The sequence below is a fragment of the Mirounga angustirostris genome, unplaced genomic scaffold, assembly GCF_029215605.1.
Source record: "Mirounga angustirostris isolate CCGP_5_RB_7025 unplaced genomic scaffold, mMirAng1.0.hap1 SCAF_13, whole genome shotgun sequence".
Lineage (NCBI taxonomy): Eukaryota > Metazoa > Chordata > Mammalia > Carnivora > Phocidae > Mirounga > Mirounga angustirostris.
The window spans coordinates 49636172-49708260 of record NW_026991721.1 but is presented as its reverse complement, the minus strand read 5'-3'; the positions used below and the strand labels follow the sequence as shown (position 1 = coordinate 49708260).

General features: G+C 38.8%; 1 non-coding gene across 1 annotated transcript; it reads right to left on the bottom strand.

The window, feature by feature from the left end:
• Positions 1-61866: 61866 nt before the first annotated feature.
• On the bottom strand, positions 61867-61969 carry LOC123858093 (U6 spliceosomal RNA). The gene has a single exon (XR_006794051.1). It is a non-coding gene; the product is annotated as a U6 spliceosomal RNA (small nuclear RNA).
• Between the last annotated feature and the right edge of the window lie 10120 nt (positions 61970-72089).

Below are 72089 nucleotides of genomic sequence, written 5' to 3'. Positions count from 1 at the left end.
ATGGGTGTATTTATTATATGTCATTACATCTTTTAAGTGGCAAAACAACTTTATGAATATTTATTGATAATGACACAGAATATTTATTGATAAGTCAGCCATGGCATTCAGTCAATAGATAGCAGAACTATTATAACTATTATATACAGACTTCACTCCTGTCTGCATATTTTCTAAGTCCTCTCGAGCAGCAGTTTGCAAACTCTGGCCTCAGGAGGCTTTTACTGCTTAAAATTATTGAGGACTCCAAAACCTTTTATTTATATGGTCTATATAAATATATCTATATCGTCAATATTTACTGTGTTAGAAATTAAAACCAAGAGTTTTAAAATAATTTATTTGTTAATATATTTAAAAATAACAAGTCTATTATGTCGACATGAATAATGTAATTTTATAAAAAGAAGAAGAAAATCCAGCCTCACAAATGTACATGGTTGGAAAATGCGAGACTATTTCAATAGCTTTTTCAGATAATTGATACTGCACCCAAACTTGACAAGTGGAGTTTTTAAAAAGTTATTTGCAGTGTAGTATCTGAACGTATGTTCAAGATTTTGTGTTACATTAAAATCTCCTGGTCTATTGTGCACTTTGATGGATCTTTGACCCCTTATTTTATAATATGCATTTGGCATTTAGATAAATATCGGTTCACTGAGTTATGTAGATCTTCCAAATGTTGATGTATTTCACTACACAATATAAAAAAAAAATTGCATTTGCTAGTATCACCCTGATCTCAACAGAAAAGCTGTTAAGTATTGAAAACTGTCAAGTTTATGGTAGTGAATGCAACTTTCCTGAATTCTAACTTTATTTAGAAGCTTGAATTTTATCATTGGCTACAAACACTGTCAGTTGTTTTCCTTAAAGTGACAGGTTCACTTTCTTCATTTTCTAGAAAATGTCTATGTCTACCAAACAACCAAGTGTGAATAACCACATTTTCACATAAAAATGATGTCCCTTTAGGGCTAGTTCAGCTCATAACTCAAGCAATCAAACAAGTACTTCCGGTAGTGTGTCAAACATCATACTTAAGTCTGCAACAGGACTGCTTTACATGAGCATCCATTTCATCCAACAGAATAACAAAAAGTATGTGTTCTCTAGGCTCAGGATTTATTAATTTAATAACTTTCAGTATTTCATCAAGGATATTCTTCAGTGAAATTGGCTTTAAAAATAATAACTCAAAGCAGTCTTGGAGAACGCCATGACCCTTGTGCAGTTTGGGGCCCTCGCTGTGCTTCACACCAAAGGTCAGCAATTTTAAACACCACTGATTTCGCACCATCAGTACAAGTGTCAATACACTTTAAAAAGGTTTGCTACTGTTGCTATTGCTTGGTATGTAGTACCATTATGAAAACAGTCTGGACCTCATGAAGTCCCTGAAGGTCACAGGGATAACCATAGGTCTGTGGACAACATTTTGAGATGTTCCACTGTGAGTATAAAGCACAATACACCTTATATATCTCTGTGTATAGATTCCTGTTTTAAAAACTTTTAAGGGAAGGAAACCAATAAATGATGTTTTAAAGGATCATTAACTGGCAGAAGTATGAATAAGAAGACAACTAGTGTATTATATATGTTATCTTTAAACATTAATTAAAAGTTAATTTTATGAAAAAAAGTTGAAAGATTTAAAGTGAAGGAGACTTCAATATGATATCTTACAAGATAGTGTATTTATAAATTAAGTCGCTGCTCTTTTTACCTATAAACTAAGCTATACTTTGAATCTATCAATACGGAAATCAAGTCTGATAGATCATTTCAGATAGTTTAGAAAACATTTGGACAAGATTTAAATATTTCTGGGAGCAAAAGGGATTAGTTTCCATGCCATTTAAATAATAAATGACACTGAGAATGTTAATGGTTATTGTTTATGGCTTTTTCTGTATTATGCAGTTCCATCCTGCAGCATACTTGTGACTTCTGTTGTAAGCCATCTGCACTTTGTCCAGAGCAAGGACTCTATGAACCAAAATTCAGTGGTCTCCCTAACTCACAGTGTCACCCTGAAACACAAGAAAGGCACGCACAATGTTGCCCTCCTCCAACTTCACGTTTCAGATCTGAAAGACACAGCCGCAATGGCTCCACAGAAGAACTGATTAAAATCCTTCTTGAAATATGCAGTGATGATATGAGGAATTCTTAATCGCAGGAAACAAACTGAGTGTTGTTGGAGTGGGGGGTGGGGTGGGAGGGATGGGTGACTGGGTGATGGACACTGGGGAGGGTATGTGCTCTGGTAAGTGCTGTGAATTGTGCAAGATTGTTGAATCTCAGATCTGAACAAATAATGCAATATATATTAAAAAAAAAAGAAGAAGAAGAAGAAGAAGGTAGCGGGAGGGGAAGAATGAAGAGGGGGAAATCGGAGGGGTAGACGAACCATGAGAGACGACAGACTCTGAAAAACAAACTGAGGGTTCTAGAGGGGAGGGGGTGGGAGGATGGGTTAGCCTGGTGGTGGGTATTGAGGAGGGCACATTCTGCATGGAGCACTGGGTGTTGTGGACAAACAATGAATCATGGAACACTTCATCTAAAACTAATGATGTAATGTATGGGGATTAACATAAGAATAAAATTAAAAAAAAAAAAAGAAATATGCAGTGAGCCAACTCCCTTGCGTTGAAAGGATGAAGTGGTGCATTCCACATCTAATCAGCCATCTTAAGAAGTGAATTAACACCTTTTCGCTGGTGTGTGCAAGCCAGACACAGTTGTCTCCAGTCTGCAGAGCTTGGGGGCCTGATATGGAGAGGTCAGTGATAGTTAATCGCTGGGAATTGCCAAGGCACCATGGTGGGAAACTAACCTTTCTCCACAAAAAAGAACCAGGAAAACAGAAGCGGATCAAACACCAATGGTGATCTGTTTGCCCACTAGCTTGTCAATTCCTTTTCAGCAGGTATGTTATATAATTCCTTTTTTAATTTCCCTAGTAGCAGAGTGCTCAGGGATGGCATTCAATATTTGCTTATTTTGAACAAAACTGAATGGGAACTGAAGTTTAGTGTCATAAGAAAAGATAACCTATATATTTGTTAATATTTTCTAAACTTTCTCCTAATCATGTATCAAGGTGCTAGTAATTAGTAAATGCTCAAAGAACTATTTTTCTGTGAAATTGGTAAAGTTATTCAAACAGCATCTGCTGCCGTATCTATATGTGCCTCTTAGAGCTTTTTATCAGTGAACTAAACTATGCATTTATGTTTGTATATTTTAAGAGACATCTGTCCCTGACAGCTTTTTATTTTTTTTATTATTTTTTTCCATTTTTCAAGTTTTTTTTTATTATTATGTTATGTTAATCACCATACATAACATCATTAGTTTTTTTTTCTTTTTTCTTTCTTTATTTATTTATCTATTTTTATTCTTACGTTAATCCCCATACATTACATCATTAGTTTTTGATGTAGTGTTCCATGATTCATTGTTTGCGTATAACACCCAGTGCTCCATGCAGAATGTGCCCTCTTTAAAACCCATCACCAGGCTAACCCATCCCCCGACCCCCTCCCCTCTAGAACCCTCAGTTTGTTTCTCAGAGTCCATAGTCTCTCATGGTTTGTCTCCCCCTCCGATTTCCCCCCTTCATTCTTCCCCTCCTGCTATCCTGAGAGCTTTTTAAATTTTTTCCTCATATTAGAGACAATGTATTTTCAAGGTTATGTTAGCTACTATACACATGCAAACACACACATACATGCATATATGTATATGTATGCATAGGTATGCATAATACACATATACATGATATATTTGTATATACATGTACACAATGCACATATACTACATATATATATCTGTGTCTGTATGATTTTTTTCTATACAAATGTACCTCCTCTCTAACATACACACCAATAAAAAGTTATTACCCAAAACTAATAAAAAAACAGATTTCTAAAAACATAAACCAATAATTTATATTTTGAGTTTCTCCGGTTATCCTGGTCTAGAAAATGTCATACCAGGCAACTCACACAGCCATAAGGAATTATTACCATGAAACTGGCAGCAGTGACCTGAACTGTGGCACAGTAATAACAAGGGAATGAGCATCTTCTATCCTGTGTCTGTCCCTGCCCAACAAACATAAAACTCCATATTAACTGAAAATATAAAAGAAGACACTCAGGGCACATTTTCACAAACCCTATTCTTACCTCCTCTAATTATCTAGTTCAGTAGATTTTCCCTGCCCACAGAAGTGTTTCATAAACTTGATCATATGGCAGTTTTTCTGCAGCATCCCTGAAGACAACATTTTCTCCAGAAACAAGCTCCTGCATATACCTGGGTCCACCCTGGTGGCCTCTGAAGAGCCTACCACCATGCTCCGCTCTGTGCTCTGTTCCTTCTCCACAGAGGCACCCTTTGGTGAGCAGATTAGCAGACTCTCCTACGGAGATCTCTTACTTACAAGTTAATGGTCTATTTACCTCACATGTGGAAAGATCACCTACTCATCATGTCAGCAGGCTCTAGAGACACAGACATGAATTCAAACCCTAGTTCAGCCATTTCCAGCTTCTTGGATCACAGACACAGCGCTTAGCTGCTCTAAGTCTCATTTTTCTCATCTGAAAAATGGCTCTAAGAGTAATACTGATTATTCTGTCTTGAAGATTTTTTTTTTTTTAAAGATTTTGTTTATTTATTTGAGACAGAGGACAGACAGCATGAGAGGGAGGAGGGTCAGAGGGAGAAGCAGACTCCCTGCCGAGCAGGGAGCCCGATGCGGGACTTGATCCCGGGACTCCAGGATCATGACCTGAGCCGAAGGCAGTCGCTTAACCAACTGAGCCACCCAGGCGCCCTCTGTCTTGAAGATTAAATTAGACATATAGAGTGCTCGATGTAGGGCCTGGTATACAATCAGCGCTCAGGGCTAGTTGCTGGATTAGCCAGGATAGAATAGGCTAGGCTGTGGAAACATATTGCCTATCAAATCGCAGAGGTCTAACCCAATAGAGTTGCTTGTCAGTCATAGTGCCATTGGTAGAAATTTGTAGGCTCTTCTTGTCAGCAGTTCTTTGAGTGGTGAATCCAGGACCCTGTCTTCTCCCATCCTATCAATATATTGTCCCTATTGTGCCTTCCATGGTCACCAGAGAGAGCACAAATCGGGTTAAAGAATTGTTTGAGATTTTTCTAAGACCTGGTCTGAAGTTGTTTGAATCTGTTTGACACTCATCCCATCTGACAGATGTCATACAGCCACATGCAAAAGATGCAAAAGGAAAGAGAAAAAGTGCACTACATAGTGCAAGGGATGCTACAAAATACAGTCTGGGTGAGTGAGTTCCAGCATTGAGGTTACATAGTAAAGCAGTGTTTATTAGAATTATGGCAGAATTTTCCCTGCCATAGTTCATATTATTACTGCCCTTAGAGTTATACCATATCAGTGTTATCTTTTTTAACCAAATGAAGTGATTAACTACAGCAAAATCTTATAATAATGTGTCACAGATAATCAAAATCCAGACATAAGTCAATGGTCCATTCACTTATATTCTCAGCAGATGGCTCTTGCTGGTCATTCATACCCTCACAACAGCGCAATCCTGTGTTTTATTGAATTAAAGTTTTTCAGCCCAAGTTATACCACTCTGGCTAGGTTTTACTGTGTTTAAAATGTGTCTTTGATTATACTGAGTTCCCAAGAAGTGCAGTCAAATTTACTCTTCTAATATAAGAGTCACTAAGAGGGATTGTTGATGAACCTTAGGTGGGTAGAGAGACTGCATTATGTTGAACCATTCTGTGATGGTGTATAAAGAATGAATGAGATAAAGCAAAAAGTCTGGAATTCACATTGTGATTCTACCTCTTCTTAATTATATAACTCAAGTCTGTGTCTCAGTTTCCTCATGTGCAATTTAGATCTTCATAAAATGTAAAAATAAGGCAGAGTACTATAGTAATCACCTAGCCTAATACCAAGTAATGCATATGTACTATCATATTTAATTATCAGAACAACGCTAGAGATATTCCTCTTTTAGGCAAAAGGAAGCTAACATTAAATAACTTGCCCAAGGTCACAACAGGATTCCAACCCGGGTCTGCATAACTCTGGAGTCTAGAAGCCATCATGCTGCTCCTTGAAGAGCTCTGTCACTGTTAAAATTAGCAGTGCTGTTGTTATTGTTATGGTTACCATACCACCAACCTTGGCTTTTTCTGTTTTGTCTTGGAAGCCTTTCCTTTTTAGTCATTTAAAGTAGGTTTTTCTAGAAACCACTTAAAAAATATAAAGGCAGATAATTCAAACACTGATACAGTTTAGAGAATCAACAGAACTATAGAGAACATTTACTTTGCAATTCAAATGCCACTTGTGGTGTTACCTAAGTGAGGTACTAATAAATACCAGAGTGCAGCCAGGTTCCCGTCTGGATTCCACCAGTCCTCAGCTTCCGGTGGGCCAGAGTTCAAAGCCAGCTCATCTTCTTTGGAATGTTATGTCGGGTTATACTGTTTCCTTTCCTCTATAAATCTGAATGCCCCAGTTTTAAGCCACCCTTTTTAATATACTGCTCCAACACTTTTCCCCTCATTCAGCATTCATTTTATTGCGAGCTAGCAAGCGAGAGAATGCGTTGTATGAAACCTTTTTTTTTTTAAAGTCTGACTCTGACATCAACACATTTTTCTCTTCTTCTACACAGGACAGTTTTAAAGGAGAGAGAATGAAGTGAGGGTGACAGAGATGAGAGAGAGAGAGAGAGAGAGAGAGACTTGTTTTCAAAGCACTCTGACCTCCCCTGAATCTTATCAGCTCAGCTCTGTTGCCTGCCTCACCCCTGCTGACATGCGGCAGGACAGCAGATATTCCTCAAATCCAAATGCTGAATAATTCTGGGGGTGAAAATAGTATAATATTATAATAAAGCATAATAGTATATTTCATAGACTGGTAAGATATGAAAAGGCTGAACTCTGACATTCATGATGAAGATCATCATATAAAATACTAATGGAATCGAGCAAATATAATTTCTTTGGCAATGATTTTATTGAGGACTGGGTACTTACATGTGCTATCAGATCCTAATGAAAGACCACATTTAGGTATTTCATTAGACTAGGAGCAAAAAGGTGGGGAGAAGCAGTTGAAGAAAGCCTTTGACATGCTAAAATATGAGGTTTTGAGAGTTAATGAAAGTATACTTTCCTTTACATAAAGACAAAGGCAAGTGGGAACCTCAGTGAATCTAGTCCTCAGGTGATTCACCTGAGGGTCAGAGCAGGAAAGTGCCTCTTTGGTGGGCCAAGAGGGTTTCCATTTCCCCTCACTTCATACCCCTGCCATCTGATGGGGCTCCATCGCTCTGCGCCAGGAGCGGCCAGAGCCAATCCCCCTGCTGCGGTGAGAGCCATCGCATTTCCTCTTCTTGAAAAGTTATTTTTCGTTATATTATCAATATTATCAGCTTCCACATCCTCGCTCTTCAACACTCAACAATCTTTAAACAAATATATATATATATATATGTTTGTATTTATATATTGCATACACATACATAAACTTTTGTTCAGCAGAAGTCTTTACAAAATAAGCTACCACCTATGTTTTCATGTGGGAAGAAAATGGGGGGAGGGACATCTGATGGCTTAAAAAATTTGGAAAACAACAATATAGATGATCTATCATCCCTGATTTTATTAAAATATACTCAAAAGAAGGAAAGCAGCATTTATGGAACACATTCCATGTGCAAGCACCATGCTTTGTACTTTGCAGACATCTGTCATTCTGTCTTAACAACAATCCTGTAAGTGAGGATTAATATGCCCATCTTCGTAAACATGGGAACTGCGAATTGCACACTTAAGCAACATCTACTTGGCAGAGCTGGGACTGAAACCCAGGTGTGCCTGATTCTTTGCAGCAGATTGCACTGTCTCTTCTTTCTTAAATTTGTAGCTGGTAACACTGCTGGGATTAATGAGCTCCTTAACTTTATCACCTAGTAGGTGAAGCAGCACATTCATTTAACTATCCTCAATTCACCTCTTTTGAGCTTCGTTTAGAATTCTTTTTTTGAAATAACAAGGTACTCTTCACTCCACCTCTTACTTCATGCATTTATAAACACCAACCTGTCAATATCTGCAGTATCTTTATTTGAACTTGAAAGAAAACTGGGTGCTTAAGGTGGAGAATAAATGGAATTTGCATTTGTATTAGATGAATCCTGATTTCATGGGCTAATACCATCTAGTTTGATAATCTATGGTTCTAGCAGTCAACAAAAAGCTATAAATTAGATCAATAAATGCCATGAGTTTCTGTGGAATATTCTGGTTTAGGGTACTTTAGAAACAGGATATTGTGAACAGTGCAGTGACTTAATTATTTCTGTATTTTATGAATGAATTTTATGTTTGTAATTTCCCTGTTTTTATTAAAGAGACAGATTACATTTCATAATTTTTTGTTGCACCCAGTGCTTGCCTACCGAGCCGTGGAACACAGTAAAGTTGAACCAAGGATTTGCTGCTGAAAAAGAAACACACAGGGGAGGTATCACTGGTTTCCAGTTGGTTTTATAACAATGTACAAAGAGGTGGGAAGGAGGAGGAAATAACTGACTGAATTTGGTGCCTACTATGGACCAGGTACCAGAGCTTCCCAAAGTTACATCCTTTAATCCTCCCAATACCTGTGTTGGACATTTTTATTCCCATTTAACAGATAGGTTCACAGTGGTGACAAGATCATCTGCTTTGTGAATATACTTGATTCCAGAGTCAAGAGAACCTATGTCTTTAAATCAGAGCTTCTCAAGTGTGTCCTTGCAAGCATATCCATGTTGTGGGGGTTATCTACACTGAGGATCTGGAACCACAGCCCAAAGAGGAACTCCAAATTCAAAATGTCTTTATGATCTTAGGTATTGTTTAGACATTTATTTTAAAAATTTCATTATTTACACAACATAGCCATTTTTTTAATATAAATAAAACATTATAAAATCCTCTTTCTCAATAGACTCTACGGAATTCGTCATCTTGCTTTTTTGTGGATTCTTAAACCTGCTTTTAACAGGCAGCCTCCAGCCCTGGCCTCAACCTCTTGTCTGGGCAGCAGGTACTCCCTCCCATATCAACATTCTCCTGGTGGCTTTGGATGTTGTCTGAGAAGCCCTTGGTCTCAGCCTCCATCCTAACTTGTGGTCATTCCTTCAGGTTCCAGCTCAAGCTGCATCATGGCTGTCTCATTCTATTGCAGCCCCTCTGTCTCTATGTCCTTGTCATTAAGTCAGGGGCAACTCTGGGGATTTCACATTAGGTCAAACTTAGGTCTTGTACTACTCTGGCCTGGAACTGTATTTTCATTTAATCATAACTGCAGCGGCTTTTAGATTACTACGCACAATGCTGGTGTTTTCATGTGTAATCCTCACAGCAAATCTATAAATGTTATCATTACCTCCATTTTCAGATTAGACATCAAAGCTAAAATAAAAGCTGTCACTTAAAAGCTCTATAACTTTCCAAGGTCATAGGCTAGTAAGTAAAAGAGCCCGGAAGAAACACACACACACACACACACACACACACACACCTCTCTGGTCTGGATTCTAATATCCTGGCTTGGTATCCATTGCTCTTGCCAATCTCTGTAAGTGAAGAGATGCTGAGTTTGAGCCCTAACTAACAGGTGGGTTTTCTCCTATCCCTTTACACTTCCCTGGCCTCCTTCCCCCCACCCCAGCCATCCAGGAAGCGCAGTCATATCTCTTCAGTCCCAGAGCCTACAAATGTTCTTGAATTCTGAGTTCTGGTTGCATGAAAATCATTGGCTATGATGGCATTAACCAGCAGGGATATCTTCAGGTATCATTATGGAGGGCTGTCCTCTAATTTTGGAAGAATTTCTAGTATCTATCTTTCATTTATTCATCAATTCAGTATACATTTATGGAGTACCTACGATATACTATACTGTGCTAGCACCATAATTTCTGCTTCCATCTTTGCGCTGCCCCGTGGATGTTCTTGGGTACCTACCCCCTTCTAGATGAAAAAACTTAACTTTAAAGAGGTTCTGCAATTTCATGTTGAAACAAAGTCTCTAGTTCAATTCCAGTGTTTTTGCCTTCACCAAGTTGTCTTTCTACTATAACATATAAACCATCTTTCCTCAAAAGCACATGAAGTGTATTAAATATATACAATACATGCTAAAATGGCAATAAAATAAATGGTGAAGTGTTAATAAAAATGCTCTAAAAATAAACAGAATTAATGTAATTGATTACTAAATTTTACTCTAAGCTTTCTAGCAGCCAAGATAAACACGGTTTGGATTTTATGGAAATATATATATATATATATATATATATATATATATATATATTTAAGTCATTTAGGGACCACTAATATTTCTAAAAGACATCAGATAAAATTTGAGAAGTGATTTTTTAGGTAGCTACTCATGGCATACTTATATCTCTCAAAGTCTAGCCATAGCCTAACTTAAAATGAGATACTTAGGTGGGGCTCTCATACTCCCATTCAGAGCCCCAGGGAGAGGGAGTCCACACAGGGAGACAACTTACCCTCATCTTTGGAGGGATTAAAATATATCAAACGAAACACTAGAATATAGTGCCTAAAATTCCACTCAAGAGGGTGTAAGTCAAGGGAACTGAATGAAGACACAATTTTCATAACCCCTCCCTCCCTTTACTAGCTTGTCTCCTGTGGTTGCCTCCCATCAGCCAAACCCTACCAGAGACCAGAGAGCAAAGAACCTCTGAAGTTGTCAGGAGGGGTGGGGTTCAGGGCACAAAACAGGGCAGAACTAAACACTGACAGGGGAGGGAGAAGGTAATAGAGAATAACAAGTACACCTGCATCTGAGTCTTGGCTCCTCTACTCACTAATTATATGACATTAGGTGAATTACCTCACTTATAAGAAACTTACTCTCTACAAGGGGTTACTGGGAGACAACAGAAGGATTTAACATTAACATAAAGTGATTAGAACATAATGGATATCCTATAAACACTTGCCGAATATAAATCTGAATTAAAATTGTGGTGCTTTATGGCACTGGGATGAGAGAAACGGGTTGACAGCTTTGCAAGTAAGGTAAGCACCATGAGCAAAGGCTCCATTTCCTAAAGAACTAAACTAAAAAGATTTATGCTCATTAGCAGCTAAATTACAGCCTCAGATCTAAAGATCTAGTCAAGCCCCAACTGCAGTGAAGCCTAGAGTGATCATGTAGTTGGAATCCAAAACACCGCAGGTTTTAAGAAATAACAGTTACATACTTAAATCTTTGACACTGAGAACCTAGGAAAGATCCATATGATATCACCTAGAACTCACATGACATATATTATCTATGTTCTCAAGTGACATTGTTTACTGCCTCATATCAGAAGTAAATGGATACAGGTTGGTGGTGAACCTACTTAGGGAGGCTGCCTTTTCTGGAAATGCTCTCTAATACACATGGGTAGGCCACATTTTGCCAGAATATACAGACAGTCACCTGACCCACACTGAGCTAATCTGACTTCTTTCTTTTCTAGAGGGAGAGAATAAATGCTCTAAAAGCTGAGCAAGGCATGTCTGTGGCAGTGTTTTAGAGAGAAAAGTCTGGAAATCCCTATTACTGAGATCTTTGAACAACCTTCCAGTTCAGAGTCTTTGAGTTGTTTGAATCCCTTTTTAATGACACAAGGTATTTCAATATGCTTCCAATAAATTCTTTAAAAACATAAAGTAGGAACTTTTTTAATTTCTAGAATTAAAAAAAAAGTCTTAGCTAATATGATATCTTCAATTCTCACTTATATCAGGGTTTCTGTCTTGGGTATTACTGACATTTTGGACCATGTTTTGTTGTGAGAAGTTGCCCTGTGTATTGTAGTAGGTTCAGAAATATCCCTGGCCTCTATCCTTTAGATGCCAGTAGCAACACCCGGTCATGACAATCAAAAATGTCTTGACACAATGATAAATGTCCCTTGGGGGCACAAAATGGCCCCCTGTGGAGAACATCCGATTTAGATTAAGAGGAAGTTGCAAGGAGATAAGAAATATCACTTACCTTTGTGTACCATTTTGACACAGCAAGGTCGTTGGTTAAAAAGTCATATTTTAAAGTTGGGCAAACAGTTATAAATTCTAGCTCGACCACTTACTGTGTGACCTTGGGTAAGTTATTTAACCTCTCTGAGCCTTTGGCCCCTCACTTTGAAATGGAGATAACAATATAAAGCCCACTAATAAGCATTAGGATTTAATAGTATTGTATATGTAAACACAGAGTAGGATCTCAGCTAGATCTTGTGTAGGCCCCCTTTCATCAGCACCAATCATACTGCATTCCACCCAAAAATAATTCAATCACCTTTCTTAAATGAATAAATGATTTAAAAGATTTTACCTGTGTATTGCATACACATGTGGTCACTTCCAACACTTCTGTTTGCTTATAATGAAATTTCAATTAGGTAAGAGAGACAAAACTTTCTGTTTGCTCACAAATATCAGGGCAATTAATAATGATGGGAAACAAATACTCTGGAATTTAATAGCAAATTAAGCAAAATATTCTATTTTCCCTGTTTGCCACACATGGATGCAGTCTTCTAGGCAAACATAAAGTTGCGCACAAATTACTTATGGGCGGAGTCCTTCAAATACCAAAGTCATGATCTCCCCAATGCCTGAGTAACTCCCAGGTAGTCTCTGGGTCCAATGAACTGTATGGGCCCCCTGGGTAGTAGAACAGGAGTGAGTGTTCTCTTGAAATACATTTTTTTCAGTTTTCCCAAGAAATCTTTTAGAAATAAAAAGGATCCTACAGAATAATTCTGGTGGGAGGTATCTGGCATGTTGCAAGGGTGAATTTTGCAATGGAAAAGCAGAGAGGCAGGGGGTTTTCTGGAATGTTGGCCTGATCAAGTAAGCAGAAAATTGTTCTTCTCTCCCAACTTTTCTCTCTTCCCTTTTCTTGGGCGTTTTGAAAACAGAGAACTATGATTGGCATTATGGAAAAAAGGGTAAAAAAATCACAGTCCCAATTATCCATTCATCCCACATTCATTGTGCACCTGCTTTGTGCTGATCATTCATAAGCTACAGGCAATGTAATTACCCTGGACTATAGCTCCCAATTCCAAAAATTACATTACTATTTAACAAATACTACATGAGTTCCTCTGCTATCATATATGTCTCTCTCACTAGATTTTAAAATCCTCCCAGTAAGGAAATGGCCTAATTTATCATTATATCCCTAAATCCTAGCACAGTGCTATGCACATATTAATGACTCAATAGTTTGTTTAAATAAATGACTACATATCTTTTCCTATTCCTGGGATATGTATTTTTAAGCACTTGCATATTAGGTAATCAGGTAATTTAAATTTAATTTAATTTAATGCAACAAATATATATTATCTATTACCCTCTTCTGTGTGCTATGAAATGGGAAGCAAGGATGAATTTAACAACTATCTTGACCTCAAGCTGCACTGCTATGAACAAGACAGGGTACAAAGAACAAGCAGCAACAAACAGCTTTCTGAAATTTTAGGGTTTCTGCGAAGGCTCAAAGCCATGGAATGGGTGTTTCAATTATTCAAAGAGCCGGGACTCTAATATGGCCGGTTCTGCAGAATGATAACATTTCTTAATTTTGGACAAAGCTCTCTGTGATAGGAATGGCCAGACTGAAGGAGACTGCCACACACTCTCATTATCCATTTTCAATACTGGGACCATTGATCATGTCTAAAAACCATGAGAGAGAGGTCTCAAATTTACAGATATCAGCATCGTCAAGGGAGCTTGCATTTTTTTACTTTTCCTTTTGGGATAACTACATGCTTTAGAGATAGTCTGCAACCTGCTTTGAAAGGCTTGTTGGGAGAGCTGGGCTTAGGAAGGTGTTTTGCTCATATAGATGGAGGGAGGTGCCATCCTCCTGTTTCCTCTCATTTTCATTTCACAGGCTCCTTTCTGGTCTGATAGGGGAAGCAGACACAATTGCTCAGCCAGGTTTCTTTTTCCCTGTAACCTAGAGAAGCATTTAATCTTTGCATTTAAGCAAAGGGAGACATCGTATGTGTCCTCTCACAAGCACTCCTACCCCCTTTCTACAAATGTAATTGCTGTCCCCTCCTACCTTTGTAGGGTAGATTTATTCATTAGATACATTCAATAAGTAACTTATTCACTAAATAATCTCTTTTTTCAGTCCAGCTTCTGTGACAAGCATTAAACCTCAGAGAATAGAGGTGAAGGTGGAGGGGGCACAGGAGGACAGGATCTGTGAAGAGAGTACCAAATAAGAAAGAGAAACGGGTGTGCAGAGCATGGAATATTCCAGTGCTTTGGAACCTGGAGAAGTGATGAACAATGGGACTAGAGATATAAACTGGGACTTCATCATCAAGGATTGTAGGCCATGTTAAGGAGTGTAGACTTTGTATTAAAGAAAATGAAGAGTCCTTTAAAATTGAAGGGAAATGTAGGCGTTTTCCATCACACTAGAGAGCTGCGCTGTGAGATATGGTCGCTGGCATCCACATGTACCTGTTATGCCCTTAAAATGAGGCTAATTTGAATTGAGATGTGTTATAAATGTGAAATATGCACTGGATTTCAAAGACTTAAATTCAAGGAAATATACAAAGGGATATAAAACATATCACTATTAATTTTATGTATGATAATATTTTGCACATAATAGGTTAAATAAATGATATATTAATAGTGCCTTAAAACTATTTTAATATGACTACTAGAAAATTAAAAATTACATATATAGCCCACATTGTATTTCTCACAATATATTAAAAAACTGGTCTACATGAGAGATGACAGAGGTTACACAGAGCAAAATATATGAGAATAGAGAGAGTGGATTATTTTACATTTATTTACAACAGTGAACTTTAAACTACAATTTGTATATTCTTGGGTGACCAAAAAAAAAACCAAAACAAAACTGTGAGAGGCACTAGGGTACACAGATGTGTTTGTTACAACTTCCCTACAGATCCCTAAACTCCAACTGTCTAAGCAAACTCCTGGGGTTAAGGGAGACATCAAGTAAGTTCTCTTATTTTACCTTTCCTTGAGAAAATACCTTTATCTACAAAAGAAATGGGACCTCTCTCCTACCCTAGCCTCCTTCTCCAGCAGGAAACACCTCAGGACCACCAAACAAAAGACAATTAAAAAGATTGGTGAAGAGTTGCAGAAGACAAAGGCCAGAGCCCAGGTAATAAATCCTTTGGCAATGGGGGTGCTACTTTTGCTTTCAATAACATTAGGAAAGACATCTAATAAAAGTGACAACTATGTATCATTAAAATGATTTTTGATGAAAGATCTTGCTATGATCTTTGGGATATTATTCAAAAGGAGATTAAAAAATCAGGAAAGTTGCTGTAACAAAATCTGTCTATTCCCATCCAACTTATATATGTGAAAACAGTTTTCTCAGTGTTTACACTTGAAAAACAAATAGAAGAATAAGAAGAAAACTGATGTTGAATCCTATTTTCTTCTTTTTTTTAAAAAAGATTTTATTTATTTATTTGAGAGAGAGAGAATGAGAGACAGAGAGCACGAGAGGGAAGAGGGCAGAGGGAGAAGCAGACTCCCCGCCGAGCAGGGAGCCCGATATGGGACTCGATCCCGGGACTCCAGGATCATGACCTGAGCCGAAGGCAGTCGCTTAACCAACTGAGCCACCCAGGCGCCCGAATCCTATTTTATTCTATCCTTAAGTAATATTCATCCATGGATACATACACTAATTGACAAAAATTATTTCTCTGAGATGCGTTTCCAATAAAAATTTGTTTTTATCTCTAATAATTATTTGCTAATGTTGACAAAATACATGTATGTGCTTTTGATCAATGTATGAATGATGATTAAAATAATAACTCAATCTAGAAGAAAAATTAACACTTAGAATTTTATGTCCCAGGAAATGGGGATAATCTAATTTACATACATATTTTTGTTTCAGATAAGTTTGATAGGTTGATCAATAAAAAACTTTGAAGCGTAACAAATATATTATATTCAGATATAATTCTGGAGGGAAGTGGGTTGGAAATACAAGTTCAAGGGAAAAAAGTGACAAAGTGAGATTTCTTGCTGTTAAATAAGAGCTTCTTCATGTATTTTTAAAATGGAGGATGGTGGGTATTAAAATCCCCTAGTATTTAGATTCCATTGAATACATTTAGAAGAGTGATATAACAGTTGTACATTTAAATGTTAGTTCTTTACAATATGCTCTAAGTTACATCCTTTGCAACTATTTACATTTATGATGAAAAATTGTAGATGTCAACTAAAAATGTGTGAGGGAATATATAGCTATTTTTCTTAATTCTCTATAGGCTGTGTGAACCAAATGGTTGGGAGACTGTTGATTTAGCTGATAGATTCACAGAAGGCTTGGTGACCTCTTCAAGATCTGGGGTGGAGGAAAGGGAGTCTCAGGCATTGCTGTGCATGCCCCAGTAGATTAAGCCTAGTTTAGCTAAAGATCATATTGGCATTTTCTCCAGTGCAGTTCTCCACAGTGAGGGACAGTGCTCTACATTTCCCTGGCCTCCCAAAGGCTAAATGCCGGCAGCAATACCTTTTTCTTCATCAAGACAACCAGAAGTACCCCAAGTATTTCCAAGCAGTGCCTTGGACAGAGTGATCCTTGCCCTGGCTGAAACGCCCTAGAGGGAATATTTACACTCCTGTTTTAGCAGATGAATTGCAGAGGCCTTAAGAAGCTTGTGCCACCATTTGGGCTCCAGCTTGGCTTGCCAGGTGTTTGTCAGGAACCAGCTTATCACTCTGTCATTCTGGAGCCATAATATGACATGAGAGAGACAGCTCCATGTTTCCATCCAGAGGATAGTGGAATTATGCTCTTGAAAAGGACTTGAAGTTCAGACCATCATTTTATTTATTTATTTATTTTTTTTGTCCTCATATGTGAAGTCTTTAACCAGCTATTTTTTTATTCTTATGTTAATCCCCATACATTACATCATTAGTTTTAGATGAAGTGTTCCATGATTCACTGTTTGTGCATAACACCCAGTGCTCCATGTAGAATGGGCCCTCCTCAATACCCACCACCAGGCTAACCCATCCTCCCACCCCCCTCCCCTCTAGAACCCTGTTTGTTTTTCAGAGTCCATCGTCTCTCATGGTTCATCTACCCCTCCGATTTCCCCCGCTTCATTCTTCCCCTCCCGCTACCTTCTTCTTCTTTTTTTTTCCTTAACATATATTGCATTATTTGTTTCAGAGGTACAGATCTGAGATTCAACAGTCTTGCACAATTCACAGCGCTTACCAGAGCACATACCCTCCCCAGTGTCTATCACCCAGTTACCCCATCCCTCCCACCCCACCCCCCACTCCAACAACACTCAGTTTGTTTCCTGCGATTAAGAATTCCTCATATCAGTGAGATCATATGATACATGTCTTTCTCTGTTTGACTTATTTCACTCAACATAATACCCTCCAGTTCCATCCACGTCGTTGCAAATGGCAAGATCTCATTCCTTTTGATGGCTGCATAATATTCCATTGTATATATATACCACCTCTTTATCCATTCATCTGTCGATGGACATCTTGGCTCTTTCCACAGTTTGGCTATTGTGGACACTGCTGCTATAAACATCGGGGTGCACGTACCCCTTCGGATCCCTACTTTTGTATCTTTGGGGTAAATACCCAGTAGTGCAATTGCTGGATCATATGGTAGCTCTATTTTCAACTTTTTGAGGAACCTCCATACAGTTTTCCAGAGTCAGACCATCATTTTATTTGCACCCCAGGAAGCACACCTGCTCCACCCATCAATATTTGATGGCTATTGAAGAGAGGACAAAGCTGACATGCTGTCAGAATTTATCAAGTAAAGAACAAGAAGCAAGCTTGAACTCGCACTGGAGTTGCCTATGGGGAGTCTGGGTAATTGGGAGATTGCCCTCTTCATCTAGACCAGGATTTGACGTAAAGCAGCCTGCAGGGGTGAGGGATGTCTGTGGGTGGGCAGGGAAGGTGGGAAAATGGGGAGAAGGTGACTCCATATCCTATGAAATCTGGCGCAGGAAAACACGTCTAAAATAATATGCCCGGTGATTTCTGTCTCCAGCTTCAGCAGTGAAGGCTCATTTCATACGTTATGATAAATACAGGGACTTCTGGCCTCTTCCTCTGGATTATTTTCCCTGAGAGCCCTACCCACCCCTAGCTGGTGCAGGTGTCCTTCCCCCGCACTTTCAGATCACCCTCTGATTGCTTCTACAAGAGCACTGTTTTCACTCTTGGTTGTGGCCATCCTGATGAGATAAAAGAGAAAAGAGAAAAAGGCAATGTTCTGTGAGGTCAGGCAGAGGTAGAGGCTGGTATAGAATTCAAAGCCTGTAACTCTCCCACACGCTTGTTCGCTGCGGCTTCCTCACCAGTTGTCTCTATGCTCATGTTCTGTTGTTTTTGGCTATGTCTTGACACATATCCAGTCTTCACATATAATTTGTGTGTATTTGCAGTGAATATAGTTACCCAACTGAGGATTTTGAAATCAAGGAGCTCAGGGCAGTAGAAGTCTTTGTTAGGGCTCTAGAGACCGCATGTGAAGGAAGGGCCTGTGAAGCCAGCAATCCGCATTTACAGCACACAGATTCTGTGCCTGACGAACCCTGTACTACACAGAGGAGAGCAACAAAGGGAACCCACAAGCTAGTGAGACAGGATCTATAACAGGGAAAAGAGCTTTTATTAAAGAGCTTTATAGAACAACACATCTAGGAGTGTCCAGTGGAAACTTAGCAAAAAACTATGAAAAGGCTTGAAGAGTCAAATAATTGTGTATGTTTAGAAAATGAAGTAGCCTTGAAGGCTACTGTAGGAAAGGTTGAGGGAGTTTGCCCAGTCCGTGCCTCCTTCTTCGGAAGGGCCTCCGTGATTCCATTCAGGCATGTTTGCATCCAGTGATTTTTGGTCACCATGCCACATCTTCCTGAGCACCTGATCCAAGCTAAGTGAGTGGGAGTCTTTCCCTCCTCAGTATAGGAATCTACAGACAAAAACAGTGTACAAAGGATTCTGGGAACTGGGGCCACTATGCCCCAGCAGGTCCAGAGGTTAAAGCCAATGTTTGTCACTGAAAACTAGTGGGAAAAAACAGCCTGCAGAGGGAAAGGACAAACGAAGCAGAGTCAAAAGGACTGGCAGAAATGAGAGACAAGCGGCCCCAGAGGAATAAGTACGTGGGTGCGCGCGCACACACACACACACACGCACACACAAAGTTCATGATGTGAAATGCAGCTAAGCCACCTTTACGGAGGTCGACAAACTTTTCCTGTACTTTTCAAATAAACCTATTTTGCTTGAGATTATTTGAGGTTTTTCTTTCTTTTTCTTTCCTTTTTTTTTTTTTTTCATTTCATAGGATCCCTAGCCAAGGCTGTCATGTCATTCAAATCCTTTATTTTCAGAAAGGAACCAGTCCTAGAAAAGAAAGATAATTTATTTAAACTCTAATTAATGAGAGAGTCAGGCCAGGCATACAGATCTGAATTTTCCATGCTACCAGCTTGATTTCTAAGGGAGCAATCAGCTTTGAAACAGTTACAGATGTTGGTTCTCCTGATTCAACATTCCAGGTCCAGACCACTACAGTTCAAGATTCTGAACTGATGCTTAGTCATGCTTTATTTTTTTTAAAGTGTGTGTGTGCCTACATTTTCACTTACTTGATTTTAGAATTTGGCATTTGCAGTCGTAGGTCACTTCAACGTTTAGACCACAAATACCTGTTATCTTTCCATAAGCACTTCCTTCAACACTTGGGCCAAAATCTGACTATTAAGAACTCAACTCCATGATGTTCTGATCTGGGAAAGTCCTCTTCTCTCCTCTCACTGGGGCTTCTTTTGCTTGCATTTTAGTCCCTTCTGTGACACAGGTCCCAAACTGAAACAGGGACCTGAACTGCCCTCTACAGAAATAATAGGAGCCCCTAAGCTAACTGGATCTCTCAAAGCTGTGAACAACCAAGTCCATCCTGGGAGTGTGCAATCCAGGCACCTACTCTTGCTCAGACCAGGGTTTCCATGGCTTCTTAGCAAATCTCTAGTAAAATACCATCTCTTCTCTGTGGGGCTTTTAATCTCTTTCTGACCTTCCTTAGCTACTCTGGGTCCTCTGTCGATCCAGGTCCTGTGTTGGAAGGTGCTTCTGCTCCAGCACTTTCAAATCCCATTCATCCCTGCCTTTCTACCACTCCTCATCCAAAACATCCCAACCTTAAAGAGTACTGTCATCCACTTCTTCCACACATACACCTCAGCACGGGAGTCCAGCTGCTCAGATAAGCACCAGTGTATTCTTAAGGCCTCCACTCTCAGTTGAGTCTTTGGCAATGCCCATCAGTCCTTTTCCCTGTGCTTATTAGTACTTACTTTTTAAAAAATGTATTTCATTTTATTTTTTTAACTTTTTATTGTTATGTTACTCACCATACATTACATCATTAGTTTTTGATGTAGTGTTCCACGATTCATTGTTTGTGTATAACACCCAGTGCTCCATTTAGTATGTGCCCTCTTTAATACCCACCACCAGGCTAACCCATCTCCCCACCCGCCTCCCCTCTAGAACCCTCAGTTTGTTTCTCAGAGTCCATAGTATCCCATGGTTCATCTCCCCCTCCGATTCCCCCCTTCATTTTTCCCTTCCTGCTATCTTCTTTTTTTTTATTATGTTATGTTAATCACCATACATTACATCGTTAGTTTTTGAGGTAGTGTTCCATGATTCATTGTTTGTGTATAACACCCAGTGCTCCATTCAGGACGTGCCCTCTTTAATATCCATCACCAAGCTAACCCATCCTCCCACCTCCCTCCCCTCTAGAACCCTCAGTTTGTTTCTCAGAGTCCATCATCTCTCATGGTTCGTCTCCCCATCCGATTTCCCCCCCTTCATTTTTCCCTTCCTGCTATTTTCTTCTTCTTTTTTTTTTTTTTAACATATAATATATTATTGTTTCAGAGGTACAGGTCTGTGATTCAACAGTCTTGCACAGTTCACAGCGCTCACCATAGCACATACCCTCTCCAATGTCTATCACCCAGCCACCCCATCCCTCCCACCACCCCCACTACTCCAGCAACCCTCAGTTTGTTTCCTGAGATTAAGAATTCCTCATATCAGTGAGATCATATGATACATGTCTTTCTCTGATTGACTTATTTCACTCAGCATAATTCCCTCCAGTTCCATCCACGTCCTTGCAAATGGCAAAATCTCATTCCTTTTGATGGCTGCATAATATTCCATTGTATATATATATACCACACCTTCTTTATCCATTCATCTGTCACTGGACATCTTGGCTCTTTCCATAGTTTGGTTATTGTGGACATTCCTGCTATAAACATCGGGGTGCACGTACCCCTTCAGATCCCTACATTGTATCTTTGGGGTAAATTTCCAGTAGTGCAATTGCTGGGTCGTATGGTAGCTCTATTTTCAACTTTTTGAGGAACCTCCATACTGTTTTCCAGAGTGGCTGCACCAGCTTGCATTCCCACCAACAGTGTAGGAGGGTTCCCCTTTCTCTGCATCCCTGCCAACATCTGTCATTTCCTGACTTGTTAATTTTAGCCATTCTGACTGGTGTGAGGTGATATCTCATTAAGGTTTTGATTTGGATTTCCCTGATGCTGAGCCATGTTGAGCACATTTCATGTGTCTGTTGGCCTCTAATGCTGTCTTGATTCCTGATTCTCTGAAGGTTCTAAATAATGCAGTTCCCTACCCTTCTACCAATTTCTATCAATTATCCAACAAGCTATTTTAATATTCTCTGTGTCTGTGGTGTGGATATGTGTACAAAAACACACACACACATACACACACACACACACCCAATGAGACTATACAATCTCGATGGCAGAAGCTTTAGTATTCATCTTTATATTAAAGCATCTAGACACATCCTAGTTGATCAGTAAATGTGCACTGAATGGATAAATAAATTTGATGGAAATTTCCGCTCTGTAAAAAAAAAAAATAGGTGCTATGTGATTCTCAGAGTAATTTACTGTGCTAGAGTTTTTCAGAGCATGAAAATATGAGATATGTCAGAAGTATGGCAATTTCATAAAAGGTATTAAACCACTATATCACGATTTCAACTTAATTGCAGTGTATAAAATAACTTTAGCTCTGAATTTGGAAGCAGTCAATATAAAGAGTGACTTAAGATATTTTTCACAAGTCTGTGTTTTATAGAAAGTAACTTATTTCTTCTAAAATTGATCTTGAATAAATGCTAGTTACAATTATCCCAAGGAACTTTGGGGAAGAATAAATGAAAATGGAAAATACTCTCACTGAGGGACTCCACAAATACATAGTAATTTAGAAAGCAGCATACAAATATAGGGAAAGTTCCCTTCAAGTATACCTGTTTTATTTCACATATTATCAACTGGTATGTATTGAAAGTTTGTGTTCTAGGTATTATTTGAAACATGAAGAGAGGTGGCATATGCCTACATAGTTTGTGAAAACTCCCGAGAGTCTTTTGAAATAAAGTGGTCATTTTTTTTGTGATTTCATGGCTCTATTTTAAAAAATACCTAAATATCTTTAAGGACATACACTTAGAACACATTCTTTTTTTTTTTTTTTTAAGATTTTATTTATTTATTTATTTGAGAGAGAGAGAGAGAAACAGCACGAGAGGGGATAGGGTCAGAGGGAGAAGCAGGCTCCCCGCTGAGCCGGGAGCCCGATGTGGGACTTGATCCCAGGACCCTGGGATCATGACCTGAGCCGAAGGCAGTCGCTTAACCAACTGAGCCACCCAGGCGCCCCTTAGAACACATTCTTAAAAACTGAAACCAAGTGGATAAACTGTTTATTTGCTCATGAAAGGATGGGCTTCTGAATAAAATAAAGGGAGAAAAGTCATTGGCATACTTGTCTTTCTAAATAGATTTCAAATCTGACAGAGAAGTAGTGTTACTGCTCTTCTTTTGTTTTGTTTTTGTGGGGTTTTTTTCTAACTATTGAGCTAAAGAAGAGAGGAGAGAGAGTCTTGCAAGTTTATATTCCTGAATGCATAGGACCACAGAAAACTAAGCCTACAAGGAAATTCTTGTAGGCTTAGTTTTCTATTCTATTATTTGTAAACAAATAATAATAATAAAAAAAAGATCCAGAAACATTTAGTTACTTGATCAAGGACACTTAGTTAAGTTCATGATAGAGCTAGGATTTTAACGTTTTAGTTGACTGATTGCTTGATTCATTCATTCATGTTTTCTTGCACTCATGTAAACATCTGTGGAACACTGGGGATGTCCTAGATGTTTTGATAATTGTGAGAACATAAAGAATTGCTATATAAGGACAGATGTGAATGGTCTGGAAGCAAGAATTAAGTGCTTTAGGGACACTCATTGGGAAAAACTTACTTTTTTAGAAGGCTTTAGAAAATGTGTGTATTTATAAACTGTTTACTCTGATCTTTTGACTTTTTTCTTCCTAGTGAGACTGCTCTCCATAAAGCTTTTCAGTTCTCCGATTAGACCTATTCTCCTGGAGGATGCTCCAAAAAGCAGGATCTTTCCTGATTTCTTGTGAAAAATAATGGGCTTGTCCTACCCTATCCCAGGTTTAGAAGAGTATTAGCATGCGTCCTCACTGGAGTGAAATGTGTGTGCTAAGGCATTCAAATGAAAGACAAGAGAGAAGCTTCTAGAACTATATATAATATTGATTCCAACATCTATATACATCTCAATTTTAATAGTTGTTTGGGCGTGCGTGTGTGTGTGTGTGCGTGCGCACACCTGATTTAAGAACTTAATTATGCTTGGGTCATTTATAGACAGAAAGAAAGAAAACTAGACCCAAGAAATGTATTTGATGAAAAGCAGAAGATGTGATTTATAGAACACTACTAATAGCTTTCCTTAATATTCTTTACTAAGGTCAAAGTTGGCTGTAACCAAAGGGCCAGTATTTGCTTAATGGAAAAAGTTTCCTTACAGAGATACATGTGGAATTTGTTATATTCAAGATCCCCAGTACTTAGTAGCTCCCAGTCTTTCATAATAAAAATTCTCCTTTTATAATCCAAGAGGTGTTTGCCACGTCTGTCCTCCTACTCTTTGCTCTTTACTGAATGTCTTGATGTTCCCTAACTGTGCTGGGCTATTTCTCACTTTTGGAATGAAATCTTTTCTTTTCTTTTCCTGAAACACCTTTTGCTTCTTTTTATCTCTGTACTAACTACTCATTTGTAATTCACACCTCTCCCAGGAAACTTTCATGATTCTTTAGGCTTTTCCCATGTGCTTGTGTCTTCTGAAACTATTCAAAATGCATTAAAACTGCCTGTTTATTTGCCTCTTCAACCCACATTGTCAAATGCAAGGCACATATGTAATTAAAAATTAAAAAAAAAAATTCCATTAGCCATATTAAAAAAGGAAAAAGACAGATGAAGTGAATTTTAGTAATATATCTTATTTAACCAATATTACCATTTCAACATGTAACCAACCAATATAAAACTTATCAATGAAGTATGTTACACTCTTTTTTTTGTACAGTCTATGAAATCCAGTGTGTATTTTACACTTAGAGCATGTCTCAATTTAAACTAGCAACATTTCAATTGCTCAACATGCAACCATAGGGGGTAGCACAATTATAGAGCCTGACCTCCTTAAGGACAGGAATTCTGTTTTGGGGCGGTATTAAAACCTTAGGACCTAATACAATTAATCACAGGACTATTGCAATACAGGAGGTATTGTTTAACATGGTGGTTGAGAGCTCCGTATCCAGACAGACCTGAGAAAGTGGCTCTGCCATTATTGTCTTTCTAACCTTGGGCAAGTTCCCTAATCTGTGAAAACATTCTAAACTTCACCTTTCTAACCTTTCTTTATCAGTGGAGGCACCATCGATAGCAAAGATCCCACTGCAGTGATTAAAGACAAAATATATATAAAGTATCATGGAAGGACTCATGTGGCATGGCATAATTACTGACTGCTCGATTAATAATATTCAATTGAATAATTTGGGGTATTGTATCATTTTTCCAATTTCTACTTCAGCCCTTGAAAATTAAATTAATTATTAAATTAATCAGTAATTAAATGAGTTACATGGACCAATATAAATTGAGAAAAGTGTCTATCATTGCATTTGGAGAACACGTCCAGGTAAATTTTCACCAAAATTGAGCCATATTTTTGGTTCAGTATGACTTATAGGACAGCCACGCTCAAAGTTCAATTTTGGTTCCTCGAAAATGAGGGCTCCCTGTATAAGGTACTCCCCATAAACGGGACTCCTCTTCCAGAACTGAAAATGAGATATAGTGACAGACTGTGTTGCTTCCCATCTGGACAGCCACAGCACACACATTATGTATTTATAGGTAGAGAAAAACAAGAGTCATTTCAAATAAGACCTACATAAGAGAAGTTAACAAAGTCAAATGTTATGGATTACTGTATGCATTGGCTTGTGGTTAAATCCTCACTGCTCCAGGGCTGTGCCAGTGTCAGCAGGAGCCGGATTTGTTTCCTCAATAACACACTCCAGAGGTGCACAGACACACACACACACGTGTACACACACGGGCAGGTGCACACATGCACGCATACATACGTGCACGCACACAGCACATACACACACACGTAGGCACATGCACTGACACTAATGCTACAGCTATTTCTTAAGCATTCACTGCATGGCAGACACCTTGTCGGATGCACAACAGGTTATCTTTAACTCTCAGGAGCCTTTCGAAGAAAGTATGCTTAGATTCGTTTTACAGAGAAGAAATTGGAATGAGACATACAAAGTAATTGTTCTAGTTTAAACCGATAAGCTAGTAAGAAGCAGAACTGAAATTTGAATCCAAACCTTCTGATTGAAGCCCCAAATTCTTTATACTTGGTAGCTGGTGATTCTTTGATTTCTAAAGTTTAGTAATTTTGATACCTATTTTGAAGGATTAGAGTGAAGTTAGCACTTAACATCCCTAGCAAAAATGGGACAAGTTAAGTGGAAGTCTACTCCTTTTCCCCTTTCATTTTGTTTTGTTTGTTTGTTTTTAAAGATTTCATTTACTTATTTGAAAGAGAAAGAGAGTGAGCACAAGCAGGGAGGAAGGGTAGAGGGAGAGGGAGAAGTAGACTCCTCACTGGGCAGGGAGCCTGACGCAGGCTAGATGGGATCATGACCTAAGCTGAAGGCAGATGCTTAGCCGACTGAGCCACCTAGGCAATCCATCTCCTTTTATTTTGAAGATGAGATAACCAGCCACTGAGGTTACTTAACTTGCACAGGGTCACACAGCTATGTGTGGGCCATGCCTTCTGACCCCTTCCATGACCACACCAAGCATGGAGGATGGTGAAATAGAATCTCCTATGATGACCTAGCAGAGTTTTGAAAATAGGAAGGCGGACAGATAGGCCTCTGCAACTCTGAGCACAATGCAAGGCTCTACTCACTGTCTAGTTGAGGGCACTTGAGCAGAGGACAGCAAAATGCAGGCAGGAGGGCCCAGTGCCAGGACCATTTCTTTAAAAGCCTACCTGAAATTTCACCACCTAATAACTTCAATCTGTAGCATGATTGCAGCGCATGTAGTATTTGTGCTTGGAAAACATCAGAGTCTAAAAAGAAAGAGATTTAAAAAGACTCATCATGTTGAATGGGGATTAGACTGATACTGTGTATAACATAACATTTCTAGAAAACAAAACAAAATCAGATTAGTGGAAAGAGAGGGTTTTTAAAAGAAGGTCAACTGAAATGCAGGATAAACACTTTTATAACCATTTAGTTACGTAGTGTCTGTCTATAGGGTGCTTTGTCTATCATCTTTCTTCAGAAAGCTGTCCCAGCCCAGCCCACCCTTCTGCATAGACGGAGTGACCATACAATCAGCTGTCATTCAGCGCAGTGGCTGTTTGCATACCTGATTCTCTTTGGGGCAGCTAGTGCCTTTAGCTGAGATTCTAAATGGAGGCAGAATGTCCTTGGTGATTGAGCCTGAAAGGAACAAATCTTAGGAACACACATTTTCTAACATGTAAAGAACATAAATCTGTGGCATAAGAAAAGACTTGAACCAACTATCAGTAAAAAAAAAAAAAAAATGGTACAGCATGCTTGCTCTGTGAGAGTCTGCATGAATCCACTCATTCCCTTCTTTGTTCAAGCTAGACCTAGTGGGGTTTCTTCCTCTTTCAACTAAAGAGGTCTAGCTACTATAGTGAACAACTCTTTTTTTTTTTTTTTAGATTTTATTTATTTGACAGAGAGAGACACATCAAAGAGGGAACACAAGCAGGGGAAGTTGGAGAGGGAGAAGCAGGCTTCCCGCCGAGCAGGGAGACCAATGCAGGGCTCGATCCCAGGACCCTGGGATCATGACCTAAGCCGAAGGCAGATGCTTAACAACCGAGCCACCTAGGCGCCCCTATAGCGAACACTTCTATGATGAAATTTAAGGAAGAAGAAGAAAAAGCAGAACAAAGAGGTTAGGAGAGGCAGGAGAAGGAGGAACCACAGTTCTTACATTTGGTAGGCACAGCTTGAAGGCCGTTAGATCAGAGACACATGACTCAGTAGAAGCCCTGGAAAAATATCCTATAAGGCTGAAGTATAAGGTTACGGTCCTTGAGATGTACCTTCATGTACCATGCACACAAATACAAGCACACAGTCATATACACAGTTATGAATTATGCCTTTAATTTTGGTTCTTTTCAAGCACTGACTCTTATTTGAGGTAGATACTACTTTTCCTGAGATGGAGTCTAATATCCTGATTTTACAAATGGAGAGACTGAGACTTCAGATAGATCAGGCATTACACTCAAAGCCACAAAATCAGTTGGTGGCAGGGCAAAGGCTTCAACTCAGGTCCTTTGAATCCTCAGCCCAAGTTCTCTCCTGTTTCTCTTTGAGTCAGCAGCCTCCAAACAACATTCGAGCAAAAACTGGATGGCTCTCCACAGGCAAGTGGGTAAGGGGATTTCCTCCAGGCATGAGAGTTGGAACCAAAAGAGTTGGAACCGAAAGACAGGTCACCCCTCTTCTCCGTCTATGTCCCTAGGAGACACTGAGCCCTTGACTCTGCACTGAGATCCACAATAGAATTAAGTTTCCTGCTGCAAACTTTGAACAGTAATTGGTATTATAAGCAGGAAGCATAACAATGAAAGGCATTTAAACCTCCTGTTGTTAAGAATCTTTAGGTCAATAGCAGCATTTTAAAATCAATTTGAGGGTTTGCTGGAAGATACAGAAGAGAAACTACAATCAACGTAATAAGGTTAGATAACTCTAGTCATGTTAATAGCTACCTAAAGCCTGACATCAATCCCTTACATTGATTCTCACTTACAGTTTAAAAAAAAGAAAGAGAAAAAAATTAGGAAGGACAAGCATAATACATAATCTCACTGAAGCATCAAATTAGTATAAATAATGATTAAGAATAATTGCTGCTGTTATTGGAGAACACGTTGAAAATGAGGTTTCCAAGATATCCCCTGACAAGGAGGAGAGGTTTTGGCAGTTTTGGAATTCAGAGAAGAGGAAGATTAATTGGTGTTGCAGAAGTACACCTGTGATAGGGAAACTGGAGCTCACAGAGCTGGATAGAGGGTCAGATTCCTCCTCACCAGGGAGGAGTGACTTCCTCATCAGTGTTGGGGGGGGTAGCACCACCTAGTGCTTGTCACTGTGCTGGGCATGGCAGGGGATACAAAGAAGGATGAGACTCTGGTGATAAAAGACGGTGTGATAATAAGTAGAAAGTTGGACTTGAAGTCAAAATCCTGTGTTTGCACCCTGCCCCACCAGTTATAAGCTTTGAGTCTTTCATAATCTCCTCTCAATCTCAGTTTTCTTACTTGTCCATAGAATCATAATGTCTACTTCCAGAGTTGTAAGGGGAACCATATAACTTCTGTATAATGATCCCACCAAATGGTACATAAAATTTAGGGGTTTTTTTTTTGTTTTGTTTTGTTTTTTACGGAGGATAAGTGAATAGCTCAGAGCCAAATAACTAGTCAGTGGAGAATCTAGGTTTCAAACCCATTCTATCCTGATCCTGGAGCCCCAGTCCCTAAACACTAGGCATACTTTGTTCATATATATAATTACATATAATCCAGGGGCTCCAAATACAATACACCATGGACACTTTTGCTACCTCCTTACCCCCCCCCCACACACACATACATTCTGGCAACCCAAGCTTTTAAGCTACAGATACCATGAGATTAACTGAATAAAATTTACTGAGTAAATAATATTTTAGCCAGAAAGCTTATTGCTTTATTAGCAAATTGTCAATGAGACTGTCATAGATAAATGTATGACATTCATCTAGCTATTTTAAAAACTGACAAATACTTTGGACCCATCATGAAACTCTAAGCCACGTGGGGGCAAGAACCATGCATGATTTTGCTTACCTCTGTACTCCCTATACATAGCACTGGGGTTGTACTCAATAAAAACTTGCTGAATGAATGAATACATTAAAGAAGGGATTAACAAATATCCCTTTAAGATTTTTGCAAAACCCTGGGTTGATTACAACATAGCTACATAACCTGCCTTTTTCTTAAATGTGAGAATTTTGACAATATAGAAGTTACTCAATTTGCTCATGGAAATGCCAGAGCTTAGCAAAAATTAGCCATCTGACTCCTAGTTAAGAATATTTAGCTCCATATGCACATTTATTGGCTTACATAGGGGAAGACAGTGGAATGGGCTGCTTCACAAGAGAAGGCATCAGAAAGCTGCAGAAACCATGTAGGGATCCAAACGGGTACGTGCACCTCAATGTTTATAGCAGCAATGTCCACAATAGCCAAACTATGGACAGAGCCAAGAGGTCCATCAACAGATGAATGGATAAAGAAGATGTGGTACACACACACACACACACACACACACACACACACACACACACACTGGAATATTATGCAGCCATCAAAAGGAATGAAATCTTGCCATTTGTAATGATGTGGATAGAACTGGAGGGTATTATGCTGAGCGAAATAAGTCAATCAGAGAAAGACATGTATCATATGACCTCACTGATATGAGGAATTCTTAATCTCAGGAAACAAACCGAGGGTTGCTGGAGTGGTGGGGGGTGGGAGGGATGGGGTGGCCAAGTGATAGACATTGGGGAGGGTATGTGCTATGGTGAGCGCTGTGAATTGTGCAAGACTGTTGAATCACAGACCTGTACCTCTGAAACAAATAATACATTATATGTTTTTTTAAAAAAAAGAAGATAGCAGGAAGGGAAGAATGAAGGGGGGGAAGTCAGAGAGGGAGATGAACCATAAGAGACTGAGAAACAAACTGAGGGTTCTAGAGGGGAGGGGAGTGGGGGATGGGTTAGCCTGTTGATGGGTATTAAAGAGGGCACGTTCTGCATGGAGCACTGGGTGTTATACGCAAACAATGAGTCATGGAACACTTCATCTAAAACTAATGATGCAATGTATGGTGATTAACATAACATAAAAAAAAAAAGCTGCAGAAACCATCCTTGAATACAACTAGTCATTTTTGATATTTCCCTTGTTAATTTTGATAGATGGAGATGAAAACTTTTTTGGATCTTTTTGGATTCCTCTGTCCAAGTCTGTTCTGACTGACATGCTATAGAATTGCTGCTGCTTAGTATGTGAAGGCATGTTCAACAAAGCTCAGTTAAGTCTAAATGGGTTTACAGTTTTGTTTTTTTGTTTCTTTCCTTTTTGGTTAGGCTAAGGCTGTGCTGCTGATGCAACATGGGTTGTGTTTGTTGTTTTGTTTTGTTTTGTTTTTTTGCAAACTAACTCTCAAAGCCGCTTCAGGATTTTTGGTGGGAACAGCAATTGCACGCCCAACTTTCAAATATTTGTTTATTCTCACATCCTTTTATTCACTTATTCAGACATTTATCTACCCATCAACTCCCTCTTCCACTCATTATTGCAAATGTTTTTCAGTGACTTGGAAATGTGTAAACCACTGACCTAAATGTTCAAGTTTGTCTGCAGTAAAATACAACATATTTGCAGGAGCTTATTAGATATCCTGAATAGACATTAAACGCAACATGTCCAAAAGAGTCTCTTTACATTTCAAGTTTGCTTTATTTCCTGTGCTTCTTATTTCCATAGTCATCTACCTACCCATTTGTAACAATATGAAAACCTTGGAGTTATTTTTCATTTTCTTTTCCACTCTTCATGCAATTAATTTTAAAATTCTGCAGACTACCATCTAAATGTTTTTTTAATTTTTTTATTCTTATGTTAATCCCCATACATTACATCATTAGTTTTAGATGTAGTGTTCCATGATTCATTGTTTGTGCATAACACCCAGTGCTCCATGCAGAATGTACCACCTAAATGTTTTATAAACTCACTTCAAATACCACTTCTCTAGTTATACTTTTCTCCCCTAGCCATGCCTCCCACATTGACATGAGTTTTTCAAGCACTGAGTAGTACCACTCCTGTATGGCTGGAGATACATAAGGGAGATTGTCTATAGGGCACATATGTAGCGTTCCTGCCCTCATGAATTTTGAGAACAAGACCACCATTTAATCTGTGGAGTAAACTATCTAACAAACAAAGTCACAAAGCTGAATTTATTGCTTACTTAAGTAAGAGACAGTTTGTTGGTCAGACTAAGACAAGTATGTATTTCGAGGAGTGTCAGACATTTCAAAGTATTGAAAGGGCTGATGTAAGGGGGAAAGTATCACTGTGGGTGAAACTATTGGTCTGTTGGACTCAGGAATGTGTGCATTGGACTAAGTCCTTTCCCAGTTGGCTGTCAGATGTGAGGGACTGGTAAAGGCTATTATTCACTGAGGTGCATTGTGTTTGATTGGTTAAAGAGATTTAAAATGGGTTCTGGTAATTTCCAGGCCATTTATCAATTAAGGAAGTTTGGGGCTGCTTTTGGTGACTACTAGTGGTTACAAAATAATCAGTCTTTTCCTATGTATATGGAAATTTTTTTAATTCTCTTGAGCCATCCTTAAATAGCCCATCACTTCCACTTAAAGTAAAAGCCAAAATTCTCACAGCAATTTATAGAATTCTACACAATCTGTTCCCATCCACCCTACAGTCTATATACCTCTCCTTTACTGATTACATGTCAGTTATCCTGTTCTGCTCATAATCCCTGTTTCCACCCCAGGGACTTACAGCTCCCCTTGCTGGAATGTTATTTCCCCAAATAGCAGTGTGGATCAATCCTCGTGTTCTCAGGTCTTTTCTTAAATCATACCTGCACCTTCTGAGGGACATGTGTCCTGGCCACCACCCACCTTACCATTTAACATTGCAACCTTTCCCCTCCCCTCTCTCTGATTCATTTTTATTTTATCTACAGTATGTCATCATCTGACATAATACACACACACACACAGGGGTGGGCGCCTGGGTGGCTCCGTCTGTAAAGCATCTGACTCTTGGTTTCAGCTCAGTCATGATCTCAGGGTCATGAGATCTAGCCCTGTTGGGCCCCATGCTCAGCAGGGAATCTGCTGGAGATTCTCCCTCTCCCTCTGCTCCTCCCCCAGCTCACACTCACTCTTTCTCTCTTTCAAGTAAAATAAAGTTAAAAAAAATACACATACACACACACATATATACACATGTGCTTTTTACTGCTGATTTAGTTTCTGTCTCCTTACACCAGAATGTGAGGTTCATGAGGGGCAGAAGTTTTTGTTCAAGTACTGTTTTCCTATCTTGTAGATTAATACATGGTACATAGTAGGATTTGATAAATATTCATTAACTCAGTTTCTCATCTGCTGAGAGTCCCCTATGTAGTCTGCCCACCTTCAACTGCCCCTTGACACTTTCACAACATCTATTCTTTTTGCTGTTATCAGTGCCATTGTCTAAGAAATCAATCAACTATCTTAAATCTTATTTGTAAAGGAAAGGGGGAAGAGATGTGGTAGAGAGTGAAAGAGAAAGAAAAGTTTAAAGGGAAAATGGAAATTGGATGGTGGCACTCTTCTGCTTAAAATAATTCAGTGTTTCAGGGCTCCTGGGTGGCTCAGTCAGTTGCTTTTGGCTCAGGTCATGACCTCAGGGTCCTGGCATCGAGCTGCGTACCACTGGGCTCTGTGCTCAGGGGGAGTCTGCTTGAGATTCTTTCCCTCTCCCTATGCCTCTGCCCCTCCCCCAGCTTGGACACACATACTCTCTCTTTCTCTCTCTAAATAATATTCAGTGTTTCTCCACTGCTCTTAGGATTAATTACAAATTCCTCATTATGGCTTGCAATGTGCCTCAACTAGTATTTCTACCTTCACCTCTGGTCTCTTTCTGTTCATTGCTTTTCTCCTTTTGCAAACCCTTTAAACATGCCATGTTGTTGTATGCCTTATGGCTTCACCTCTGGTGAGTCTCTCTGTAAAATTTCAATCTTTAGGTTACACTGAATGAACACTTCAGGTTCTAACTTAAAACTTACCAATTCTGTGAGGATTTGCCAGATTCCTGCTAAAACTATTTAACCTCTCCATCCTTCTCCTCACTGCTGCATGATCATGACTCTCTTGAAGAATTTAACTTATGGTAATAGTTTCTGACCCTTCACAAAACTCTGAAATAACTAAAGTTGAAATCGCCATCACCTAGTCATCATCACATCACCAGGACCATTCATTACCAGCATAGCACCTGGCAAACAGAAGATGTTTTGTAAAGCTTTCTTGAATAAATGGATAACTTTACAGTAGTTTTAGAGGACAAAACTACTATATATGCTAATAATGACTAATTAGAATTGGGGGTTCGTATATACTGGACATTTTGCAAGTTTCAACCCATTTAGTCTTTCTATTACCCCTATAAAATATCACCATCCCTTTTTACAACAAAGGTAATTCAATCACACATAAATCAGATAACACTCTCAAGCACACTGCTTTTAAGTTGCAAAGTGGGGGCTGAAACCCACACAATTTACTCCCACATTTTGCACTCTGAACCACTTACTACACAGCCTTTCCATCGAGTGTAGCCCAAAGATGTGGGCAAAGACTGGCTTGGCTATTCAATGCCTGCATGACTATGGGCAAGCTATTTAATCTTATGAAATCTGGTTTTTGCATTGGTGATGTAAAAATAACAATACATAATTTTCAGGGTTGCCACAATAACTCAAATCAATAATGGACATGAAGCTCCCATCCCTTTCCCTGGTGGGTTGCATGGCACTAATAGAGAAGCTGACTTATTGGCGAGGTTTACTCTTGCCTTGATAACTTATGGCCCATTAAAGTAATGCAGCAACAAGTCGATACTCTTATAGAGTTTCTAAAATCCACCCCATTTTCCTTCAATTTAAGTCAGCAGAAAAGACTTAATGTTTTTCTCCATGAGAATTCTACAGAAGAATAGGATGAGTCATCACCTTCTGGCTGGACCTCAGTGCAGGAAGTCCATGTTGAGCTCCGTGCCAATGCCTGTTCATGTATGTTAAGTGGCTCCTTGTACTGGGAAGTGTTCATTGCTCCTGGGGAATAAACCAGCAATGCATTTCTGATCCCTTTGAAAGGGAGGACAATGAGCCAAACTTGTCCAGATGGGAGGCAAGGAAGAGAGGACGAGAGGGAAAGTATTCTACTGATTCATAATTGAGAGCTGATGCCAATGCCTTTCTTCTTTATAGCATTTACAGTTTACAAAGAATTTTATATGAGTACAATCTCCTCCTTCCAATCCTGGTCAGGGTCAATGTAATTATTATAACTTAAAGATGAAGAGACTGAGGATCTAATAAATGGCATATTAGTGGAAACTAGTTAGCAAAAGATCCCAACTCAGTACCAACGTCTTTAGGTCCTTGTCCTAGGGACCGTTTTACTACACCTCATTGCCAATCCAATTACAAGATGGCAGAGGTGCAATAAATGCTTGATTAGAACAGCTGGCACCAGAACTTCCCTTAGGATTTTATTATCTTGGGAAAATACATCTTGATTGAAAAAAAAAAAAACTTGGAGAAGATGAGAATCTGTGGCGAAGCATGAACCAAGGTGTAGTTTAGGGAGAGATGATAAGAAAGACACTGTTTCCACCCATTCCTCTTTTTTTGTGTGTGTGCTTATTCTAGCAGCTATATGTGGGAAAAGAAAAGTTAATATTTTATATGATCACAAGTAGACTGACAGCTATCAAGATATAAACCTGAACATTACTGATGTTGATGATTACACAAATTTAGCTTTCCTCATCAATGAAATCTGCTTTTATATTTTACATTTTACAAAGTGAAACAACTCAACATACGCAGAGGTCTATGCAAAAGCAGAATGCATCCAGATGGTGCAGGTAAGAAAAAGACAAGAAGGAGAGATGAGTTTGTCCGGGATTGAACTGAATGTCTCTGAAATAGATTTGTCAATGTTCTCACTGACAGTAAGGGGCCATCGGCTTTCCCTAACTTATTTTCACTTCCTGCTGTTTATACTAGAATGGAGTTACAGTCCAATTGTTTTCATTGTAGTCTTGGCCATCAGGAGTCACTGGTTCCCAAACTTCTAATCATAAGTAGTGTTTTAAACACAGTCCTGGATCTGGTGTCAAGAGATGTGGGTTTAAATCCTCCCACTGTCCCTAGTGTAAACTTAGATGATTCTCTTCGCCTCTACAGGTTTCTCCATGTATCTCTAATTATTCTGGAGTTTTAGCTAGCTTTCAGAAGTTTGTATGTGAGTGAAAGACTGGAGTTCTGAGTCTGTTGAGAGTTCACTTCATTAAGCTGATCAGCAGGAAGGTTTCTTAACCTAGCCCACATCGACTCTTTTGGGAAAGAGAAAGGGCAGGAGAAAGATTATTTAACAATGTGTATCCCAGATCAGTGGTCCAGCATCAGGATCTGCCCTGGGCCTGTTAGAAATGCAAATCCTCAGGATTCACCCCAGACCTATTCATTTATAACTTCTGGGGGTGGAGCTCCACACCTGTGGTTTATCAAGCCTTCCATGCAATTCTGATACTCACTGAAGCACGAGAACCACGGTCCTAGGACCAGTGAAATAAGAAATGAATCCATGCTCTCTGAGTTTGGTTTCCTTGCCCACTCCCTTGGCATCACACCAAAAGCCCTAGTACAGAGAGAGTTGCAGGCAGACACATAGTGTTTCTCATCTAATGCTCCCTCTTTATGAGCCTAAAGAGTGCTATGCCCACCTTTAGCATTTTATAAATATGTGGTAAATTGTGCCAGAAAGCAAATCAGTCCAGGAGTCTGTAACACTGCTTTGGTTTCTGACTATTCATGCTTACCTAGAGATTCTTGCATGCCCATCCTAGGGGAACTTAACTTTCTCGTTCTCAACCCCAAACTTTACATTATATATTCTGTACACTCTGCAATGTGCCCTACATTCTTTTTCATTTCATAATCACCACAACCTCTCAAGATGCTAGAACCTGCCAGCCAAACTCCATTCTGATGGATCATCTGGACACCTGTAAACTTTCCTATCTTCTCCAGAAGCAATTCAGTTTAAGCTTGGGTGAATTTTAGGGCCAAGCCCTTCACTGGGGGCAAAGGTGGTCTGGCAATACCTATCTACTTTCTGTGTCAGAGCACACAGAAGCTAACAGAACTATTTTCTGCCCGTTTCTTCAGGTTAACCATGTAGTTAGTTATCACAATACTTCAAACACACTTGGGCTATTTATTAGTTTCTATGCCATACATAGTAGCTCCTTTGTGGCAAATCTAGTCTCACCTGACTGCATTTCTTTTTGGGATGGAAATTGCTAATGAGAGTATAAAGGTCCAAAAACTAGTTAAAACCAAAAGTAAGGCCCAAGCTTGACACTCAAATAAGAAGCAAATGCTTAGAAAACAAAATCATATAATTATACCAATATCACTGAGGATCGATGCTACATTTCATATTTCAAAAAGGAAATTTGTGAAAAGAAAGCTGATGCTGAGAATGATCAATTTATACTGTTTACTGTTTTTGTATACTTTGTTACACTGTAATATTGTTTCCAAGAAATATTTTACAATCAGAATGCGCATTACCAAAAGGAAGCAATTTTGCCTGAGTCATTCAGTGTGGCCAGCTGGTCACTGAGAGGAGGAATGGCAATGCTTGGCCTCAGTCTCCCAGCACCCAGGTTGGTGAGGGAGGTGCTGCAATCATCCACCCTGTTTTACAGAAAAAGACATCGGGACACAGAGACAATGAAGTTGCCCAACATTGCAAATCACTAGGTGGAGTGTGTAGTAGCTTCAGGCTTCCCAAGAAAATGGGATTTAGAATTCGCTTTCTACCCTATGATGGGTAGCAAAATCTGGGATGAGTTTAGGGGACCCATTCTAAGCATTCTCCAGTTACTGCCTTGTTCACACAATACAGATGAATGAGCCTTTTCCTTGATCTCCTACTTTGTTCTAATCCCTTTCTTTGGGATCAGAGTCATTCATTTAGTCATTCATTTAGGTTTTTGCCGACTTCCCTGGGGGTCACAGTTCCGAGTCCTAAACTTCAAATTGGCAGCTGGAGATCAGATGCTGCCACTTAAAGCAATGTGATTAAAAATAAATAAATAAGAAGAAGGAAGAAAGAAAGGCCTATACATCAGATCAGACTCCCTTGGATGTCAAAGCTTGTCCAGACCAAACACAAGTCTCCAAATCCTTCAGGATGGGACTGATGTTATTTAGCCTCTGCCCACTGTCATACCACAAACCCTTCCCCCCCATGACTGAGCACATTGCAGGTTTCCCTCTGAAGCCTAGCCAAGAATCAGCTCAATTCACATAATTTTTAGTGACCAGTGCTGTTGCTCAAAGAAAGATTTCATTTTCTTCTCCTGACATTTTCTCTTTTAAAACACAGGAATAAAACAGATCTGAAAAATTTTCAGGGCTTTGCGAGAAGCCTACTATAGTATTTTCTAATAAAAGGTACACAGATAAAAGGAAGAAAAAGTGACCAAAAGTTCAGATTCAAAAGAATTGTCACTTGCAACATTGCCCTTACCTTCCAATGAAAGAAAAGATCAAGTGTTCCAACCATGTCCTCACTCCTTCAGGAAAAAACCCCAAAACAGCTTCTGCCAAGAGAATAATTAATGGATGTTACTTATTGGCCTCTACTGACTTGAGTTGCAGGGCATTCATAAGCATTTTTAATCATTGGTTTATTTCTTAGTACTACTAGTTTCAAAACTCAATCCAATGTTTCGTGAAATGCTGGGCAGAATGTTGCCCATACTGTCCTGGATATTAAGAGGTCTTGGTCTTTGTTCCTATTCAGCATGAAATTCTGTGTTGCTTCCTCATTTTGGCACTTAAAATGAAGATGAAGTGGGCCAGATGATAAGAGCTTTGCATGCCATATTATGTAGTCTCACATTTATTCTCTGTGTAATTATCAAAAGATTTACTGAGAAGTTTTGAGCAGTGAAACTTTTTTAAGGAAATATGCTGCCAGCTGGGTGGGACTGTACTGTAGGGAGCAGGCATGGAGGCAAGGAGGCCAGTTAGAAAGATGGCAGATATTCCACACGGGAGATGAGATTTCAACTACACTGATGATGGTGGTGGTCGTGGGGGGTGACACTGGGCAATACATCAAAATGAGTGATCAGTATTTGTGGAAAGAAGAGAGGAAAGAAAGAAGGGAGGGAGTTGGGGAAGAGAGAGAGAAAGGGAGGAAAAAGAAAGGAAAGGGAGAAAGAGAGAAAGAGAGAGAGAAAGAAAGAGAAGAAGAGAGAAAGAGAGGAAGGAAGAAAGGAAGGAAGGAAGAAAGGAAGGAAGGAAGGAAGGAAGGAAGGAAGGAAGGAAGGGCTGAAATAGCTGAAACCCCTTGAAATTCTCCCAGGTAGTGAAATCACACAGACCATACATAATCTTTAAAAATCATGTTCTATAGCAGCAGTTCTCAACCAAGTGGCATATTAAAATCATTTGAGTAACCTAAAAAATCCTTGATGCCATGACTATATTCCAAACCAATTAAATTAGAACCTCTAGGGGTGGACCCCAGGCCTCAGTATTTTTTAAGTGCTCCCCAATGATTCTAACGTGCAGCCAGGGCTGAAAATCAGTGTTCTGTAGACTGTCTGCCTCTAGAATCAATCTCTGCCTAATAATCAGTTGCCATGGAAATTTATCTGCCAGGTGGGCAAGAGATGTCCACCCTCCAGGTTACTTTCAAAACTAAAAATAACTGATACTTTTCAATCATTGTAATAATAAAATTATTTTATGATCCACAGTGAAATGAAAAGTATTGCAATAGGACCCACTCTCCCTCTCTGTGTACCTGTTCAGGTGTGCTTAGTGGCCTCTGCAGGTGGGCTCTAGTTCTAGCTACACACTAAACAGCACCAAGAAAAACCACTGGACATTTGCTTCTCCCTTGCTGCACAGGACCACTTCTAATGGGTACATCCAGCTGTTATTTATGACTCAGTCATGGTATAGAGGAGGAAATGTGCACAGAAAGCATATAAAGCTTCAGTCTGCGTATTGTCTCTGCCATTATCAGCTGTTGAGAGCCTGGGCAGATCACTTAACCTGGTGGATATTCAGTTTCCTTACCTGTATGTCCCCTGTTAAGGGACATTAGTACATTAATCAAAATCTTTTCTTGAATTTAAGATGAGATAAGATGTGTCACTTTGTAAATTTCAACTGTCATCTAATATCTGTAACAACAATAGATGTTTCATTTCTCTGTTGACATCAACAAACATGATACAGAATTTTAAGATTAAAAGTAATTTATGCAATATCTTCCCTTTATTCTACCAGGTTTCTAAATACCAACATCCAAGGGCTCCCTCATCCCTCAAAGTGCAATCTTAAACAATAATTTGGGTTGGATGATGTGGCACATTTTTCTAGGGACTTAGGGCCATGTTCAGCCTGAGTCTTGCTAGGGAGTAAATGCCCTGTTAATAAAGTCAGGTCACAAGAAGATCCTCCTCAGTAACAAACTGTACCATCTAGGCACTGAGGTTTGTTGACTGAAATGGCTGGAATGCTTGTGTTCTTGTAGGAAGCATAACCTTATCATGATATCACTGCCATTCGCTATCCACCTCCTACAAGTGATCTCTGCAATTGACAAGTGCACCTTAGTGTTGTTACAGATACTCTGTTACTTAAAAAGCAAACTTGAGGAGAGATAAAAAGAGCAAAACAATTCATTTTCAATCTAATTAAAGTCATTATAAACAGCCTCCCAGTGCTTAACCTTTTTTCCTCCAAAATCCCAATCTTTCAGTTGAATGCTCAGATCTGGAGTTTCATTGAGGTTTTTCTTAATTGCCTTTCCATAACTAATGCGATTCACTTCATTATTACCTCTGCCGAAAGCTGCCTCCAACTTTCAGCCCCCATGCTGATTCATTTACATGCCTATTTATAATGCACATTTTCACTAAATGGTGAAGTCACACCACCTCAAAGTTTAGGAAGCTAAATTGGATTGTGGCCTCTTTAACTGGAAAGCCCTGACTTAAATTATATTTCCTTACATTTCTCTACACTCTCTCTCTCCAAACTCTTCCCTCCTTCCTTCCCTGATTCCTTCCTCTCTTCCTTTCCCCCTCTCCTTACCTGTTGTTTTACCTGCTCATCCTTATAATATCCTCACAGAGCAATCTTACAATTTCAATCATATCTATGACCACCTAACCACTATTTTCACTGAGCAATTACTTTACCACCTGATTTTATTTAACCCTGACAAAAGCCTATGAACAACAACAACAAAAGAAAAGAAAACCTGTGAACTAGATTTAATGATCCCAATTTAAAGGCAAGGAAATTGAAGGTTGAGAGAAAATACAGTGATGAAGAACACCCAGTTTACCAATGATCAAGGTAGAATTTGAACCCAGCCTTTAACCTCTGGAAAGAATTGAGACCATAAAATCATGTCTTATCATAGAAGGGAAACTACTCAGAGAGGTAGTTTCATCTCTTGTCCAGTACTTGTCCAGGGTCTCTCAGTTATTCAGTGGAGGAAGTATAGCAAGAATCCAGACCTACAAACTCCCAGTGCCTGTTTTTCCATCCCTCTTTCACTGAATCTCCTGGGATAGAGCATTAAGTAAGACTTACTGCAATCTAGTCAAAGAGAATGAGTTAGCAGGGAGAATAGGTCAAGGATGGGGGCAGATTCTCACCCAGTGTGAGGAAGCAGGCAGCCAGTGCTCAGTGGGATTGTGGTAATTTTAGTTGGTTTGATGGTTTGTTGGCACAAGGCTGTGGAGATATAATTTAATGAATTCTATTTCTTCTGTGAACTAAGAGGGGGGAGAACTCCTCTGTTGCACGTGAAAGAGCTGTTGGGGTATGGGCTTTGAGGAGAACATGGAGACATTTTTTGGAAAACCGGAGATGTTTGACACCAAGTTGAGGTGGTTTCTGATCCGATGTCTACCAAAGCTTGCTGGCCAAGCATGTGTGTACACACTATCCAGAGAGATGTGCATGAACACAGCTTCTGCCTTCAAAGAGTTTACAACTCAACTAGAGAAATGAGGCTAACATTGAAACAATGAACAAGATATAGTTAAGAAATAAAAAGTGCAGAGCGGTGGGCGGAGCAAGATGGCGGAGGAGTAGGAGACCTGGATTTTGTCTGGTCTCAGGAATTCAGCTGGATGGGGATCAAACCATTCTGAACACCTACAAGCTCAACAGGAGATCGAAGAAAAGAATAGCAACAACTCTCTGAACAGAAAAGCGACCACCTTCTGGAAGGTAGGAGGTGCAGAGAAGTGAATCTGAGGCGATATTCAGGAAGATAGAAAGTGGGGGAGGGGTCCTCCGTTGGTCGCTTCTGGCAAGTGATAGAGCAGCAGAGCACAAAATTGGAACTTTTAGAAGTCAGCTCCACCAAGGGACATCGCTCCAGTGGCTAAGCGGGAGGTGGAACCCTCGCGGGACAGTGTGGTCTCAGGACCCTCGGGGTCACAGAAAGACCGGGGGTGCCTGAGTGCGGCAGAGCTCCAGGGATCGGAGTGGGGAAGCCGGCTGCAGAGACGGAGCCGGGGCGCAGGCTCTCAGCTCGGGGTTGCCATAAACCGTGATCCGCGGCACAGTCGGGCCACTGCTCTTCCAGCAGGGACCCAACAAGCGGCAGATCTGGGGAGACTCCCCTTCCTCCCCCGGGAGGAGCGGTGCGGGAGCACACCGTAGGGATCTGCAGGGTTTGGAGACTCCACACGGGGTCATGTGCCAGAGATAGAAACGCTCAGTCACAGGCAGGGTGAGCATGGAATGCGGCCAGAGACTGGGGAGACGGGAGAGACTGACTGCTTTTCTCAAGGGGTGCACTGAGGAGTGGGGCCCCGAGTTCTCGGCTCCTCCAGGGCAGAGATTGGGAGGCCGCTATTTTCACTCTCCTTCTCCAAAGCTGTACAGAAAGCTTGCAGGGAACAAAAGCTCCCGAGAGCAAACCCAAACAGATTACTTAGCCCAGACTGACAAGGGCGGGGCAATTGTGCCTCCGGCAAATACATTTGGGAACCAGGCAACAGGCCCCTCCCCTAGAAGATCTGCAAGAACAACCAGCCAAGACCAAGTTTACCGATCAATGAGAATGGCAGAACTCCAGCACTAGGGGAATACTGCACATAGAATCCATGGTTTTTTTACCATGATTCTTTAGTCTTTGAAAGTTAATTTTTTTAACTCTTTTTTTTTTTAATTTTTCTTTTTCCCTTTTTCAACCAACATCTTATCAATCCCTTTCTTAAAAAAATTTTTTTATTTTTCATTTTTAGAGTCATATTCCATCCCTTCATAGTAGTTACACTTATTTTATTTTTGGTAAATATATATATATATATAGTTCTCTCTTTAAAATTTTGAGATACAGTTTCTTCTGACAGACCAAAATATACCTTAAATCTCTAGTGTATGGCTTTGTTCTAGTCTCCTGCCTGATCAAATTCTCTCCCTTTTTTTGTTTTTTAATCCTCTTCTTTTTTCAACCAACTTCATATCAATTCCTTTTAAAAATTTTTTTATAATTTTCATCTTTACAGTCATATTCCATCCCTTCATCATATTAACCCTTATTTTTGTATAGTAGTTATACTTATTTTTGGCATATATATATAAGTTGTTCTCTCTTTAAAATTTTGAGATACAGTTTCTTCTAACAGACCAAATATACCCTAAATCTCTAGTGTATGGCTTTGTTCTAGTGTCCTGCCTGATCACATTCTCTCTTTTTTTTCCTCTTTTTTTTTTAAATCCTCTTTGTTCTTTTTTCAAACAACTTCTTATCAATTACTTTTATAACTTTTTTTTATAATTTTCATCTTTACAGTCATATTCCATCCCTTCATCATATCAACCCTCATTTTTGTATATATATGTTTTTCTTTCTTTAAAATTTTGGGAGGCACTTTCTTCTAACAGACCAAAATATGCCCCAAATCTAGTGTGTGGCACTGATCTATGCACCAGCCTGATCATATTTGATCATATTCTGTTTTTTTGTTCTGTTCTGTTTTTGTTTGTTTTTATCTTTTTCTTTTTCTTTTTTCTTTCTTTCCCTTTCTTTTCCCCTGGCTTCAGGTCTTTTCTGATTTGTTTAGAGTATATTTTCTGGGGACGTTGTTACCATGTTAGCATTTTGTTCTCTCATTCACCTATTCTCCTGTGGACAAAATGACAAGATGGAAAAAATCACCTCAACAAAAAGAATAAGAGGTAGTACTGACTGCCAAGGACCTACTCAATACGGACATTAGTACGATCTTGGATCTAGAGTTCAGAATCATGACTTTAAAGACACTAGCTGGGCTTGAAAAAAGTTGGAATGGAAGTTATTAGAGAAACCCTTTCTGGAGAAGTAAAAGAACTAAAATCTAACCAAGTCAAAATCAAAAAGGCTATTAATGAGGTGCAATAAAAAATGGGGTGCTAACTGCTAGGATAAATGAGGCAGAAGAGAGAATCAGTGATATAGAAGACCAAATGATGGAAAATAAAGCTGAGAAAAAGAGAGATAAACAACTACTGGATCACGAGGGCAGAATTCGAAGGATAAGCAATACCATAAGATGAAACAACATTAGAATAATTGGGATCCCAGAAGAAGAAGAAAGAGAGAGAGGGGCAGAAGGTATAATGGAGCAAATTATAGCAGAGAACTTCCCTAATTTGGGGAAGGAAACGGGCATCAAAATCCAGGAGGCACAGAGAACCCCTCTCAAAATCAATAAAAATAGGTCAACACCCCGACATCTAACAGTAAAACTTATGAGTCTCAGAGACAAAGAGAAAAACCTAAAAGGAGCTCAGGAGAAGAGATATGTAACCTAAAATGGTAGAAACATTAAATTGGCAACAGACCTATCCACAGAGACCTGGCAGGCCAGAAAGGACTGGCAGGATATCTTCAGAGCACTAAACGAGAAAAATATGCAGCCAAGAATACTCTATCCAGCTAGGCTGTCATTGAAAATAGAAGGAGAGATAAAAAGCTTCCAGGACAAACAAAAACTAAAGGAATTTGCAAACAGGAAACCAGCCCTACAAGAAATCTTGAAAGGGGTCCTCTAAGCAAAGAGAGAGCCTAAAAACAACATAGACCAGAAAGGAACACAGACAATATACCAGTAATAGTCACCTTACAGGCAATACAATGGCACTAAGTTTATATCTTTCAATAGTTACCCTCAATGTAAATGGGCTAAATGCCCCAATCAAAAGACACAGGCTATCAGATTGGATTAAAAATAAGACCCATCGATATGCTGTCTGCAAGAGACTCATTTTAGACCACACAAAGGCACCCCAGATTGAAAGTGAGGGGGTGGAAAACCATTTACCATGCTAATGGACATCAAAAGAAAGCTGGGGTGGTAATCCTTATAAAAACAAATTAGATTTTAAACCAAAGACTCTAATAAGAGATGAGGAAGGACACTATATCCTACTTAAAGGGTCTATCCAACAAGAAGATCTAACAATTGCAAATATCTATGCCCCTAACATGGGAGCAGCCAATTATATAAGGTAATTAATAACAAAAGCAAAGAAACACATTGACAACAATACAAAAAAGTGGGGGACTTTAACACCCCCCTCACTGAAATGGACAGATCATCTAAGCAAAAGATCAACAAGGAAATAAAGACTTTAAATGACACACTGGACCAAATGGACTTCACAGACATATTCAGAACATTCCACCCCAAAGCAACAGAATACACATTCTTCTCTAGTGCCCATGGAACATTCTCCAGAATCGATCACATCCTAGGTCACAAATCAGGTCTCAACCAGTACCAAAAGATTGGGATCATTGCCTGCCTATTTTCAGACCACAATGCTTTGAAACTAGAACTCAATCACAAGAGGAAAGTTGGAAAGAACTCAGATACATGGAGGCTAAAGAGCATCCTACTAAAGAATGAATGGGTCAACCAGGAAATTAAAGAAGAATTTAAAAAATACATGGAAACCAATGAAAATGAAAACACAACTGTTCAAAATCTTTGGGATGCAGCAAAGGCAGTCCTAAGAGGAAAGTATATAGCAATGCAAGCCTTTCTCAAGAAACAAGAAAGGCCTCAAATACACAACCTAACCCTACACCTAAAGGAACTAGAGAAAACAGCAAATAAAGCCTAAACCCAGCAGGAGAAGAGAAATAATAAAGATCAGAGCAGAAACCAATGAAATAGAAACCAAAAGAACATTAGAACAGATCAACAAAACTAGGAACTGGTTCTTTGAAAGAATTAACAAGATTGATAAGCCCCTGGCCATACTTATAAAAAGAAAAGAGAAAGGACCCAAATCAACAAAATAATGAATGAAAGAGGAGAGATCACAACCAACACCAAAGATATACAAACAATTATAAAAACATATTATGAGCAACTCTATGCCAGCCAATTAGATAACCTGGAAGAAATGGATGCATTCCTAGAGATGTATCAACTACCAAAACTGAACCAGGGAGAATTAGAAAACCTGAACAGACCTACAACCACTGAGCATATTGAAGCAGTCATCAAAAATCTCCCAACAAACAAAAGCCCAGGGCCAGATGGCTTCCCAGGGGAATTCTACCAAACATTTAAAGAAGAATTAATACCTATTCTTCTGAAACTGTTCCAAAAAATAGAAATGGAAGGAAAACTTCCAAACTCGTTTTATGAGGCCAGAATTACCTTGATCCCTAAACCAGACAAAGACTCCATCAAAAAGGAGAATTACAGACCAATATCCTTGATAAGCATGGAAGCAAAAATCCTCACCAAAACACTAGCCAACAGGATCCAACAGTACATTAAAAGGATTATTCACCATGACCAAGTGGGATTTATCCCTGGGCTGCAAGGTTGGATCAACATCCGCAAATCAATCAACGTGATACAATACATTAATAAAAGAAAGAACAAGAATCATATGATCCTCTCAAGAGGTGCAGAAAAAGCATTTGACAAAGTACAGCATCCTTTCTTGATCAAAACTCTTCAGAGTATAGGTATAGAGGGTATATACCTCAATATCATAAAAGCCATCTATGAAAAACCCACAGCGAATATCATTCTCAATGGTGAAAAACTGAGAGCTTTCCCCCTAAAGTCAGGAATGGGGCAGGGATGTCCACTATCACCACTGCTATTCAATATAGTATTAGAAGTCCTAGCCACAGCAATTAGACAACAAAAAGAAATAAAAGGCATCCAAATTGGCAAAGAAGAAGTCAAACTCTCACTCTTTGCAGATGATATGATACTTTATGTGGAAAACCCCAAAGACTCCACCCCAAAACTGCTAGAACTCATACAGGAATTCAGTCAAGTGGCAGGATAGAAAATCAATGCACAGAAATCAGTGGCATTCCTATACACCAACAACAAGACAGAAGAAAGAGAAATGAAGGAGTCAATCCCATTTACAATTGCACCCAAAACCATAAGATACCTAGGAATAAATCTAACCAAAGAGGCAAAGAATCTGTACTCAGAAAACTATAAAACACTCATGAAAGAAATTGAGGAAGACACAAAGAAATGGAAAAATGTTCCATGCTCATGGATTGGAAGAACAAATATTGTGAAGATGTCAATACTACCAAGAGCAATCTACACATTCAATGCAATCCCCATCAAAATATCATCCACTTTTTTCAAAGAATTAGAACAAATAATCCTAAAATTTGTATGGAACCAGAAAAGACCCCGAATAGACAGAGGAATGTTGAATAAGAAAAGCAAAGCTGGCGGCATCACAATTCCGGACTTCCAGCTCTATTACAAAGCTGTCATCATCAAGACAGTATGGTACTGGCACAAAAACAGACACATAGATCAATGGAACAGAATAGAGAGCCCAGAAATGGACCTTCAACTCTATAGTCAACTAATTTTTGACAAAGCAGGAAAAAATGTCCAATGGAAAAAAAGACAGTCTCTTCAACAAATGGTGTGGGAAAATTGGACAGCCACATGCAGAAGAATGAAACTGGACCATTTCCTTACACCACACACAAAAAGAGACTCCAAATGGTTGAAAGACCTCAATGTGAGACAGGAGTCCATCAACATCCTAAAGGAGAACACAGGCAGCAACGTCTTCGACCTCAGCCAAAGCAACTTCTTCCTAGAAACATTGCCAAAGGCAAGGGAAGCAAGGGCAAAAATGAACTATTGGGACTTCATCAAGATAGAAAGCTTTTGCACAGCAAAAGAAACAGTCAACAAAACCAAAAGACAACTGACAGAATGGGAGAAGATATTTGCAAATGACATATCAGATAAAGGGCTAGTATCCAAAATCTATAAAGAATTTATCAAACTCAACACCCAAAGAACAAAGAATCCAATCAAGAAATGGGCAGAAGACATGAACAGACATTTTTCCAAAGAAGACATCCAAATGGCCAACAGACACATGAAAATGTGCTCAACATCGCTCGGCATCAGGGAAATCCAAATCAAAACCTCAATGTGATACCACCTCATACCAGTCAGAATGGCTAAACTAAGAAGTCAGGAAACGACAGATGTTGGCAGGATTGCGGAGAAAGGGGAACCCTCCTACACTGGTTGGTAGGAATGCAAGCTGGTGCAGCCACTCTGGAAAACAGTTTGGAGGTTCCTCAAAAAGTTGAAAATAGAGCTACCCTATGATCCAGCAATTGCACTACTGGGTATTTACCTCAGTGATACAAATGTAGGGATCTGAAGGGGTACATGCACCCCGATGTTTATAGCAGCAATGTCCACAATAGCCAAACTGTGGAAAGAGCCAAGATGTCCACCGACAGATGAATGGATAAAGAAGGTGTGGTATATATATACAATGGAATATTATGCAGCCATCAAGAGAAATGAGATCTTGCCATTTGCAATGACATGGATAGAACTGTGGGGTGTTACGCTGAGCGAAATAAGTCAATCAGAGAAATACATGTATCATATGACCTCACTGATATGGGGAATTCTTAATCTCAGGAAACAAACTGAGGGTTGCTGGAGTGGGGGTGGGGTGGGAGGGATAGGGTGGCTGGGTGATAGATATTGGGGAGGGTATGTGCTATGGTGAGCGCTGTGAATTGTGCAAGACTGTTGAATCACAGATTTGTACCTCTGAAACAAATAATGCAATATATGTTAAGAAAAAAAAAAAAAAAGAAGATAGCAGGAGGGGAAGAATGAAAGTGGGGGAATGTTCCATTGGACATTTGTCAAAAATTAGTTGACTATAGAGTTGAAGGCGAGACGAACCATGAGAGGTGATGGACTCTGAATAACAAACTGAGGGTTCCAAAGGGGAGGGGGGTGTGAGGATGGGTTAGGCTGGTGATGGGTATTTAAGAGGGTATGTTCTGCATGGAGCACTGCGTGTTATGCACAAACAATGAATCATGGAACACTACATGAAAAACTAATAATGTAATTTATGGTGATTAACATAACAATAAAAAATAAAAAAAAGAAATAAAAAGTGTAATAGGATAAAGGCCAAGTAAATTATGATCTACTCCTAGAACAAATATTTTGAAGACTTTAGAAATGGTGATTTTGCAACGATTTACTGAATGCCTCTTATGTGTAATACTCTGCTTATTACTGTTTAATACCAAAGAAGGCATGGTACTGATTTGTAAGTTACTTTAATCAAGTATTAAATATGTTATCTTGAGGTGAACACTGGAAGCAATGAGAGCAAAAAAAGAGAAAACTAAGCCATTCTTACTTCCTTGATAAAGTAACATCTAAGCTGAAAACCTGGAGAATAAATCAGAATTAAGCAGAAGTGAGAGTTATTCTCTCTTTGACTTCCCTGCCCTGTTCATGCTCTGTCCTTCTCTGGCCTGTTGTTCTGTGTCCCTGTGGATGGATGCCATCAGCAGAATGTAGTACTGGCCCTTACTTGCCCTCTGGATTTTGGTTGAGACTTGCCAATGGGACATGCTGACAGGAAATAAGAGGACTGGTGGAGGGAGAAATGGGGTGTTTCCACCCTGTTCTGTCCCTACTGTGAAATCACATCCCAATCAGTTGTGTCTCTTCGTGACTACAGCACCTGCCTGGTGGCCCTTCCTCTGGGGTTCCAGGTCGTGGTTCTCATCTGGCCCCAGACTACTTTGCCCTAGAAGGGCAAAAATTCCCATCTTGTTAGTTGCTGAGTGTCTTTCTCTTTTACTCTCCATCCTTTTCTTGTTCCTTTAAACCAACCCAACCTTCAGTAAGTGGTTCCTGCTGGCAAGCTTCACCAGGTGAAGAAAGAGTGAGAGATGGGTTGGGAAAGGGGTTAATATTCAGGAACCACGTGTTGTTCAGTATGGATGGGGTAGAGGATGACACTGGGGTAGAGAGAGGTGAGACTTAAGAAGGTAGCCAGACCTAAAGGGCTTTATGTGTTGTACTCGGGAGTTTCTACACAAAAATGTAGAAAATGCACATAACATATTAAGTAACCAAAAAAAAAAAAAAAGGGATTTAAAACATGTACATTATAAATTTAACTGTCTTGTACCTAGGAAAAAGAATATAATTAAATCTATAAAATGACAAATATATCAAAATGTGGCTATCTTATAGGTTTTATAACATAGGGAATTTTTTCTCTTCTCTATTAGGCAAACTTTCTGAAATGGGTTGACTGTATGAATTTTAAAATACACTTTTTTTTGTAAGTATGACTTTTTATTGACCAGAATCCTGTGATCTTGCTAAACTCAGCATTAGTTTAATAGCAGTTTGGCATCCTCCTTAGGATTTTCTGCATTGACAGTTACTTTATCTTTATTTTTTTTTATTATGTTATGTTAATCACCATACATTACATCATTAGTTTTTGATGTAGTATTCCATGATTCATTGTTTGCATATAACACCCAGTGCTCCATTCAGTACCTGCCCTCTTTAATACCCATCACCAGGCTAACCCATCCCCCCACCCCCTCCCCTCTAGAACCCTCAGTTTGTTTCTCAGAGTCCATAGTCTCTCATGATTCATCTTCACCTCCGATTTCCCCTCCTTCATTCTTCCCTTCCTGCTATCTTCTAATACACTTTTCAAGAGCAAATATCCTGAATAGCTCAACATTTGGAATTCCCTTGGGAACACTTAATGGAATTCATGTTCCTGAGTCTTTTTCAGCCTTCCTCACAACACTGGCAGTTCTTGCAAATGGACAGCCCTGCAACTGTCCACACCAGACCACCTAATGGGTTATGGATGGGGAAAGTTTCACAGGGGAGCACAGGGGGAGAGAATTTTTCCATACAAAGACTGCCTCTGACTTTCCCAACAAATGTTTCCTGAAAACACGATGCTTCATTAACAATCCCAAAGTGAGGGTGTGTCAGAGAATAGCCCATTTCTTGAGAAGCTGCTCCCCCTTGCTGACACAATTTTTGAGAAAGTTCTTCGAAGAAGAGACAGCAGTCCATAACACAGGAATGGAACATGGTCTGACAGGTGATGTGTTATGAGATTGGGGGAAGGGGAGTGAGTAGTGGGGGTGGGTAGTGCTCATCCTAGTGCAGTACAGGAAGATAAGGTCTCAACCAAAGGACACTGCCTGTCACCATGGCATTTGCAACAGTAATAACAATGACCGTAAGAACAAGAGTTCCATATATTGAATGTCTATGACCATTAATTGCCTGGTTCAAAAAATTACATTGCTTTTGGTTTTGAAACAAACCCAAGTATCTTACGATCAATGTGCATATTGAATTCTGCCTGAAAACTCTGAAAAATTTGTTCTGACAACTTTGAGAATGACTTGTCACATCTAAGAATCAAGGGACTGTAGTGTGCCAAAACTGGGCTTAGCCCCTAACATATGAGTCTTCTTGCTATTATAGTACATAATGATATATTAGTATTTTACAGGTGAGAAAACTGAGGCCTGGTGAGAATAAAGTGTTCACTGAAGGTGACATGGTTAGAAGTAGGAGAACCGAGATCCCAACCTTGGTTCATTTAACTCTGATATCTGTGCTTTAGTCACTTTTAGCCATTGACTATAGAGGGATAGGGAGCTTTGAGCAAAACTTTTAATTGTTTGTTAACTTGTTCTGTTTTACCAAGCATCTTTTTATTAACTACTTTGTAGAGTTGCTCACAAAGAGAGGTGAGTTTGTGATCTGATCTATGCTGATTTGAATTTCTGGTACTGGTATCTGTCATTGTGGATTAATGCATTTGTATTCTGATCTTATACATCAATCTTCATGTGTTTGGTTAATGTGAATCTGTCCCTGAGGGGGGGCCACCTTCACAGTGAACTCAGGTAGGTACCTCTTGGAGCCTCCCTCCTCCTGCCCCTTTTGGCATCTTTTTTGAGTTCTGCATTTCAGATGGTATCATGACTGGGACTTAGCCTCGCTAAGGGAAGAGCACATCCATGAGTAAGGATGGATGCATGAATCAAGCTATTTCTTAAGCAGGTTCTGAAATATTGGCATAGATAGAATTTTCTAACTTTTAGGAAAAAAAAAATCTGATAAAGATAAAAGTCTGGAGAGCAGCTCCAAGAGTTGTGGATATCTGTAAAAGGCAGAGACCAAGAACTCAAAGAGCTTCAAATTTTAGGGCCTTAGATCCTGGACCCAGGCAGTAGTGGCCTGGCTTTATGGTACAGCAGAAAGGGCAAAGCCTATGATTACTATAGCAGGTGGCTGGGAGCTAACCCTACCATCTGTCTTCCTGATTCTTCTGTCCTTCTGTCTAGGCTCTGCCTGTAGCTAAATCTAGCTGGGGGACAGAAGCAGTCACTAACAGCCAACAAGCCATATGCAAAAAGGACAATGTACACTGATGATGTGCAACAGGGAACCCCTTGACAATATTACTATGGCAAGCAGATATTGCAGGAAGAGTTTACTGCGGCAATCCTACACCGTAGAAAGGAGTTATATCTCATAGGGGAGAATACCATACCAAGAGTTCAGAGAGCCAGCGTGACTCAGAGAGGCTCATGAGTCAGGCTTATTGGTGTTCAACTCTCAGCTATACCACTAACTCTCTGTGTGGTCTTGGACATGTTTCTCTACCTATCTGTCTTAATTTCATCATCTGTCAAAGTAGATTAAAGGAAACTTAACTTTTAGGCTTAATTCGATTGCTAGATGACTAAAAAAGCATAAGCATCTGTGTTAGACATATGTAAGTTAACAAATGTTACATCCTTTCTAAATTCTTTTCCTCAACCCATTTCATTTCTTACATGAGAAAATCAACACACAAAGAAGAGAATGTTCTTTTTTTCTAAAGTCATACAGTTGTGTTTTGGGCCAGAAAGCACCTTGTTGAAGTATGAAAAGAAAGGAGTCTTAGAATTGATGAAATTGTAGATGTGACAGTAACTCTGTTGTGATTATTCTAAGGAATTATTACACGCTTGCACATGTGTGCACGCACACACACATGTGTGTGTCTGTGTGTGTGGGTGTGCATGTATGTGCAACCTTCCTGCGTGGCTTTGGTTGGGTCACTTAACAGGATGATGAGATCTGTGGTTCCTAATGTCCCCTTTACTTTTGCATTTATGATTCCTCTTAGGATAATACATGTGTCTTTGTTTATTCACATTGATTTAATTCTGTCAGTTTTCAAACTCAAATTAAGGCATCCTTGATTATGGTTCAAATGTCCCACAACAGTTTAATGGCTTGTTTTCTGAAGAGTTAGGAGAAGTCAAAGATTGTACCAAATTCCTCTATATCATCTGCAGTTTCTGTTCTAATCACCTGGTATTGCTCATTACCTTCTTTAGCATTGAAATGTATTACTATGCCAACACTTAACTGCTCTGAGATTTAGTCCTGGACAAAGAAGGCAAAGGAATCCCAGAAGAAGCCATTTTTCCATGCTTGGATTCTAATAATGAGGATTGTAATTAGCTTGCAACCTTTTGTTTTTATGCCACAGTAAGAGATTTCATGGGGGATTAATTCATTAAAGACCACAAAAGGGCCATATCTACTTTTCTTATCCATAACTAATTAGGGAAGGACAAAAGGGCTTTTTTTTGGGGGGGGGGCAGTGTGTTGAGGAAGAGCAAGGAACCAGCAGGTCTGCATAAGAACGAGCAAGTCTGCCCATCCTTTTAACACACCAGTGCTTCCTTATGATGCTATCTGCTTTCCAATTCCCTTGCCCAGGTGGGTTAGCAGGACTAAGAGCAGTGTGTGAGAGTAAGATTAGAGTTTGGAAGGAAGTCATATTTAGAAGGGGTAATCTCAGTATCTTTCAACCAAGCACATGTGACAAAATCTGAAAGAGTTCTTCTGAGAGCTAGGGCCCTGGGCAGGAAGGAGACTAAGGAAGAACTATAATGGTACAGAAACATGTATCCATCCATTCATTCATCCAGCAACAATTTACTGTGTACGATCCCAGTGCTATATACTGTGCTAGGTGCAAAGGAAGGGTTAAATTCTCCATGTCTCCTGCTAGATATCTTTTCTGTCAGGCTACAATAACACACACTATAAAAGGAAAAAAGACTTTCTTCTTCCCCAAATGAATGACTATATCCTTCCTTTCTCCTTTCCTTTACTTGTCAGTTTGATCAATATTTGAACACATGATATGTGCAGGCACTGTGGTCAGTGTGGCTTTCAGGGGAACCTGTACTTTAATAAACTTATACATTTTCATTCCCATGCTGTGCTACAAGATGTTATAGTAGGCGCTCAACAAATCTTTGTCAATATTGCCAGTAACAAGCACGATGATTTACTTATTAGACTTTTTAAAAAATATGTTGCACATTAAAAAAAGTTTGATGTAAATTCCAATTAACTATTAATTACTTATTTTAATATAATGGCACTAATTTCAGCAGAAGATTAGTCTAAGAAAATGTCAAGTGATTTGTTAGTGCATAATATTTTTTTCATAAATAAGTTGATTACTAATTTTTTTTAGGAAAAAAGAAAAATAGCTGAGTGTTTTTAATAATTCCTGATACAAGATTGACAAGGAAATTAGATACTAATTTAGATGCTTAACAAAAAACATGTTTTTCACAAAGTGCGATTTTGCTTCATATTGCATCTGAAAGCTGCTTTAGGAAGGACCTGGGAGACTGAGTTTATGGAAGGAACACAAGAGGTAATATTCAAAAGCATAAGTTCAAAGGTGTGATTTCAACTGTTACTTCTGCATTAAGCACTCTAAATGGCCCCTTCTTCATTTAAAAACAAGGTTTAAGTCCCCGATCCACTGTTTGGGGTTGTTAGAAGAACCAAGAGGAGATATATGCACAAAATATGAGACCTATATTATGATTAGAATTTTTATTACTGGGTTTCTATAACAATACAAACTAGAAAAGGGAGAAAGCTTTTGCTGTTACACATTTCCTGTTCTGATTTAGGACCACAATTAAAAAAAAAAAAAAAATCCACACCTGGCCAGGATGTGAGGCCACTGTCTGAAATCCCTGTGTTACAGATCTTGAAGGTGGTTCTGTCTTTGAGATTCTGTCTACTGAATTTTATTTATTTATTTTTTATTTAGTTTTTTAAAGATTTTATTTATTTGACAGAGAGAGACACAGTGAGAGAGGGAGCACAAGCAGGGGGAGTGGGAAAGGGAGAAGCAGGCTCCTGGCTGAGCAGGGAGCCCGATGTGGGACTCGATCCTAGGACCCTGGGATCATGCCCTGAGCCAAAGGCAGATGCTTAACGACTGAGCCACCCAGGCACCCCCATCTACTGAATTTTAGATAATCTTGGTTGGTTATACTATGTGATATAGAGAGAAGAGACTTGACCCACCTGCCACTGAACTCCAGCTCTTCCACATCTTAGCTCTGGGGCCATGGAAAGCTGGCCTACCTTTCCTGAGCACAGAATCCTCATCAGGGAAAACAACTACTTGAAATGGTGTCTGGAACATATGAGGTACACACAAAATTATATTTCCAAGTCATCCATGAGATTGAGGGGAGAAAATTACAAGATACTTTACTCTCAGCTTCTTCAGGAGGGAACTGCTTTGTTAGGGGCAATGAACCTTCAAAAGGATGGAACAGAGTGAGCAGAGGTGACAGAGCTGAGCTATGACCGTGTTACCTGGGCTTGGCTTCTTAATCTCTCTGAAACAGGTGAACACAGATAATTAAAGTCACTGCATGCTCACTGAATTTGGAGCATGATGCTAGAGACATTTCTGGTAGCTTCCTCAGTGTCAATTTTTATCTTCTTCTTTGCTAATAAACCCCTAATTAAGTTCAGGATGGACATATGCCCAGCTTAAACAACCAAGTTTCCTAGCCTTCTCTGCAGTTTGTGACACAATTCTTAATGATGAGATATAAATGAAAAGTCACTCCTTGGAGCTTTGGAGAAAATTTTTCAAATGCAGAAAGGCTCAGTTGGCATTTACCATCTGCTCTTTGATATTCTCTTTCTTCTTGTCTGGAACACAGAGGCAATGATGGAGACTGAGCAGCCATATCACAACTCTAAAGAATCCTGGAGCCAATGTACTGGCCCCAGAATGCTTGCTGCAGGAGAAAATTAAAACTGCCACTTGGCTAAACCACTGTAACTGAACGTCTATTATGTAAAGCTAAATGTGCATCATGAGTGTTATGAGGACTCTGTGAAACAATGAAGTTCTTCTACAGCGTCTGACATATAGTGTCAGACGCTCACTAAATGTTTTTTTCCTCTTCCATTTTCTTGCCAGGATAGAGAACACACACAAGAGCTCAAGACAGAAGCTCTGTTCAGGAGTAAGAGTTCTCTGCAACTATCTTGATTATAAATAGAGTAGTAACCAATGAAGGAGGAGTAACCAGGCGCTGGGAAACAGACGCCTCTACAGGAAACGGTTGGGGCAGTGGTACATACTGTGAACTCCGTCTTACAAACGAGGAAACTGAGACTTGGCGAAGGTAAACAACTTCCCCAGGTTGGTGTGGCCTAGAAGTCCTCATCATTGGAGATTTAACCCTAGGGGACTATCTGATTCTGATGTTTTTATGTCTTTTTCATTGTGCCCTTCAGCAGGGGCACCAGGCAATGTCCCAGAAGAAACGTGTTTTATTTATTTATTTAAAGATTTATTTATTTATTTATTTGAGAGAGAGAGAGATTGAGAGAGCTAGAACAAGTGGGGGCAGGGGCAGAGGGAGAGAATCGCAAGCAGATTCCCTGTTGAGCAAGGAGCCTGATGCGGGGCTCTATCTCAGGACCCATGAGATCATGACCTGAGCCGAAATCAAGAGTCAGGTGCTTAACCGACTGAGCCACCTAGAAACCCCTGGAAGAAACATTTTATAATTTGATTTGCACTGTATATTTTAGGTTTCTGTAGGACTTTCATTTTACAAGAAATATAGGGGGGAAAGATAGGAAACCTGTGTATTTTTCCCATTAGGTCTCTTCTGAGAGCTTGCAGGCACAGAGAGAAAAATGCTAGTTTCCAAAGGCTGAAGGCACAAACGAGTTAGATGCAGACGGTTTTTGCCAGGCCATGGGTCCTCATTGTTGTGCAAGTGGCCAAGGACCTGAAGATAATGTTCAAGTGATTCCCTGCAAAGTGTACTGCAGCATCTTGAGATGGATCACTGAGGCCTTTGGGCTCAAAATCAGAGCTCTTTTTTCAGCAGCTATTTGATTAAACTTCGGTAAGTTGCTTTATTTTGCTCAAGTGTAAAGTGGATATGATGACCTAATTCATAAAGTTACTATAAAGAGCAAACAAATGAATCTGATGAAAATGCTCAGTCCAGTGGCTAGCATATAGTAGGTATTCAGTAAACCTTGGCATTAGTATTATTTTTAGCTTTCACTTTTCTAGTCGACCATAAGTAGAAATGGGTTTACTATCAGAAAAATATAACCATGTAATCAATATGCAGAAGAAAATCACAATTATGTGTCCACATATTTATGGAAAAAGAAAGCTGTTGAAAACTAAGCATCTCAGCTGTTTCTGAGTTTTCTCATTAACATTTGTTTGCTCTTTTTGATTCCTTTTGTGTTCTGCTCGCAGGGAAGTGGTAGCAGGTGCCAAAGTTTAAGGGAAAATATGGGAGAAAAATTTAAACAGGATTATAAGTAACTATTCATTAACTCTTTTTCTCCCTGCAAATTCTGTGGGGGTGTGAATGAGAAGAATGTAACTCAGGGAACCAATCATCTTACGCAGATGAGTCCCCTGTTGGGCCTCTAGAAGGCTAGGCTGAGGCTGGCCAGCACAGGCAGATGAAGAGCTTCCCAAGGGGACCTATCATGTTCTAGTTTTTTAACAAACTGGGCTAGGCAAAGAGTAACTACTGGTCCCAGTTTGCCTGAGACTGTTTTTAGCACTGAAAGTGCCACATCCAGGAAACCCCTCAGCCCTGAAAAACCAAAATGTTTGGTCACTCTAGGGATAATTAGATTCAGCAGCAGGTAAAATACCAGACCTAACTATGCAAATCTGCAAGAAGTCAGCTGACATCCCCCAGCCTCCACCTTGTGCCTCTGTTCAAATGCTAAAGGAACCAGCGCCAATCACTCAAACCTACTACGTGGTCAGTCAGAGAAAAATGACAAAAGGGCAGTGATTGTTTCTCTTCTGCTGACTCTTACTTCCTGTCCATTATTTATTTGTTTATATGCAGAATGTATTTATGGGTATATTTTTCTGTCTGCAAGCTGAATGGCTGACCCAAGCTGGTAGCAATGGAAGCAGCAAGGCAGGACAACCCTGAACAAAGTCTTAATTGCTGTGATTACCCAGTGTGGCAAGTGCAAAGAATGTATAATACATTCAAAGTGACTGTCTACATGGATCCAGTAAGTGAGATAACAGATAAAAAACAACAACAACAACAACAACAAACTTGTTTGTTCTAGAAAATACAATCAGATATATTGGAGAGAGCCTAGAAAAAGAGGAAGATTTTTTGTAGCCACTTTTTTGAGCACTTCCGAAGTGCCATGCGTTTATGTATATTTTCATTAAATGTTCCAACAATTTGTAAGATAGTATAGACATGAAAAACACTGAGGTAGTTACAAGTTTGTGGAAGGAGAATGTGGTTTTCTGTTTAAGCTATTCTAAAAACTAGGCAAATCACCTCGGATATGCCTTTTAGCCACAGTACACTTCTTTATGTTTACCTGTAAAATAGGTCCATCTTATCTCCCAGGGTAAGTTTTAGGATTAGTAAGGAGAATAAACCTGAAATTACTTTGTAAAATTCTATCCAGATATAATCATGTCTCCACTACACACACACATACACACACACTCACAGGAACACACAGAGACATAACTTGTACCCTTGGGGAATTTATTTCATCTTTCCGACAAGAGCTACCAAGAAATGATTTGTGAATGGCAACCATGACTTTAGCCTTTGTCTGAGTTCTGTCACTCCCTATTCAAACCACACCAAAGAAACACGAAATGTCGATACAAAGTGCTTCCTTCCAGATGCAGCTCCCCTCGTGTCCTTTTTGATTAGAATTCTCCATCCTGGTTCTAAGCTGCGGTTTCATACCTATACATCCTGATTTCTGACCATTTGCCTTTCTATTGGAAATATGGACACAACTAAAACACTTTTGCTTAGAATACTGATTAAAATCCAAGTATCCATAAATAGGATAACAAAGAGAAATGGTTACAGTTATAATATGTATCTTGATATCGTGTGGGGTTCTATTCATCATCTTTTCAACTTTGCACATTTTGTAATGATTCTCCTTTTTACAATGGGTAAACAGCTTGTTTTAACATTTCATAATGCCTCATTTCTGTCATGTATGATGAGGTTTTGTATATCAGAGCAAACCCAAGGCTGGTAACTTCTAGGCAATCTGGCATTTGAAGAAAGACTTTGATTCTTGATTTTAAAAGTTTTTCATTTAAAGCAAACTGAAATTCTATTTGATATAGAACTATACCAGCAAGTATGATATGGATGTCTATTCAAAAGAAAAAGAATCTGCAAAATCCTAACTTACTTATACCAAATACAAAAGTATTAGTTCTTAAAATCTACTCACTTGTTTCTTTTTTTTTTTATTATGTAAAATCTACTCACTTTCAAAAAGACCATCTGTAGTTCCCAGCAACCCTTTAGTAATAGAAGTAGTATTTTTGCCAATGGCAAAACAAACCCAAATATCAAAGGTTTGCTGATGTTGAAAACTAAGATCCCAAGAGGTCTGAGGAACTTTGAGTTAGACACACATATTCCCTTATTTTTTTAAGGCTTGAGGTATACATCAAAAAATCACAAGGCTATCTTATTCCAGTAGCTTTCTAATGTCTTTAGTGCATTTATTAGAAGATATAAGTGAAAGCCAAACTGCTCTGAAGGAAAACATTGGAAGACAACCACTGTTTCTTCACAGGTGTTTACCAAATCAGAGACGGCTTAGAATAGCACAGGAATACACATATGTTAACCACAGATTTCCCCTATGTATAGATTGGGCTGTTCCCTTGGATTTGGTCCCACTGAACTCCACACGAACACCCTCCATTGCCACCCCCCCTCCACCCCCTGCCCCAGCCACCTACCAAGTCCTCATCATTTAGGATCTTGTATCAGAGAATTACAGACTCTTGTTATTGAAAGGGACCTTAGAAGTCATCAGGTTCAATTTCCTTTTCTGAACTTCAATTCCTTCCACAGCCTATGGGTCAACATGGTCAAGTGACTGGTAACTAAGGGCCTTCCATGATTAAGAATTCATCACCTTGAGGGCAGCCTAGTTCTTTGGATGGTTAGCACATCATGCTGAATTGTCATTTGTTCCGTTCTAGATTCCTTTTTTAATCACTTTCCTTTTTTCTATCCTTTCTTTTCCTTTCCTTCCTTCCTTCCTTCTTTCCTTCCCCAAAATAATAATTAAGCACCCACCATGTGTCAAGTACTATGTGCTAAAATCTGGGAAGACATGTCTAGGGTTAGAAGTTAGGGTAGGGTTTCTGCTATCAAGTATCTAAACCTCTGTGAAGATAACAGGAATACAATACTGTGATGTGTATGTGTTGGCACAGAGAAGAAATGAGATGCAATGGGAAAATGGAAACAGGACCCTTAATACATTCCTACATTAAATTATGACTCCAAAACAAGAACCTGATTAATAAATAGGGGTTATCCAAACAATGATGTGTGGAAATACAGTGAACATTTCTTACTTGGGGTATTGCCAGAACCCATTCCTTCTTCTAGTATGAAACATTTTCCTTTAGAAAATGGTCTCTCCTCTTGCCATTTGCAACGACGTGGATAGAACTGGAGGGTGTTATGCTAAGCGAAATAAGTCAATCAGAGAAATACATTTATCATATGACCTCACTGATATGAGGAATTCTTAATCTCAGGAAACAAACTGAGGGTTGCTGGAGTGGGGGTGGGGTGGGAGGGATGGGGTGACTGGGTGATAGACACTGGGGTGGGTATGTGCTATGGTGAGCGCTGTGAATTGTGCAAGACTGTTGAATCACAGATCTGTACCTCTGAATCAAATAAAACATTATATGTTAAAAAAAAAAAGAAGAAGATAGCAGAAGGGGAAGAATGAAGGGGGGGAAATCGAAGGGGGAGATGAACCATGAGAGACGATGGACTCTGAAAAACAAACTGAGGGTTCTAGAGGGGAGGGGGTGGGAAGATGGGTTAGCCTGGTGATGGGTATTAAAGAGGGCACGCTCTGCATGGAGCACTGGGTGTTATGCACAAACAATGAATCATGGAACACTACATCAAAAACTAATGATGTACTGTATGGTGACTAACATAACAATAAAAAAAAAATTAAAAAAAAAAAGAAAAGAAAATGGTCTCTCCACCTTTGTGATCAGTCTCAGTGGTACGATAAGTCCAGGTGTCCTGACCCCATCAATGGATGGTAGAGAATATAAGCAAGACCAACTGCAATCTTTCTCTAGGGATTTTGAATCTTAAGTAGAGTAACAAAGTGATGAAGAAATCATTTGGAGTAGATATTTTTAACTAAAAACATTTAATAAAATATAATTCACATATTTGGATAAGTTTATTTTATACAATGTGTTGATCTATTTATATATTGAAATATAATTACCACTGTAGTGTTACCTAATATATCTATCCTATCATATAATTAGCATCTCTTTTTTGTGGTGAGAACATTTAAGATCTAGTCTCTTAGCAACTTTGAATATATAATATAGAGAAATACGGAACACTTCACAAACCTGCATGCCACCCTTGCCTAGGGGCCATGTTAATCTTCTCTTCATTGTTCTAATTTTAGTAATATGGAAGTGAGCACTGGAGTAGATTTTTTATGTGACAACTGAATAAGATGGCCCATGGTTTCCTGCTGCTCAGACTTGCAGCACTGCTCTGGTTCCTCTATGTCTGTGCTGTGAGCTACCTTTAGATTAAGAAAATTTTAATTTTCTTAATCTAGCAAGAGGCAGTATCAGTTGTTAATCAAATAAGTCTAACTGAAACAAGAAGGTTGTGCCAAATAGAAGGTATAGTATATGCAAATACCTGGAAGCATGAAAGAATCCGAAAGCTTAACTCAAGATAAGGTTTAAGGAAAGAGGCAAGGATGGAGGGATGGGATTCACTGGGAAACAAGATCTTATGTAAACTCAACAGCTTGCAAGTCAAGACATAAGAGAATTTTATTCGTGACTCTCATCCTTATCTTGATGTTCATAGAAGAGAACACTAATGTCCAAAGATCATAAACTACTCTTTCAAATATGTATGCATTTACGGGTTCTGGAGTTGAGCCTAAAATTTGAGTAATAGAAGATTAGACCCATGCTACCATGATAGCTTATCTCCCTTTTGGTGCAAATAAAAATCAATCTCTCTCTCTCTATATATATACGTATAGTGTCAACACACAATTAATGCTCAGTAAGAATAGTTCAATGTCAGAAAAATTTAGTAATACAGTTCTTACATCTCAATAGATCTAGAAAAAATTGATAATATTAAACAATTCTATCTGTTTAAATAGAAAATATTTCTAGAAATGCTGAGTAGGGAATTTTCTTTACTTACTAGTGGCTTCCTACTCATAAAAAACAGAAAATATCACACTTAAATATGAAAGCGTAGGCCATTCTCTTTAAGGTTAGAGACATGATACATTTCCATCTATCACTAATGTAGTTCACTGTGCACTGAACAGTGTACATTGGATTAATAAAAGCAAAAGAAATAAGAAATTTAAAGATTGGAAAGGAAGAATCAAAAGTATAATTATATGATAGCATAACGTATGTACGTTATAAAAAAGAATCAGCAGAAAAAAAAAAGAATCAGCAGACAATTATTGGAACTAATTAGAGAATGTAAACAAAATTTCTGGCTCTGCATTCAATATATGCAATCAAGAGTATCCCTCTATACTAATAGCCAACCATGAAATGCAAAAGAAAATGAGACCGCTTATAACATTACCAAAAATATTCTAAAGCATCTAGAAATTAAACTAATAAAGAAGAGACAATCACTTTAAGAAGATTAAAAAAAATAAAGTTCTAATAAAAGAATTAAAAGAAGACCTAAACATATAAATACTCTCACTATATGAATGGCTATAACTATTTAACCTTGTGAAGTGGTCACATCACCCTTCCCCAATTTAATCTATTAATTAGATGTCATTTTGTTCAAAATTCCAGTGGGGTTTTGGGAGGACTGTGTAAAAATGTCTTAAAAGTATAGCAAAAGCTAGGAATATATAGAAAAATAAGAACATAGTTAGAGATTCACCTTACTGTGTGTTAAGAAATATTATAGAACACTTCTGCTTCCAAACAGGTTGGAATAAAAGGAATTGGATTTATTCTCCTGTCTCAAACAACTGAAAAAAGAGAAACAAAATATGAAACAAGGGTCTTCATTAAGCAGTACAGGACCAAGATCTCTGGGAGTTGAAAAGCAAAGTGAGCCCTGTGGTTACCTGGAGAGAACTTCTAGACCACAGCACTACGGACAAGAAGCTAGGCGGAACCTGGGCAGAGGAGCCAAAGCTGGAGTTCTGGGCTGCCAAAGTGGCTAGGATGGTTAGTGCACACTCCTGGAGAAGCAAGGGCTGCCCAGAGAGAGCACAATGGATCTGCAAAGGGTTTCCCAGGGTCTTTAGCTGAGTTTTTATTAAATAAACAAACCAACATGCCTGGAAGGAAGTTACACATGGCTGAGGAAGATCGGAGCATCCTGAAGCTTAGTAGTAATGGATTAGCCATGGATGAACCACCATCTTGGTGCTCACACAAAGGCAAGAATAGACTTCACACATGAGTGAGTCAATAACTGATTGTTTAATAAAATACATGAGGAAAAATGAAGTTGGAACCATTTTTTAAACTATACATGACAATACATTTCAAATCGATTCAAAGTAATATAAGGTTCATGAAAATACCTGATGGTCTTTATGGTGATGGGGTTTAGAAGAAATTCTTAAGCAAAATTTGTAAAAGACAAAAAACAAAGAAAACCCCCCAAAAAACAAAAACAAAAAAAAAAACCACAAAAAAGAACAAAACAAAACCAAACAAACAAAAAAAAACCTCACAAAGGTTTAAAGAAAAGATTTCTGGGCTTGATTAAAAGTAAAGTTTCCTGGGCGCCTGGGTGGCTCAGTTGGTTAAGCGACTGCCTTCGGCTCAGGTCATGATCCTGGAGTCCTGGGATCGAGTCCCACATCGGGCTCCCTGCTCGGCAAGGAGCCTGCTTCTCCCTCTGACCCTCCCCCCTCTCGTGTGCTCTCTGTCTCTCTCATTCTCTCTGTCTCAAAAAAAAATAAAAATAAAAAAAAAATAAAATAAAATAAAAAATAAAAGTAAAGTTTCCTATTGAATAAAGAACATCATAAACCAATAAGAGACTGGCAAAAATATTTCAATGAACTAAATTTAGTAAAAATAATACTCAGAAAATAAAGCACCCCTATGAATCAAGACAAAAAATGGCTAGTAAATGTAAGTTTGAGATTTTCAGTAACAGTAACAGTAAAATAAATTAATATTTTTATAATATACAGTAAGAATTTATTTTTTAATTTTAAATTTATTTAAGTAATAAATATATATTTTTTAAAAATCATAAAATTACAAAAATATGTTTATAGGGAAAAGTCCTCAGCTCCCTCCATTCCCACAGATACCCAGTTCCCCTGCCTCCACCTCCTTAGAAGGTAGTAGTTAATTTCTTACATCTCCCTCCAGAAACATTGTATGCAATATAGAAGCAAATACAAATATTGTTTCCCCTAATTTTAGTTTAACAATACCTCTTGGAGATTGTTCTGTATCAGTACTGGTAAAGCTTTCTCATCTTACGCTTAAAAACTAGTTTTATTTTATTTATTTATTTAATTTTATTATGTTTATGGTAATCACCATACATTACATCATTAGTTTTTTTTTTAATTTTTTATTGTTACGTTGATCACCATACATCACATCATTAGTTTTTGATGTAGTGTTCCATGATTCATTGTTTGCGTATAACACCCAGTAAAACTAGTTTTAGATACTATTTGTTGAGATGGCCACAGAACAATCACATCTTTTTCAGAACTTTATTTTTTTCTCAATAAAAAGCTAATTAAATTATGGTATATTATGTAACAAAATGCTATAAACCTGTTAAAAAGAGAATAAGGAGTTTTTCCTTAGAGAAGCTCACACTTGCTTAGGAAGTAGCTTAAAGTGTTAAGGATGAGTGTTGGCCTCCATCTCTGACACCATTCAGTGCTTCACTGTCATATATAATGTGGCACCAAAATATAAGCTCCATAAGGGCAGGGTTATTTTCCTGTTTTGTTCCGAAAATATACCCCAACAACTTGAACATGGCCTGGTCAATGACAGGATCTCAATAAATACTTTAAAATAAGTATCTTGATACTGACAGCAATTCACAATGTGCAAGTGTATTTATAGGATGAATTGCTACAACTAGAATGTCTGGGTCAAAGATACCTAACACTGAAATTTTGAAAGGTTTTGCCAAAGGGCTCCCACATAGGTCTTACTAGCTTAATTACCACCAACAAAATAGGAGAGTATTCTTTCTGCACAGATTTGTGAACACGGTGTTTTAAAAGTGTAGTAGTTTTTGTGAATCTGATTGTGTGTGTGTGTGTGTGTAAATAACTATGAGCTAACCTTTATAGTCCTAAGATGAGTAAGAATTAGAAAATTGTATGATATGAATGTGAGGGAAAGCCTCTTACATTCTACTAGAAAAAGTGTAACCTCTTAGAAAAAGTCACAAGCAAGACCAAAATTGCATAACTTTTTAAAACCAAGTGTGTATTACCCTAAGACAACTATTTGCCATGCCAGCAATTGTTTTCGGAATAGTATGTGATCCAATCCTGGTCAATAAGGCCTGAGAGAAAATCTGAGAAGTACCTAGAATTAATTTCCTTTCTTTAAGAAGGGACTTACAGAAAGGATATTAAACTTCTGTCAGTGGCTGGCCTGTCTTGAAATGATTCTTGGGCACAAATTGTGACATCATCAAGGGCATTACCTGGTTTGGCAGAGCAAAAATGTGGAAGGGCCTTTGAAGACATGGATGACATTTGGATCTGTCCTATATCCAGACATTGGTTAAAATACTGCAGTTGCTGTTTTTTCACTTCTGTGGTCAAGAACATCCCAGAATGATAGAGGACTCATTTAGTATATGTCCGTTTTGTAGTTGTTCAATCTGAGGTCCTTTTCTGGGATATACCTAAGTTTACACAGTTGGAACTAAGTCTAGAAACAAATAGGTTAGCTGAGTATCAGGTACATTTGCTAGCTGAATAAGCGGAAATAGATATTCCCCAGACATGACTCTCAAATTCTGAATCTAGCCATAATGTTTTTATTGTTTCCATATTTGGTCCACCATAATGAATAAAATCTAGAAGATGACCTAGCTGAGGGGATGGAGTGAGTGCAAATTGTCTAGATAAAACTCTTCTGTTTGGTGAAGGTAAAAGGATTTCTCTCAATGACTGCAGAGCTGTGGAAAGGCCCAGCTGTTTTACATCTGGGATTACTTGGGGCACATGATACACAAACTACAAAATGCTGTATTCCGTGGAGAAACAGCTCTGCTGTTAAGTTTTTGCCCTTGAGAATGAAGGAAAATCTTGTAAACTTCCTAAGCCTGAGTGTTCTCCCAGTGACTTGGGAGATTTAGAGCAAAACAGATATTCTCTAGGTTTTGGGGGCTCAGGTGATTTTTACTATATATACATATGTATATGTGTGTGTGTGTGTGTGTGTGTGTATTTCCCCCTAATTTTCTACAGGGAACACTTATTATTTTTTGCAATCATAAAGAAACTATAAGTATTACTTAAAATAATTAGCAAAGCTTTTCCCAGCACAGGTGATCTGTGCTCCCATTTTGGTGGCCCTGTGTGTTCAGGCTTGATAAGGAAATTGTTTCTCCAAAGGGCACTTTCATTTATACGTTCCATGGATCTATGTGAAAGGCAAGAGGTTACCATTTAACACAAGTCTGTTTATACACCGACTTAGCAGCCTAGAGCCATGAACAATTGAAAAAAAATGTAAAATATTTCTATGCTAAGACATTTTATAATTACTTCAGTATGTACAATGATTTATCTTTTCAAAAGCAATTTTACATCCATTAACTTGTATTCTATTTATCATTTTTTTAATGCAGTTAGGGCAGGCATTATGATGGCTGCTTTTGTTCTTATTGTTGATGTTTTTTCTCAAAAAGCAAATTTAAAAAAATAATTATCTCAAATCAAAAGTTGTGAAAAGGAAAAGCGTGACCTCAAACTCAAGTTTGTTTCTTCTAAGAAGTGAACGACTCACTAAAATAGTAATGAGAAAGATAGCTAACACTTACTGGTCCCCGATTTACTCCTCATATATTCCCTAATTTAAACTCCACAATAAACCAATCAAGTAGGTACTGTTATCCCCATTTTGCATTTGATAAAAGACACTAAACCTGAGAAAGTGAGATTTGTTCAAGATCAGACAGTAAATGGTATAAAAGTGGACTTGAACACAAGTCTTTCTATCTGGCAGCATGACAAATACCTTCTCTGTACCCAGAGGGAATGGCCATATTGCCACCATAATGTAAAATAATCAATTCATCTGCCTCTCCCTCTTCATTTCAGCATGGCTCTCTACTGTTCCCAACCATTTCTATAATAACTACTGCATGATATTGTTTTCAGTTTTGTTCCCAGACACATACCCAGTCCCTTAGCCTATAGTACAATAAGACAAGGAACACTGAACATTCTGGCTAGGTCTGGCTTAAAGTTCGTGTTCTGTTGCTTATTGTCTGAATGCAAAAATCACTTTAGAAAGTCAATTAACTGTTTTTATCCATGGTTCATTAGCATAAAATAGGTGGATCAGCACATCTTCTGCCCCTGTCATAAATCTACAATGAGGACAAAAGTAGGTGACAAATGCTTATCTCTATAAACTGTAATCTTATGAAAGGTATATTTAATTCATTTACAGAAATAATACATCATTTATAATAAATTTATTTACAATTATAAAGATAAATATTCCTATTCAGGGCATTGAGCTTGGTTGATTTATATACATGATCTTCTGAACAACAAGTGAAAGGTAAATAAAATATTCCTTACTTTGCATACAAGGAAACTGAGTCTTGAGTTGTTTAAATAATTTGCCCAAGGTTTTATAGTTGTCAATAAAATACTTTCTTTCTCTGTGATAACATAATTTACATTAACCAATGGCACAGACTAACTCCACAAGGGGAGAAAAAATATGGCAGCAAATTGTACTCTTTCTGAATAATTTCAGAGAAGCATGTGATTTAACTATAATTAAATTATATTATGATGACACTATGCCAACATATTGCTTCCCTCTGATATGGGAAGGAGATAAATACCAACCAGACCTCGAAGCCAAGACTGGACAACTTGACCAAGCTGAGTAATTAGTTATTTGCTGGGGGCATCAACTAAAGATTTCCGTTACTGCTGTTCAACATTTTATATCTGGTATTCATTCATTACCTCAGATGCAAGCCACAAATATTTATGCTGTTTATTCATTAATTCATCAGCATAGAAAATCTGTCCTTAGAAGGGTCTTTTAAAGGACAGACTATTAATTTTAATCACAGCATTAATATAATTTGGATTTTGTTTCTCTTCACATGTCACTCATTCATTCATTTATTGAATAAATATTTACTGAACATTAATTACATTTAACATACTTGACTCAAAGATCATGAATAAAGATATGGAGCCATAAGGGGTGGTTTATAGACAAGGATTATAATCCCTCCCCACTTTTTTTCCACCTGGGTGTTCAGGAAGCAAAAATCATCTCATCTGAGATTCATAAAGACATATATAATGTCAGTTACCCCGGCCTCTGAATACAGATCTAGAATCTTATTATGTTAGCTTTGACAATAGTAGTTTGTGATCAATGGTTCACAACTCACTAGCCCATGAACCAGGGACAACTCGGCAGAATTTTCTGGGCATTGTATTAAAATTATAAATTTCTGTTCCACATTTGCACCCAAAGATTTGAGTAAGTCTGGAATGGGATCCAAAAAACTTTATTTTTTCATTGTAGGTAACCCTGATGTGCCACTTAGGGCCCACTGACTATATCAATACATGTTATTTTAAAGAAAATGATAGGTGTTTTGGATCTTCTCCCATTGATGTATATGTACTTGTATAAAATATGTATTTTATACATAAACTCAGAGAATTCACAAAGTTCCTACAGGATACATTAATGTATCATTTGGTGGCTGTAAATGAGATGTAGAACTCTTGATCTAGACATATTCCCTCATCTTGAAGCCATGATAAGACAGTCTAGGTACAAGACAGACACCAATAATGTCTGAGCAAGGAAAGGAAACTGAGGCCTAGAGAAGTTGAGACTTTCCCCACATAACTCAATAATTGTATATTCACAGTGATTTTTTCTAGAAAAAAACTGTTTCTTAACATTCTTTATACTCTGTCCTGTGAAGAAAGATTCATCAGATCAAAAAAAAATATTCACAATGAAGGAAATTTAAAAAAGAAAAAGAAAGAAGGAAGGAAGAGAAAGGGCAAGGGAAGAGAAGAGAAGAAAATAAAAAAGATTCAGGGGTACTTAAAGAAGGGCAGGCTGAAAGCTTGTTGGGTATGGGGAGCATTATTTGTGAGTACTCCTGTCTTGTCCTGAGCTAGAGGATTTGGGATTTCAGCCAGAAAAGAGGACACAGACATTAATTAAGCATTGGTGAATGTTCAAGATAATGGAATGAGGTTATACCTAGGAAGGTCAGTTGACTTTGTGGGGGTTACATTGTCTCAGTTTTAGTTTTAGGTCAGAGAAATACAGAGTGCAAGAAAAAGAGAATGCCCCTTGCATAATGATTTAAGACCTAAAATACGACAATTACGAGAGTTAAATATTTAGGCAACTGAACTGATCAGCTATGACCTGACATCCTAAGCTTCAGAAGTCTAAGTTTAAATGCACCTCCCTCCCCACATATACGCACACACAAGTGCAGAGAGAGAGGGGTGGGGGGAGCCACAGACAGACAGAAGTGTTGGAAAGGTGTTTGTTGTTTCTGTGATGACTGACAAATTCAGATAAAAATAAATCCTTAAGATGAGTGAATTTTTAAATAATCACACTGAGATAGTGGATGTTATATAGCATTCTAACTTAGGTTATACTTGAATTTAGTAGGTAATTTTCAAACTCTAGTCCACAGAGACCTAAGGGTTTCATAGAAAGTATATTAGGAGTTAGGGCTGAGGGTAAGGAGTGGCCAGGGATAGAGAGGGCACCCTGCCTCCACAGAGCAGATCCACCTTTTTGTTTAAAATATGGAGACTGTGGGGCGCCTGGGTGGCTCAGTCAGCTAAACCTTTGTCTTTGGCTCAGGTCCTGATCCTGGAGTCCTGGAATGGAAACCCACGTTGGGATCCTTGCTCAATGGGGTATCTGCTTCTCCCTTTGTCCCTCCCCCTGCTCCTTCTCTCTTTCTCCCTCCCTCTCTCTCTTTGAAACAAATAAATAAAATCCTTAAAAATGAAATGAAATGAAATGAAATATGGAGATTGTGCATAGTATTTTGTTTGGAAAGAAAAGCTCTGTTTTTTTCCCCCCCAGTATGGAAGTCATTGCTTAAAGGTAGTATTTAATTTCCTAAGATGTCCTGAATCAAGTGATGCTCACAATACCCTATGCAAATCTGATTGAAATTTGCAGTCCATTTATATTTATATTTTCTTAAGGAAGTCTAAATGTCCCAGCAATGTAATCTGGTTGATAATCTAGAGTCAAAGTTCATTGAGAAATAGTCTTACATGGGTGTGCCCTAAAATCCAAACACAATATATTGGTATATATAGTATCATATCCCTCAAATCCCATTCTGGAGGAGAGTATCTCAGGAGACTTTCTAATTGTGGAGAAAGTGGGACTAACACTTTTCAAGTCATGGCCTCTCTATAAGCAGCATGCAGTAATGGAAATATTAGTCTGGGATAAGACAGTTTTGAATCACAGCTCAACCATGAGCTAGCTCTTGTGATTTTGGGCAAGGCATTTTAACCCATGAACTTCATTTTTTTCTGATCTGCATAACAAGGGTAAGATCTTCATTTTCTAAGGTGGATGTGAGAATTAAATGAACTAGCACAGGTAACTGGTGCTCAATAAATAATTTAGAATTTTCCCTTTAGAACCCCGTGGAAAAGTGATAAAGGTGAATAAAAGGTCTCCAATGTGGCAGCTTTACTTTGAGAGCCCCATGTGGCCAGTTTGGATGGGAAAAGATGAGATCAACCCAATGGCTTTGGGAAGGTGTATGGATGATCATGTATATGTGACTTCCCATTCCTTTCTAGATTTCATGACCAAGTATTCCTGGGATTTAGGACAACATTCACCAGGCCTCTAGGCTTTATAAACCCTGAGAAACATTTGCTCACTAAGTACAGATTTCCCCCCACCCCAACAAAAAGGAATGGATTGAAACTTGGTCTAATTAAAGAAATTAGTTTAAAAATTCTGGAAGTATGAAAGAAAAATTTCTCCATTCTCTATAAAATCCTCTTTACCTCAATGGCATCAGGGTTCATACCAATAAGGATTCTAAGAAGAATATAAAATAAGTTGATATTCAGAGGAGACCCAGATACATGGTGGAAGCACCAGGGAGACATGAATGCAAGCTAATTACCATGATGGGGACTGCTGTAATTATTCTGCCATTTCATTTCCTTGAACGCATTTTGCAACAGTAACTGAGTTAAAAAAATCTGGTGGAGGGCTAAAATTATCAGGGCTCTCTTACTGGAATAATGCTAGAGAACTGCACATAAATTTTAATGGTTTGAGAA